This window comes from Vigna angularis, chromosome 9, assembly GCF_016808095.1.
Source record: "Vigna angularis cultivar LongXiaoDou No.4 chromosome 9, ASM1680809v1, whole genome shotgun sequence".
NCBI lineage: Eukaryota > Viridiplantae > Streptophyta > Magnoliopsida > Fabales > Fabaceae > Vigna > Vigna angularis.
The window spans coordinates 31,433,156-31,504,291 of NC_068978.1; the positions used below are offsets into that span (position 1 = coordinate 31,433,156).

General features: G+C 31.8%; 7 protein-coding genes and 1 long non-coding RNA gene across 13 annotated transcripts; 5 read left to right on the forward strand and 3 right to left on the reverse strand.

Moving 5' to 3' along the window:
• The first annotated feature begins 1,934 nt into the window (after window positions 1–1,934).
• Window positions 1,935–4,889, forward strand: LOC108346947 (uncharacterized). Its single transcript, XM_017586022.2, has 5 exons — window positions 1,935–2,141; window positions 2,243–2,395; window positions 2,963–3,047; window positions 3,214–3,294; window positions 4,302–4,889. Exons 2-5 carry the CDS (start codon window positions 2,270–2,272, stop codon window positions 4,664–4,666), a joined length of 657 nt encoding a protein of 218 aa, XP_017441511.1. The 5' UTR covers window positions 1,935–2,141; window positions 2,243–2,269; the 3' UTR covers window positions 4,667–4,889.
• Window positions 4,890–5,956: 1,067 nt separating this feature from the next.
• On the reverse strand, window positions 5,957–8,081 carry LOC108346925 (pentatricopeptide repeat-containing protein At4g20090). The gene has a single exon (XM_017585995.2). It carries the CDS (start codon window positions 7,754–7,756, stop codon window positions 6,083–6,085), a length of 1,674 nt encoding a protein of 557 aa, XP_017441484.1. The 5' UTR covers window positions 7,757–8,081; the 3' UTR covers window positions 5,957–6,082.
• Window positions 8,082–14,227: 6,146 nt separating this feature from the next.
• On the forward strand, window positions 14,228–18,537 carry LOC108347072 (uncharacterized). Of its 2 annotated transcripts, none has more exons than XM_017586187.2 (8): window positions 14,228–14,384; window positions 15,447–15,575; window positions 15,647–15,781; window positions 16,075–16,167; window positions 16,268–16,402; window positions 16,810–16,907; window positions 17,254–17,464; window positions 18,179–18,537. In XM_017586187.2, exons 2-8 carry the CDS (start codon window positions 15,464–15,466, stop codon window positions 18,262–18,264), a joined length of 870 nt encoding a protein of 289 aa, XP_017441676.1. In that variant the 5' UTR covers window positions 14,228–14,384; window positions 15,447–15,463; the 3' UTR covers window positions 18,265–18,537. The 2 variants fall into 2 exon arrangements, with proteins under 2 accessions (XP_017441676.1, XP_017441677.1); XM_017586188.2 differs by lacking the exon at window positions 14,228–14,384 and adding an exon at window positions 15,216–15,359.
• A 2,056-nt stretch (window positions 18,538–20,593) lies between these two features.
• Window positions 20,594–32,278, forward strand: LOC108347621 (syntaxin-132-like). 3 transcript variants are annotated; one of them, XM_017586996.2, is made up of 15 exons: window positions 20,594–20,737; window positions 25,175–25,642; window positions 26,277–26,456; window positions 26,935–27,048; window positions 27,233–27,289; window positions 27,364–27,412; window positions 27,972–28,060; window positions 28,164–28,237; window positions 28,324–28,366; window positions 28,449–28,509; window positions 28,641–28,666; window positions 28,760–28,837; window positions 29,209–29,289; window positions 29,374–29,439; window positions 31,982–32,278. In XM_017586996.2, the coding sequence occupies exons 3-15, from the start codon at window positions 26,439–26,441 to the stop codon at window positions 32,141–32,143; spliced, it is 918 nt and encodes a 305-aa protein (XP_017442485.1). In that variant the 5' UTR covers window positions 20,594–20,737; window positions 25,175–25,642; window positions 26,277–26,438; the 3' UTR covers window positions 32,144–32,278. The 3 variants fall into 3 exon arrangements, with proteins under 3 accessions (XP_017442485.1, XP_017442484.1, XP_052724473.1); XM_017586995.2 differs by having other exon boundaries at window positions 20,595–20,737; window positions 29,546–32,278; XM_052868513.1 differs by lacking the exon at window positions 26,277–26,456 and having other exon boundaries at window positions 20,595–20,737; window positions 29,546–32,278.
• LOC108346819 (uncharacterized mitochondrial protein AtMg00810-like) lies at window positions 20,963–22,123 on the reverse strand. Its single transcript, XM_017585865.1, has one exon. The coding sequence runs from the start codon at window positions 22,121–22,123 to the stop codon at window positions 20,963–20,965; it is 1,161 nt and encodes a 386-aa protein (XP_017441354.1).
• A 1,296-nt stretch (window positions 32,279–33,574) lies between the features above and the next one.
• On the reverse strand, window positions 33,575–34,472 carry LOC108347622 (uncharacterized). Its single transcript, XR_001833910.2, has 2 exons — window positions 34,337–34,472; window positions 33,575–34,229 (listed from the first exon to the last, which is right to left on the reverse strand). It is a non-coding gene; the product is annotated as an uncharacterized LOC108347622 (long non-coding RNA).
• A 352-nt stretch (window positions 34,473–34,824) lies between these two features.
• Window positions 34,825–39,746, forward strand: LOC108346260 (uncharacterized). 3 transcript variants are annotated; one of them, XR_008245328.1, is made up of 6 exons: window positions 34,825–35,003; window positions 35,103–35,192; window positions 35,465–35,576; window positions 37,235–37,502; window positions 38,349–38,600; window positions 39,584–39,746. XR_008245328.1 is itself a non-coding variant. In XM_017585291.2 (5 exons), the coding sequence occupies exons 3-5, from the start codon at window positions 35,493–35,495 to the stop codon at window positions 38,495–38,497; spliced, it is 501 nt and encodes a 166-aa protein (XP_017440780.1). In that variant the 5' UTR covers window positions 34,825–35,003; window positions 35,103–35,192; window positions 35,465–35,492; the 3' UTR covers window positions 38,498–38,753. The 3 variants fall into 3 exon arrangements, 2 of the variants coding, with proteins under 2 accessions (XP_017440780.1, XP_017440779.1); XM_017585291.2 differs by lacking the exon at window positions 39,584–39,746 and having other exon boundaries at window positions 38,349–38,753; XM_017585290.2 differs by lacking the exon at window positions 39,584–39,746 and having other exon boundaries at window positions 35,474–35,576; window positions 38,349–38,753.
• Window positions 39,747–57,243: 17,497 nt separating this feature from the next.
• On the forward strand, window positions 57,244–59,988 carry LOC108347079 (squamosa promoter-binding-like protein 8). Its single transcript, XM_017586199.2, has 4 exons — window positions 57,244–57,636; window positions 57,779–58,510; window positions 59,182–59,321; window positions 59,580–59,988. Exons 2-4 carry the CDS (start codon window positions 57,789–57,791, stop codon window positions 59,714–59,716), a joined length of 999 nt encoding a protein of 332 aa, XP_017441688.1. The 5' UTR covers window positions 57,244–57,636; window positions 57,779–57,788; the 3' UTR covers window positions 59,717–59,988.
• The last annotated feature ends 11,148 nt before the right edge of the window (window positions 59,989–71,136 follow it).

The following is a 71,136-nucleotide window of genomic DNA, read 5'->3' on the forward strand; positions in this document are numbered from 1 at the left end:
GTTCCCCAAACGATGTCCGACCTTATGAGCCCATGTAGCCTTGCTCCTTGGGAACCTTTCCCTCCCAGGTCACCAAGGTTGGCTAAAACATGATCCAACAAGTCAACAAGCAAATTATAAAAGTTCTCCAACAAAACAAAGACTTATTCGCCTAGCACCCGGGCGACATGCCAAGCATTGATCTAGCCTTTCTAAGCCATCATTTCTCCATACTCCCCCAAGCAAATCCTATGGCCCAAAGAAAGGGAAAGCTGGAAGAAGAGCGCTGAGTTGTCGTCCATAAGAAAGTAATAGCACTTTATGAAGTCGAATTCATTAGGGAGGTAACCTACACGATGCGGTTTACCAATGTTGTCTTAATGAAAAAGGCCAATGACAAATGGCGTATGTGTGTCGATTACATAGGCCTCAATAAGGCATGTCCAAAGGACACATATCCCCTTCCTAATATTGACAGGTTTGTGGACAACACAACATGGTACGAATACTAAGCTTCTTAAATGCTTATCCGGGCTATAATCATATTCGAATGTACTCGGTAAAAGCAACCTTCATGACTAAGGGGCCAACTTTTGCTACAAGGTTATATGCCCTTCGAATTGAGAAATTGAGAGACAACTTATCAACGACTAACGAATAAGGTGTTATATAAGCTCATAAGAAATATAATGGAAGTTACGTAGATGACATGCTCATCAAATCTGCCACTACATATGACCACCCCACACACTTACAAATAGTTTTCGACAAAATGTGATGCCACAACACAAGGTTGAACCCAAAAAATGTTTCTTTGGTGTTGACGACATAAAGTTCCCGGGCTTCATGATATCCCCATAAGGGATAGAAGTCAACCAAGACAAGTGCGAAGCCATACTCGACATTAGAAGTCCGACCAACTTGAAAGAAGTCCAAAGCTTAAACGACAAGCTAGTCACCCTGACTCGTTTCTTGCCATGTCAGACACAAAAGACTAAGCCCAAGCACAAAATCCTAAAAGGAGCTCAAACTTACTGCTAGAACGAAGAGTATGAGACCACATTCCAACAATCAAAGAGGGAGATCTCAATACTTCCTTTCCTTAACAGTCCTCGGCAAGTCAACCCTTGGTCCTATATTTAGTCGTATCCTTCTCAACAGTGAGCTCGGTTCTAGTGATGGAAGAAAGTCAAAAGTAATACCCAGTATATTTTATTATTGTACTCTTCAACCTGCCAAAGAACGCTACTAAACAATAGAGAAGTTTCTCCTAGCTTTAGTCTTTTCCATGCGACGACTGCGCTATTACTTTTGTAGTTTCAATATATGCATATGCAGTGACTACCCTTTTAAGAAAATTCTGCAAAGGCCCGAGTTGGCCGGATGCATGACGATGGAGTTTTCCGAATTCAAACTGACTTATCAAACCAAACAACTAATGAAATCACAATTCTTGATAGACTTCCTCATTGAACTCCCAACTAAAGAAGAAGAGCTCGCCCGATAACTCCTTAGTGTTGACTATTCTTCTAACAAAAAGACAATAAAGTAGGAGTCATTTCAGAAAGACATGAGACATCGCTCTAAAATAAGTCATTACATTAAGTTTCAACGCTCGAGTACGAATCTTAGTTATCTACTAGACTAAATAAAAATTATTTACAAAATAAATAAAAACTATTTATAAAAATCATCTACCAAGTAAAGAAAAACCATTTATAAAATAAATAAAAACTATATATAATTAAATCGTAAAAATTATTGATATTTATTTTTACAATTTTATAAAAAAAGTAATACGCGCTTTTTCTAGTATAAATAAAACGATTCATAACTTTCTTTTAGATCATATTACATTAAAAAAAAATTATCATTTAATAATTTTGGTGAAGGAAAAATAACTTTCAATTTACAAATTCTAACACTGAAATACTTGCTTAAAGGATTTGAACCTTCTATTCCCACTAACCTTCGTTTCACAGTGACTTGGGAAAGAGAATAATAATACGATTGGTAATTTTATTTATAAATTCAAGCAAGGAATCTAGGGTTTCTCGTAAGAGGCACCGAAGAACACCAACACAGAAGGAACCTAAAGAGATTCTGATTCAGCGGCTGAGAGAAAGAAACAAGCGAAAGAAGAGAAAGCAAGGAAGAGTAACGTATGTATTTCATATATTAATTGTTTTGTTCAATGTTTTTTTTTTTTTGTATTAATTCCGGTATTTGATTTTCTAACTTCTTTCCTTCTGTGTTTTCTTAGGGTTTCTTTTAGGCTCTGCAAAGGTCAATGGCGGATTTGGAGGGCGCAGAAGGTTACATGCCATCTGCAGAATACGTGGAAGACAGCAATGAAGCTCTCATTGACTTGACTGACTCAACAGAACTTTTGTTTCTTAAGTTGCCTTCTTCCAATGTTAGTTTTCCCTTTATGCCTTTGGTTTGTTTATTTGTTTTGAACTGAATCTGAACTACTTATGCCAACTAAGCGAAAAAGAAAAAGCACCAAGGATTGATATTGTTGTCATCACAATCATCACAAAAGTGAAAAATCAAGTGTAGTATCAAACAAATTTAAAAATAATAACGGGTACATTGACTTTAGTTTTCAAACAATTAGGTTTCATTTTTTTATCAAGTCTCTCTACTGAGTGTAGTTTTTAATTGTGTTAGATTCTGCTTGGTGATTACAAATTCCTTTCATGTTAATTTTTGTTGTGCTAGATCTCATTAAGGAGTGTCGAAAAATACATTTTTGTGTATTACTTCTATTCATTTGCTTATATTTATGTCCTTATTTTATTATAGGAGACTCCTCAATTTTTTTATAGCTTTTTAAGGTTGCTTTCTATTCAAATGAGCTGGTATCTGTATTGGCGGGTGTTTCCTTCCATCTAGGAGTTAGATGGTGGAAGAGACCTGTTTGGTGTTGTGTTAGTTATTACCATTATTGTCTGCTTGATGTGTTTTTGATGTTGTCCAGGATTTTTTATCTGACATACATGGAAAGAAATTGTCTCTCACACTTCATAATGATGGTAAACTAGCCCACTTTGAGGGTTCATCAGGTAAACAAAATTAATCATCTGTGTCACCATCAACATATGTTTTCAACTTCAATTTCTGCATAATTGATCTCTAACTTGGTGCTTTTCTTCTTTGTGTGTGTGTGTGTGTTGTAAATGAATATGATTGCTTTCTGCAAGCGCCTTAATTTTCATTTTTTGTTGGCAGGTAAGGTATATGATTTTGTAAGCTTTTTTGCTCAGGAGCCAGACGAAACAGTTTTTGTTTCCTCTACAGAACCAAAAATTGGTAAGTATCCATAGATTTTGTTTTTTGTTTAATGTCTTCTGTTACTGTTATATGAAGGATATCAACAAGAATTCTGAGAATTATTCTGGCTCACAAAAAGCAAGAGCTTTGTTGTTACTTTTATTTGATGTAGAATCTCAAGTTACAAGAACATGTAAGATGGGACCATGACTAATCTTTGTTCTTTGGTTATTTCAATGTAAGAATTATTTGAGAACTATCACAGCTCTCCAAGAGAGCTTTATTGTTAGTTACTATAACTTGAGGTAAAATCTCAAGTCATAAGAACATGTAAGATGGGGTAGTGCTTGGTTCTACGTCAAAAGTTGTCTGAGTAAATAGCCTTTACAATGGTGTTGGGTTGGATATACTTGCTGCAACATCCCTGAGTTGGTACCTCAAGTATATTTTTTTCCCCTAATATAGTCATAGTTAATGAGTTGTGATAGTAAGAGTTCCGGTGTGTTTGTTTAACCTTCTAAAGTAATAAAACTCTATGAAAATTCTCATTTTTTTTACAAGCAACTTTGAGTATCTTTTGAAAAACTTCTAGATTGGACCTTTATCTCTTCTATCAAATTGGCCAACCAGCCCATTCTCCAGCTCAACATACTCTAGTAATTTTCACGAATTTCAAGTCTGGTTTCTATCCTTGTGTGAACCATGAAACCTCAATTCATGTAACAGGAAGTTATATAGTAAGTACAGTACTAAATGATTTACATTGGACTTTGAACTATCAGTTTTCTCATTAGCTATGTTTCTTAGAAACTGTGAAATCAGGTGGATCTCACTCCCGTTTTTGTTCCCATCCCGCCTTCCCCCACCCTTTTTATATTGGATTGGATTTTTCCTTGCTGTATATGACTACTTTTCTTTGTCACTTTGTCTTACCAGACTCTGGTTCTTGTGAGTGTTTAATACCACTTTTTATTCTTATATATTTTTAATTTTGTAGCCTTTGAATTCAAGCATTGAGAGAAGTTATTTATTTTGCTTTACTGCAGCAAAGATTTCAATGCGGGTTTCAACCGTCCATTACCCTGATCCTAAAGAACTTGAGAACCTCAATTCAACCAAAGTAAGACATGCACATCGACATTCTTCTCGAATCACAGGGACAACTTCATCTCGATACTTTCCTATGCAAAGTGGTGGACGTGCAGCTTCATCAAAAGGTAGCAGACAGAAAAGCTCTTCGTCTGAATTTACTGAGCCATCAAGTATTTCAGAAAAAAGACACGAATCTAATTCTAAATCTAAATCTAAATACTTGTCTGAGGTCTCGCATGGTCACAGCAGTGGCATTTCCTCTATGTCCCCAGAAAATTCTCATGAAGGAAAACCAAAGAGAAGAAAACATACGGAATAATGTTTCCTATACTCGCCATTGGCCTTTTATAGTGTAATTTTTAAAATTAACATTCTTCCAGGCCAAACTATATAGGAAAGAATAGGGCAAGACTTTTATGTTGTAAAAGGACGATAAATTTACATTGTTTGTGTTTTCTGTGTTACCATTTTTCTCTATTTTTCAAATTGTCATTGGCTTCAGTTGCACAATGTTCACTAATTGAAGGACCTTTCTTTTCTCATTTTTTTTGTCCTATTTTTGTGTACTTGTTCAGTTGTGTTCTTCCTATGGTTGGATTGTTCTAGTCCTATTAATGTTTTGAAACCCTGCTGGCATCACATCGTTAGGGCCTTTGTTGTCAAAACTGGACTGAGAATGAAAGTTTGAAAAAAATTCTGTTGTTTTTTACAAAGGAAGAAATAGGAGAGAAAATACATGTGAAGGGGTTAAAGAATAATGAAGGTAATATTGTAAAATAGAATTCAAGAATAACTAAGATAGAGTATGTAAAATTAGTTTCAGGCACAATGAAGGTTGACATAGAATGTATTTTAGAAATTACGTTTCTGGAACTAATTTCCGAAATATAAAATAAAACAAAAAAGAGAAAGAATGTCAACAGGGAAAAAGACGAGGTAAGAACTGGGGTAGCCGAATTGATTGAATTCATGAACCTGAAATTTAACTTAGGCATGGTAGAATTCTGCATGGCTTTCTTTCAGACGTGGTAAGTGCATATTAGACTTGTAACAATGGATGATTATTTCAGCTTTTAATAAAATTTAATTAATTATTTTTAAATAAAGCGTACCAATATTTGTATTTATTGAAAATGTAACATCATTTGAATAAGTAATATATTCATTATTTGCAATATAAACCACACATGCTAAAATAATTTATTAAAAAATGAAGGAAAAAGAAAAACAGACAGTGGAACAGAGTTGAGCAAAATAAAATGCATTGTCGTGAAGAACCACATAAGTGCCGTCGATGTTGCCAGCTTGAATGGTATGGTACGAATGTGTTTAGAATACTGAGCTTAAGTTTTTGGACCGAACACCCATTGCTCTTCGCTCTTCTTCACCACTAAAGGATTTTAGGCCAATATGCTCCAATTCACCTGTTTTTGTTTATGATCATGGATAAATTAAAGTTAATGGACCAAAATAACTCATTTATTTAGTTTTAATCTATAATAGTTTTAAAAGTATTGTGTTGCTTTACTTATTTGTTGAATGATGATGAATCTCTTCTGAGTGATACAATGTGCCTTGATCTTCAGGATTGGTCTATAAGTGAACAAAATTGAAGATCAAAAACCCTTTCTTTTCTTTTATTCAATTTACAGTGATAAACTTGGAAGATTTTACCAGACAATGCAAGACTTTTAGAAGATACAATACAAACTGAAACTAAGATTGAGGGAAAAAGCTATGTTTTGTCAATATCATCAGCCTCCTGAACTCTTTCAGTATTCTGCAGTAACTGACGTGCTGTTTTTAGCTTGCCACACTTCTGAAACACCTGTTCAAAAATGTCTCTAGCATAAGCTGATAAAGGAATACCCTTTTCCAGCATTGATTTCACTTTCTCATAAGCAGCCTCTAGTTCACCTCCTCTACACAACTTCTGCAACTTCTGGTTCTCCAATTTTCTATCCAATTTAACACAAAGATCCAACCGATCATGTTCTCTCAAAAGACTCTCCACTAAATTGTAAGTGTGAAAATTTGGAAGCAATCCCAAACCCAACATTTCAATCATCAAGTCATAAGCAACTTTCCAGTTCTTACCCTCACCATGACCATGGATCAGAGCAGTGTATGTTAAATCATCAGGAAGGCATCTGTTCTTGTTCATGATTTCAAAGACCCTGGTAGCATCCTTTAACTTTCCCAATTTACACAGCATAGGTATAACAGAATTATAAACAACCAACTTTGGCTTTAAGCCACGACTCAACATCCTCCCAAACAAATCACTAGCTTCCTCCACTCTGTGACATTCGCACAATGCCTTTACAACAACAGAGTAACCCTCATGAGCACACCTCAGTTTCCTTTCCTCAACAATCCTCAAAACTCTAACAGCTTCTTCTGTATTACTCAAGCGACAAAGCTCACAGATAAGCTTAACCACAACAAAAGAACTAGGTAACAATCCAGCCTTACAAACTGCCCAAAACACTTGAACTGCAGGCTGCATTGCATCACTATTTCCTCCCATGTTAGGGACTAATATAGTATATGGTCTCCGAGTGTTCCTCACTCTCACTTTCTCAACAGATCCTTCTTTTGCACTAGTCAAACACAGTTCCCCAATAAGAATATTAACAGCAGATCGAGTAGGGAGCACTCCAATCTTTTCCATTTGATTAAAAATCTCAAGGGCTGACTCTACTCTACCAAACTTACAAAAACCAACAATCATGTTACTGCAGGAATAAGTATCAGGAGTTTCAATCTTGTGAAAGATTGACAGTGCAAGCTGAATCATCTCCAAAGATGATTCCCTCTTGCAAAGAACATAAAGCATGTTATTACACACAAGGTTATCAGGCTTACACTTGAACACAGTCTCCATATCCTCAAACAGTGACAGTGCTTCCTTAATTCTTCCTTGTCTCCCCAAAAATCTGATGCAAATGGCCAATGCCTTAGGCGACACTCCACCCTTGTGAAACGCCACTGTGGTCAGCAAACATTTGACGTCGTCAAAGAGCTTTCTTCTACCCAAGAAATCGGCCATGTACTCAACCACGGAATCATCAAAGTGAAACTCCATGTGGGTCCCCGCCAAGGAGAAAAATTTCAAGGTTTTGGCCCTACCCAGTTGCTTGTAGCCCCTCAAAACGCCCAGAACCAGGTTGGAGGTTAATACTAGCTTGTGACGAGCCAAAACACCAGCCATGGCGCTGTCGTTGGCGCAAGAGACAAGGTCAGAGAGAAGAGAAGAAGGGTGAACGACATGAGAAGGGGGCGAATTGCTGCGTGGGATTGGGAAATTGGGGTGAGTTTGGGGAGAAGAAGAGGAATGGAGAAATCGTGAAGAAGCGTTGAAAACATGAACAGAGAAAACAGCGGCATTTCGAGGCCTGCAAAGCATTACACTTTGAAAGACAAATGTTAAGGGTTTCTGCTTTTCTTCTTTCTTTCTTGATTGGATTAAATTTCAGGTCGGAAAAACTGCAAATCAATCATTTCCATTTTCAAATCCTCCAGCATAGTTAACTCGCCGTAGAATCGTTTTTGAGTTGGTAAACTCGATCAAACTCTTGTAGTATAGACTCGGTTCAGCGAGCTCGGTTGAACACTAGAAGGAAAAAACAACAGCGGATTTGTTTTGTTTGTAGCGTCGTAGGAACAGAGCCTTATTCGTGTCTTTCTCAGATTTTGCCTTCCCACATTCTCCTTTGAGTTTCTGGGTCAGGGCTTAGGGTTTCTCTTTTCTTATATTTAATGTATGTAATATTAGAAGTATAAAAGAATTATTTGAAATAATATATATTAAGTAATGATAATGTATCTTCTATAACTAATCTTTAACATTTTATTTGTATACTTCCTTATTAACTTTATCTTTTTTTTTGTAATTATTTTTAAAATTTAATTAATTGTTTATGATAAAAATTTACTCATAATAAAATTATAAAAATTATTTATTTTATAATTATCTTATATAAACAATTATAAATTTAATAATATAGTTTTATTTTAATAATCTATTATATCTACTACTAGGTTTTTTATGGGTTATTTAAATTTGAATTTATTGATTAATATAATAAATTAATTGAACTCTGTTTAGATAAATGTTGAATTGTAGAAAATGATAAATAAATATAAAATGATAAAGTACTTTAATATCTAATTATGAATTGTGTGTGAAGTATATATCTTTCAAGAATATTGTTTGTATAATAATTATATTTAGGTATAAATAAATAAATAATTTTAATAATTGAATGATTTTAATTATTATTTTTCTAATTCTTTCTCAATTAAAAAAATAATTTAAATTATAATGGATTATACACCTAACAAAATAGATATCAATTTTAAAACAAACCACATAGCCAAATAAAAAATATATAGTTAAAAGTTTTTTTCGTATTGTTTAATTAGTTATGTTCATAATAAAGTTTTTTTAAATGATGTTAAGACAAGATTGTCTAAAAATATTAAGTTGTCTAGTAATTTGAAGTTTTGAAATTTAACAAATATAGTTAATGATATATTCCTTAGAAAGAACATTATCTGATAAAACATTAACCAGGACTAATTGAGTCTAGACAAGGAAAGACAAGATGAAAAACAAATATAGACAAACTAATTCAAAATGAGAATAGATCATGAGATGATTTAAACACTATTTAGAACCCCACAAATAAGCATTTGATGAAAAGTGACACGAGAATAAGTATCTTGAAACATCGTCTAAGCTCATACGAAACCTATTTAAAAAGGCAAAAGTGTCTGATCACTAGGAGAATCCTATAAAAACTTAGTAAGACACTACGCTTAAGATACCCACACACAAGAATCTAAATTACTCTTGTAAAAGAGTAAGTGTAAAAATTTCTTCTAAAGAAGAAACAAGTTTTACAAAGATGATTTATGATAAGTATCGTCTGAACCAATGCAAAACACTTAAGGATAAGTTCTTAAAGCTTGAAACTAACATGTCTATCCTTGATGAAAACAAAACATTGAATCTTAACTTTTTGTATCTGTTGATAGGGGAAGCCTAGTTTCTATACATATTGGTTTTTGATGATGAATAGGTTTAAATGATTAGAAAGGGTTTTAATCATTCTTGCATAACAAAATGGCATAACAAATGTTTAAATCATTAACGTGTTAGTGCTAGATGTTTTAATCTATTCATGGTTAGTGAAATAAGCCTAAAACATATTGAAAAGCTAGTTTTTGGTAATAATAATCGATTACATAAGTGATATCATCATTAGATTAAGCCAGAACACTTAGAAAGCTAAACAAGAGCAAATCACTCTATTATAATTGATTATATAAGTTACATAATCGATTAAAACAGAGAGAAAGACATAATTTGTTATATAAGTAACATATTCTGTTAAGAAAGACAAATGGATGACTAATTAGGCTAAGTGGCAATATAATCGATTATATAAGTTCTATAATCGATTAAAACAGAAAGTAAGGTCTAATCCATTATACAGATAACATAATCTGTTAGGTTAGTTGAAAGAGGCAGCTATAGGCAAATATGTTGAAATAATCGATTATACATGTGTAATAATCTGTTAAGACAAAGACAACAACATAATAGATTATGCTAATAACGTAATCGATTAATCTGTGTTAGGATTTGGTTTTTCTATATAAACCATATGTGAGACCTGTTTCATTAACGTTTTAATTTTCAAATACTAACATACTTTCTAAGTTTTGAGTACAGGGTCTCTCAAATATAGTTCTTGGAGGATTTCATGCTTCATTGGTGATCAAACATTCAAAGACTCATTCAAGATCAAGTGAACTTCACTGTTGTTGATATATTTGCACTAGAAGAATGTGTTATGATCAATGTATCATTCTTTCTACATTGTGTAGCACTTGTGCGAGTAGGTTAGGTTAGAGATTGAGGGTTTTCATCTCTTGTATTGATTGAGAGTGAGTGTTTTCCTCTCTTATTTGTGTTGTAATATGATTTGAGGGTGATGAGGATAACAATTGAGAGTTTCATTGTATTCTCAACTCAAATTTGATTTAGTGGAAAGTCTTTCAACTCAGGTTGTTGGGAGAAAATTGGATGTAGGCTTGTGATAAGTTGAACCAATATATATCTTGGTGTTCTTTGATCTTTCTTTTATATTTCTTTACTTAGTTGATTCATTTAATCTTTGGGTATTGATTTCAAGTTTTAAGAACTCTTTAAAGATTTGAAAAAGATTTTCGAAAAAGTTTTAAATCCAATTCACCCCCTCTTGGATTGAGATATAAGACCTTCTATTTCTAGCAATATCCAATCAGTGTTAAGAGAAAAAGAGCTAAAGTGAGTATATTGTCTAATGAACATAAGCTCTAAACAATAAGACATAGTTTTAATCATGTCATTAATGAGAACATCTTTAAGAAGAAACAATCTAATGAAAAACATACCCAATATTATACTTCAAGAATGCTTTCATTAACAAGTATCTAACACTCAACATCATCTGTCAATATTTGAACGTTGTACTAAGCAAGATGCATTTATTAGAAGAGAATACAAGAATGGGTCTCCATCAACAATACCATGTGCAAGAGATCAGAGGTTACTCCAACTTTCATTCCCACGTAACTATTTCACCATTTAGATATTCTAGAAACAACAAATCATTCAATAAGTTCTTTAATGCCCATACTAAATTCACCTAATATAGACAACATGGATAATCTTCATCCTCTTGTGTTTCGTGTAATATGTCATTCTTTTTACTTTTGGTAATTCCGAGTGCTTAAAAGCCTACTTTCTTTGTCACGTATTATTCTCTTTTCTTGTGTAGGAATTTCCTTTGTATCTGCTCATGGACACTGATGACATGTCATACAAGACATTTTATAATGTGCAAGAATCTCCTTCATTAGGTGACCCTCATAGTGCTTGGACATTGATTGAAGAGTCTTGGAATTTTATGTTATTTTCATTAAATTCTTGATTTGATCTTTTAACAGTTGATCGTTTTCTATAGCTCCATTTCCTAGTGCTAATGTAAGCTTATTATAAGAGAATACAAAAGTGGGTCTCCATCGGCAATACCATGTGCAAGAGATCAGAGGGCACTCCAACTTTCATTCCCACGTAACTGTTTCACCGTATAGAGTTCCAGAAACAACAAATTATTCAAGAAGTTCTTTAATGCCCATACAAAATGCACCTAATAGAGACAACATGGATAATCTTCATCCTCCTGCGTTTCATGTAATATGTCATTCTTTTTACTTTTGGTAATTCTGAGTGCTTAAAAGCCTACTTTCTTTGTCACGTATTATTCTCTTTTCTTGTGTAGGAATTTCCTTTGTATATGCTCATGGACAATAATGACATGTCATACGAGACAATTTATAATGTGCAGGAATCTTCTTCATTAGATGACCCTCATAGTGATATGAGCTTGGACATTGATGACATGTCATATGAGGCAAGTATATTATATATGTATAGTCTGATGTGTTTTTTCTATGAATACTAAAACCTTAATAACTAGAAAAACTTTAAATTGATAACTGTTTAAAATTGGACAACAGGAGCTTCTTGAGGTAAGTGAATGGATCGATGACAACTCAGAAAGGGGTTTGTTAGAAGACGTTATTGCAAGACAAATGCAGACAAAAAGTTGTCTACTACTTGAGAACTTGGAGGATCAGGAAACTGATATTTGCATGATATGTCAGCTATGAAATATAGCAACATGTATATTTTATGTTTTATAGGCTACAAGTTTATTTGTCCTTGTGGTTATTCATTAAAATTTGATATATAAAATATATGTTTTACACTTTCTCACATTAATTGGAATGCCTGCGCATGATTTCACAGGATGAATATAAGAATAAAGAGGATATTGGAATTCTTCAATGTGAAAATGAATACCATACAAAGTGTATAAAGAGATGGTTACATGAGAAAAATGTTTGTCCCTTGTGCAAATAAAAAACATTGACTATTGGATAGAAACGAAAATTAAAACTACATAATTCATTATTGGAGTGAATTTATATTTTGTATTGGATCAAATAATATATATTCCTAACATCCTTGTAAGAGTGAAAAACTCAGTGTTTACAATTTTCATGAATTAGTAAACGTAGTTACATTCTCGAATTAGATAATAGAATAATACATTTATCATGTTATATTGTTGTTTAAATATTAACTTTCAAAATTACATTCTTAATAGTTTATTTATTTTTTTAGTAATGTCTTATTTTCAAGTAATCATTTTCATTAAGAAACTACTTCATTAAGAGAATTATTATATATATAGGTTTAATAGCATTAATGGTCCCTATTTTCGTCAGGTTTGTTCGAAATGGTTCTAGTTTTTTTTTCTGTTCAATGTTGTCGTAAAGAATGTAATTTATGTTCAATTTAGTCTTTTTTACAGACGACGTTTAAATCATTAACGATCCACTGTCCAGCTGTGCAAAACCCAAATGAGATGACATTTAGAAGCTGCCACGTCACCATCTTCTTCAACCTTCAGCCCAAACAAAAACTAAAACCCTAATTTCTCTCTAGCCACATAACCCTAGCGCCGCCACACCTAAACCCCCAGGTCGCCACTGCAATCACCAAAGACCTTCAAACGCAACCCAAAAGACCATCACCAGGACGCCGCTACGACCACCTCCACGCGCCACCATCTTCATCGAGCGCCTTCACCATCATCTTCTTCCCAGTTCGCGCTGCCACCATAGCCCCGCCACCAGCACCATGCCATTGTGCCATCATCCTCTCCTTCCACCATCAACCTCACGTCAGCCGCCGTGAAACGCACTTCCACCATCATCAACTGCACCGAAAACCTGCATCAAATCCAATCTAGAAAACCCATAAAAACCCAGAAAAAGCAGCGCTGCGATTCGCGATGTCTTCGCGAGTTCATCCTTCTCCATTGATTCAACCTAGCAGTTTGAAACCCTCAACCCTATCGCGCCTAAGAACCACCATATTTGTGAACCTGCTTCTCTCTCGTGCTTTCATCAACCTGCAACGAAACACAATCAACCCAAAGATTCCCAAATTAGAAACCCACAAAACCCTAATATTGCACATCCACCTAGTGCAAGACCACCAGCATCCATCACAAGGGCAAGGCTGCAACGTCTTCATCTTCTTCTTCATTGAGCCAGCATCGCCGCGAGAGAGAACAAGAATCGTGACCACCACTGGCGCGCTTCCATCATCACAACAACGAATGACCCTCCTCGATTAGGACACGTGGCAGCTCCACGTGGGCAGTTAAATGTCATCTCATTTGGATATTGTACAATTGAAAAGTTGGTGGTTAACGATTTAAACGCCGTCTGCAAAAAAAAAACTAAATTGAACATAAATTACATTCTTTAGGACAACATTAACAAAAAAAACTAGAACTATTTCAAACAAACCTGGAACCACGAGTGCTATTAAGCATATATATATATATATATATATATATATATATATATATATATATGTATATATATATATTCAATTTTATCATTTAAGTAATAATTATTTAAAACTAAAATAATTTTATTTTCATTTTTACACCATTATCTAAATTTAAGTTATTTTATAAATTAAAATAATTATGTTATCATTTTATTTTTTTAATAATAATTTTTTAAATTCAAATAATTGTTTATAATAAAAAATATGTAATAATAAAAATATATACAATTTATTTATTTTTATAATTATTTTTATTAAAATATATTTTATAACATAATAAAATTTTGTTTAGAATAAAAAATATGAAACAAGTACTGGTAGATGTTTCGATTAATTTTAATAAAGAATGTGCTATGTATTTATTTAAGAATGTAAAAATATTATTTTTCAAAAGGTTTTGAAGTGCAGATTGGGAAGCTGTTTAAAAGTTGTATAGTTTGAACCCTTTCATCGCCTCCTTCATTCTTTCCGCCGCGCCGATTCATTCTCTCTGCCGTTTCACTCTTCTGCCACCGTGGCAGTGGCACGTGCAAGTCCCCTATTTCTCAAGGTTCTTTCTCTCTCCCTCTGTCTTCACTATTGGAATTGAATGTAATGTTACTCTGTAACCGATTAGAGTCTCCCTCTGTTTTGGTTTTACTCACTGTTGTGTATTGTTGTTTATCTTTGATCCCTAAAGAAAGAACGCAAAACACCATGAAACAGCTGTATGTGTTATTTGAAAATATCATTATTTTAATCAAGACCTATTCCTTTGTCCTTAGGATTCTCTTCGCCATGTATTCTCATTGTTTAAACTTTGTGTTTTTAGATTGTTTACTTTGTGTTTTTAGATTGTTTATTCTTTACATTTGTTTGGATGCCCCTCATGTTTATCATCCTCTAACCTTTCTGTTCTAAAAAATATCTATTATTTATTTCCTTAACCTCTAATTTTTTTTAATATCAAATATATTTATTAAACTAAGAAAACACACAAACAAACACCATCCTTTGCACGGGTTTATATACTAATTATGGTAAAAGTTAACTTTTTATTTTCTTAACCATTTTTATAATAAAAAAAGTGAATAAATATGTGCATGACATGTGTTTCCAATATTAATAATAATAATTCTAGGGTTCATGACAATCTAATCTTTTTATTTTCTCCTTATCTCTATTTCCAACAATCTAATCTTTTAAAAAATAAATAAATAATATACTAAAAAATAATCTAGAAGATCTTAAAAATATTTTTAATTAAATAATCTAGAAGATCTTAAAAATATTTTCTCTAATTAAAAATATTATATAGATATTTTCTCTAATTAAAAGGATTATATAGATATTTCTTTTAATTACAACACTTTCTATCCTCTTTATTCCCTTAGTGTAATGCTCAATCAATTTCACTTTTTGCATGTGCCAATCTAGCAATTTGTTCTGCTTTCGAGTTAACTTGTTAAATCAGTTTTCGTTTTCTTCTTGCTTCCTCCTCCACTTGCATCTGCAAGCTCTGTCATTGTTTAGGTGGTCCTTACAGGTTCGTTCTTATGAATGCTTCTTATGTATCGTGTATACTTGATCCATAGTTTGCGGATTAACCATAATATTTTTGGTTCATTCACAGGGTGAGTATTTGGTACAATGAAGGTAAAGAAGGCTAAAAGAGATCTGCATACTGGGGAAAAGAAGAAGAAAAGGAACAGGGAACAAAAAGATGAAGTTGAGATTCAAGCTACTGTGGAGGATGTTGAAGGTAACTGTGCTTTGTTTTCATAATCATCACCCTTTTGTTTGGCTGTCTCTGATGTAAAGTGTTTGTTTCAGTGGATAATGAAATACATGTTAGTGACACAAAGAAGGAGAAGGCTTCTATCAACAGAAAAAGGAAGAACAACGACAAAAGTCTAGTTAGGAAACGAAAACCAAAGGGTGAAGAGGTTGATTTGGAAGAGCAAAGCGGTGAGTTGAAGTTATGTGGAGTGTAGGCTAGTGTCAGTTTAAACTAGAATATATATATATATATATATATATATATATATATATATATATATATATATATATATATATATATATATATTTTCAATTGTTGTAGAACAATTGCTCATACTTGTCTAATACTATACTGTGTTAACTTTTATTTGCTGGCATTGTCTCTCCCTGTTCTGGCATTTAGTATAGACATCTTTTTATAAAAAAATACTTTAACTATGTCATCCTGGTCGTGTTCAACATATTTGGTTAAATGGTTACAGATGAAGCAGTAGACAATTGTCATTCTAGTGCTGAGGAGATCCAAGACTTTGGTGGTGATAGATATTTGAATACTGGAGCACTTATCACACCCTGTAAGAAAATACATTTTCTAGTTTAATTCGTTTTGTCATTTTGGAATGTAATATTTGAATTTATGATTCGGTTTCCCTCATGACAATTTTTATCATGTAGGTAGTTCGAAGAAAGAGAAGAAAAAAACAAAAAAGGATGATAGAAATTCACAGGATAAGGGAGAAGGGTACAACAAGCACAAGGAAGTTTATACTATTTCCTCCGTAGATGATGACTGCTCAAAAGGAATGAAAAGTATGAATTGTTAATATTAAGCGCATTTCTTTTTGTTTGATTTAAAACTCCAAACATTAGACATCCATAACTTTTACTTGTGTTATACATGAGATGATGGACATATAATTTTGTAATGCAAAAAATTGTATCATAGTTACTGCACGGTGTTGCAAGTCTATTTGAATGTATTTTGCTCAATTTGGAATAGTAATTGCCATATTTCAGGATTTTTATGTTAGTTTTCATCTGTATATCTCTCATCTTTTGCCATCATCCACCACTACTATCGTATATGTTTGAACATTTATAGATATCTTTCTTTCAATCTGTTGACAGAATGGATTGTGATGCACCTTTGTATTCTGTCCATATTTGTCACCAATTTACTAATAATAGTTTCTGAATGGGAACTTCTGAAACTACAGAATGGATCATGGAATACCATCAAAGCAGACCAGGATTGGAAGTATTGCAGCATCAAATTGATGACTTTATAATTGCTCATGAAGAAAAACTGGAAGAGGTAATTATTTTGAGAAACATGCATGCAATGGATAACAGAACAATTAGACGCACTTGTCATATTAAGCACTGGTTCATAAGATGGACTTTTTTCTTCAGGCAAATTATTATTGGCACGTATCAATTTTGATGCTCATGTTACATAACACCATTACTTAAAAATTAGGTTAATTTTTACTGTTTTGTGGCTAAATGTAACTGCCAGTGACTAATTCTCCATTTTATCATATAAGCTTCTTTTTGAATTTCATAAATGTTTAGCTTTTATTTTTCATATTGTACGAATGATCCCACATTTTTTTGTCTTTATTTTTGTTATACATGTAATGATTTATTTATCATTGCAGGAAAGAAAAGAAAAAGAAGCCCTTGCTGCAGAAGGGGGGTGGACAGTTGTTGTCCACCATAAAGGTAGAAAGAAAACTACTGATTCTGAAACTGGAATTGCAGTGGGTTCGGTTGCTCAAGCAGCCGTGGAGAACAAAATGACCAAAAAGAAACGTAAAGAAGTTGGTCTAGATTTCTACCGATTTCAAAAAAGAGAAGCACAGAGAAATGGTATTATATTTTTTTTTTTGAAATTGATCTAAAAGTTGTTCTGTTTATGTCAAACAAATGTCATTAATTAGGGAGTTTTCTATCAAAGTTTGGATGAAAAAAGATTTAGAAGCTGAGTCATTTGCTCTTTTGTTTCTAATGAATTTCTTAATGTGTAAGTAAAAAAAACCGTAATGTTTTTCCATTTCTATTCCCATACTTGATTATTTATTTAACTTTCCATAACTTCTATTGTGCTGAAGATCCACAGCCCATCTTATCAGTAAATTAAAGTTTATACATGAAAACACTAGCAAATTTTGGATGGTACTTGAAATGAATGTCTATTGTTGTGGGTTGTACTCCCTCAAAGAATGATTTGATTTTATGTTGAAGTCTCATGCTTTATATCATCCATGTATTGTATCATTCATAACTGCTTGTGTTCAAGATTTTAAACCCGTTTTGCTGCCAAGTAAAGGTTTTATTCACAAATGAATGTAAGGAAAAGAATATTTCTGGACATTCATGAAATAGATCTCATGTTGCTATTGGTTGGAACTGCTCAAGGAATTATATGATTTTATGTATATATATCATGCTTTATATCTCATTTTTTTTCTTAGCTCAAGTTGTTGGAAATCAAAACCTAGTAACTCTTTGAATCGATTTTGATTAGATTTTTGTTATTGTTGGTTATCAAAGTGAGATAAACCCTTTTTATTTTGTTTGCAGAAATCATGACACTGCAGAGCAAATTTGAGGAGGATAAAAAACGTCTGCAGCAGATGAGAGCTGCCAGAAAATTTAGGCCTTATTAATCAATGTTTTTAGCACAGTACAAGTCAAATTAAGAAAAAGAAAGAGTTCATTTATCTTTCCAATTTTGCCGAAGGTATTTGTACATTAATGTAGGTAGTCGTTATTTTATTTCTTGTAACATGACTTTGCAGGGGTTAATGTAGGTAATAGTGCATTAAGACAATGTTTTGATGTTATACTTCATATTATCTTGTTCAATTATGTATTCTGCTATTTTTTGGGCTCTCCTAAAATTATATTATGTGCTTGTCCGAGGAGTTGTATATTGTCAACATCTCTTTGGAGTTTTTGTATTGATTGACATTGTAAGAGGAAGCACCCTTGAGGAAGTTGGTTCATGAATCTTATTTTGCGTTTTTTTTTCTCCTATATTTTTGTATAAGAGTTGAGACAATCCAATTATCTTTCTATAATTATTTTTGTTATTTTTTTCCATAAAAAGAAAAAAAGAACGAGAATAAGGACACCTCACTTAACAATTATAAATTAAATAAAATAGATAAGATGATAAGTGTCTCATTCTCTTACCAGGAGTACGTAGAGAATTCAAATTTCTACTTTTATAGTATTTTTTTATTCTCAGATTATACCTCCTTTTCTCTTCATTGCTGTATTTTCTTTGTGAGGAAATGTAAATTAATACTTCTATTTATACCAAATTTTACAATTATTACTTCTATAATATTTTCATTTTTAATATTTTCTTTATCTCTTACTCTCATCTTTGACTTAGAGAGAGAATAATATTTTCGATTTCAATATCAATGTAAGCTTTTGAATTAAATTTTTAAGTTGTGTCTATAAAGAAAAAATGTCATATTAATAGTAAAGAAAGTGTATATCAAACTCAATATATATTTACATATTCAATGCGGTAAAGGATGCAACTCTTTGAGTGGATGTGAAAATAGAGAAAATATATATATAATGGTTAAGAAGTGGACTTTAAATTTAACTCAACCCCACAAAATCAGCTTGTAAAGTGAGGTTTGTATTCTGTCACTACACCTTTCGTTATTGGTGACGACGCTATCTCTTGTTAAATTTATTGCTACCACTACTAGAGTTTTAGTTTTGAAGATTTTGATCGTCTTAACCAGGCGACCACCATACCATCAATGACGTCTTCATCGGAGCTCCTATGCATTCTCGGTGTCTTTTGAAGTTGTGAATTTGTTCCTTTTTTTGTCGTGTATGGTGGCATGTTTAGTAACAATTCAGAACGTTGAGGTCGCTCGTTTTTCTCTTTCAAGTTCATCATGCGTTGTTGGACATCCCGTTTCCTTTTAGGCAGCTATTCAGAGCATCAAGGTTGCTATTTTTTCTTTTTTCTTCTCAAACTGTTGTTCAACTCTTTTTTTAGCTTATGCTTTCATGCTCCTCTCAAACTGGGCCCGAGCTTTCGTTGGGCTTGATAAGAGCATCTTCCAGGACTCCAAGTCTTGATTCTCTCTACCTACATCGTCGAGAATATAAAAAGTACAAGCACATTTTACCTACGAGGGACATTGGGATGATGACATTTACATTTCCAGTGTTGTGGCCATCGTAAAGAAGGAGGACAATGCTTTTAGGACCTTTAGGAATCTTCCCGTTCTGGTGGTTGAGGAGATGGTTCTTCATTCTTTAGGCCAATCAAGACTCCTGAAGGTTAGTTTGGGTGTGCAAGGCCTTAATCAGTATCATATTTCCTGTATCTATTTGTTGCATTGTTGTATTAGCATATACATTTGATATTATATGGTCGTCATTGGGTGATTGTGCATGATGACCATGGGAGTATGAGACTGGGAATTGTTTTACCAAAGTCCCACGGTAAGTGTCAACATTCTTATCCAAATCTTGAGCATGGACTTGTAGACATGTGACGAGATCCTACCGATGAAGATCCACCTATAAAAGACTCTCCAATGCTTAATTAATAAGGGAATTAAAATATTTTAGAATAAAATAAGAATGATTCTTTATCAAATGAATATTTCTAATTGTATTTATATGATCAACATATACAATAAATCTATATTTCTACTAGAATAATATTTACTTTATAAATATGATATTAGAATAATATTTACTTTATAAATATGATATCAACGTGATAATAAATAGTAATAGAATTATAAATAATAAACATAGTTAATTATAGTATATAAATATAATCAAGTGTGAAAAATATAAAGAAAAATATTTGTAAATGAATTAAATTTTCTTCATATATATATTTAATTAAATAAAAATAATTAAAGAGAATGGGCCAGACTGATAAAAGACAGGCCCAAAGGCCTTTAACCCAAAACGCAAAAATACTCATGCATAGATGCCTCGCAATATGGTGAGTGGCTGGACGCGTCTCGTGAACGAAAAGAAGATTCTAGGGCTTCAGGGAAACCAGTCGTCGGAGCAAGCAATTCCCTTCACCGGAGACGACGGAAGAGAAGACCAAAAACGAGAAGGAGAAAGGCACAATCACAGGTTAGTGAAACAGAACCCTGTTGGCTCTTTTGAAGGAAGAATCTCTGATGTTATTGCTTGAAAGAATATGTATGTTCTTACAGAGTAAACGTTGAGGGGGAAAACTCTATTTATAGAGTTCAGAAGGGAAGGGGAAAATAACAGAAAAGAACAACTAACCTAACAGTTCGGTTACTGTATTTAAAACATTAATCTATTTAACCAACAATACTTAATAGCCTCCCCTCAAGCTGGATGGTGTATAGTTGCCAGTCCAAGCTTGGGAACAATAGACTTGAACCGAACACGGTGAGGAAACTTGGTAAATATGTCCGCTAGTTGTTCATCTGAGCGAATGGGGAGAAGATGTAGAAGATTAGCTTCTACCTTTTCACGAACAACATGGCAGTCAAGCTCTATATGCTTGGTTCTTTCGTGAAAGCTCTGATTATGAGCTATATGTCGGGCAGATTTGTTGTCACAATATAGGGCTGGGATCCCAGCTTCCTTAATCTGTAAGTCTTCTAAGAGATAGTGTATCCATTGTAGCTCACAAGTAGTGGCTGCCAAAGCACGATATTCAGCCTCAGTGGAGGATCTGGAAACAGTGCTCTGTTTTTTTGATTTCCAAGAGATGAGAGATGACCCAAGGAAGACGCAAAAACCTGTAGTGGACCTCCTACTGTTGGGGCAGGTGGCCCAGTCTGAATCACTGAAAGCCTTTAGCTGTATGGGAGAGTCAGCTGGGAATAATAGTCCTTCTGAGGGTTTAGATTTAATGTACCTAAGGACATGTTGAATAGCCCGATAATGGTAGTCAGTTGGAGATTGCATAAATTGACTCAATAAATTAATAGAGAAACACAAATCAGGTCTAGTGTTAGTGAGATAGAGCAACTTCCCTATTAATCTTCGGTATGGGGTTGGATCTTTCAAATAGTTGTCAGTCTTGTATAGGATGCTCGTGTCACTCATAAAGGGGGTTGAACAGGGCTTGCAATTCTGCATTCCCGTCTCCTCAAGTATGTCTAAGGTATATTTTCTTTGGGACAAATGAATTCCTTTTTGGGACCTTGCCACCTCCAATCCTAGGAAATATTTGAGTTCTCCTAGATCCTTTACTTGGAACCTGTTATGCAAAAGGCTTTTTATGTGATTGATCTCTGTCATAGAATTCCCTGCTAATATGATGTCATCAACATAAACAAGTAGGGCTGTGAAACCAATAGGTGTTCCTTTGATAAAAAGAGAATGATCACTTTTGGACTGTATATAGCTAACAGAGGTAAGAAAAGTGGACAACTTTTCAAACCATTGTCTACTGGCTTGCTTTAGGCCATATAAGGACTTAGTGAGTTTGCAGACTTGGCCTTTATGTTGAATATTAAGACCGGGAGGTGGCTCCATGTAGACTTCCTCATTTAAGTCTCCATGCAGGAAGGCATTGTTCACATCCAGTTGATGTAAAAACCAGTTTTTAGAAGCTGCCAGCGCAATTAGTAATCTAACGGTAGTTAACTTGGCAACGGGAGAGAAGGTGTCTAAGTAATCTATTCCTTCTTACTGGGTGTAACCCTTAGCAACTAGGCGAGCCTTGTACCTTTCTATGGTGCCATCAGCCCTGTATTTAATCTTGTATACCCATCTGCACCCAATGGCAGTTTTCCCTTGAGGAAGTTGTGTTAGAAACCACGTATTGTTATCCTGCAAGGCTTTTATTTCCTGATGCATGGCCTCTGCCCATTCACTCACATTTTTGGCCTCATTGTAAGAGTGGGGCTCACTGTTAGCAGTGATAGCCATGATATATCTTGAATGCTTTTCTGTCAGAGAATCACAACATAACAGATCAGAAATGGGATAAGGGGTTGTAAATTTATTTTTCACAGTCAAGGATTGATTAACCTGGTGGATGTAGTCATCTAGATATCTTGGAGGCTTTCTCATCCTGTCAGATCTCCTGTATCCGTGATCCCCTTCATTGTTGTCAATCTCATTATGAATGCTATTCTCTTCGACAGTGTCATGATGGATTTCTGCTTCTGCAAACTGTTCATCATTATTAGAGGCAGAATTGCCTAAGGAATCATTCCTGTCATCATTATTTGAGGCAGAATTGCCTAAGGAATCATTGAGGAAGGTAATTCTGTCAGCTTTTTCAACATCCACTCCTGTGTTGTTCTGCTGATTCTTCCAAGGAAAAGTATCTTCATAAAAAATAACATTCCTACTTATAAACAACTCTCTAGTGTTGATGTCAAGGACAATATAACCCTTGACTCCACTTTTGTATCCAAGGAAAATTCCTTTCCTTGCTCTTGGGTCAAGTTTGCTCCTGCCAGCTGCAAGGGTGGAAGCAAAACAGAGGCATCCAAAAGTTTCTAAATCTAAATAAGTGGGGGGAACATCGTAGATACGATCATGGGGGGTTCTGTTGTTAAGAATGGGAGTATGCAATCTGTTTATTAGGTAGACAGCATGGCTAACAGCATAGGACCAATAAGCATGAGGTATATTTGATTGGAACATAAGGCTACGGGTGACATTTAAAATGTGTTGGTGCTTACGTTCAACAACCGAATTCTGCTCAGGGGTCTCAACACAACTAGTTTGATGACTAATACCATGCAAGTCATAGAAGTTGGCACAGTTGAACTCAGGTCCATTATCAGTTCTAACAGTTTTAATAGTTTTACCAAACTGATTCTTAATCTTAACAATAAAATTCTGTAATAAGTTTCTAGTTTGGCCCTTATTGTTCATCAAAAAAATCCATGTATGTCGGCTATAATCATCAACAATAGTAAGAAAGTATTTATGTCCATGAACAGAGGAAATAGAATAAGGGCCCCATATATCACAGTGAATCATCTCAAAACATTCAGTAGATAGAGAATTGCTCATAGGGAAAGGCAATTTATGTTGTTTAGCATAGTGACAAACATCACAGACAGTATCAGTATTCATTTTGACATAGGGAAAATGTTCACAAATCTGTTTGACAGCCTGGTGTCCAGGATGGCCTAGTCTATAGTGCCATAGATTTACATCAACATGTTTGAAAGAAAGGACAGATTTTGGGACAAGGTCCTGATCAGAATTTGGAAAGGTTTGTAAGTAGTAGAGACCCTTGTAAGAGTTAGCACACCCAATCATCTTCAATGTAGAATTCTCCCTTATCTGGCAAACCTCAGAAGAAAAAATTAGACTACAATTCAAGTCTTTTATAAGACCTTGAACAGAGATTAAGTTGAAAGAAAAATCAGGGATATAAAGCACATTAAAAATGACAAAATTTTTAGAAAATTGAACAGTTCCTGCATATTTGGCAGTAATGACAGAATTATTAGGCAATTTAACAGTAATGAGTTTAATCTTGTAGAAGGTAACAAAATTCCTTTTCTCATGGGTCACATGATCAGTGGCCCCAATGTCAATAATCCAAGAGAGAGTACCTGATTTGTCCTCCTTGTCATTCCTCTGCATCTGATTGATCTTATGTGTAGGTTCGTCAGCTTTCTCAATCATTTTTAGGAGTTTTTCAATCTGGTCTGGGGTGAGTTTGTTGAAAGTAGTGCTGGTGTCTCCCTGGTGAGTACTGTCTGGTCCAGAATTGCTTTGGCAGACATTAGTAGAATTCCAGCCACTTCTCTTCTCTGGATTGTTGTCATTCTTTTTGTACCAAGGTGGAAAACCATGCTTGGAGTAGCACTCATCTACAATGTGATTCATCTTGTTGCAGTAAGAGCACTGTTTTCCATAATTAGGATTCTTTCCTCTGCCTCTTCCTAGACTATGTGACCCAACACCACGACCTTGATTTTTCCAGGTCTGGTCTGGTTTCCAACCGCTGTTCTTGTTAGCAACATTGGCTATGACTCTTTCAGTAGAGTGATTATGGCTTGCAGTGCCAGATTCAGAACTTTCTTGTCTCTCTTGTTGCATAATGAGGGAGAAAACACGATTGATGTTTGGTAGAGGTTCCATCAACAAAATCTGGGTCCTGACAGTATTGTAAGTGTCATTTAACCCCTTCAAAAAACATATAACGTGTTCTACTTCTCTGTATTTTAGAGAAGTTTATGAGAGTTCACAGCTGCAAGGTATTTTACAGGTACAGTTTGGTATGGGTCTAAGATATTCCAATTCTTCCCAGAGGATTTTTAAGTCAGTAAAGAATTGACTAACAGTTCTTTCCCCTTGTTTGATTGAGTGAATGTCTTGGAGAAGATAAGAGATTTTAAAATAATCACCTTTAGAAAATCTCTCCTTTAGTTCTTCCCACAATTCTTTAGCTTCTTCAACGTATATTACGCTTTCTGCAATTTCTGGAGAAAGCGTTTTTATAATCCATGAGAGTACCATCATGTTGCATCTTTCCCATGCATCAAACAAAGCTTCATTTTTCTTGGGTTTCTTGATAGACCCATCAATAAATTTGATCTTGTTTTTGGATAGGAGTGCTCTTCTCATGCTTCTGCTCCAAGAGGAGTAATTATTCTCACCCAGAACTTGAGAGATGAGGGTTAATCCTGGATTCTCTCCTGGGTGTAAGTAGAAAGGGCTGGCAGGTTGGTCTGTGGTATCCATGGTGGAAGGGAACAAGAAATAATGCAAGAAACTATGCAAGAATCATCAGAAAATGAAAACTGGACAGCGGAAGTGAGATGGGTATGATTTGTGCTCTTGATACCATAAAGAGAATGGGCCAGACTGATAAAAGACAGGCCCAAAGGCCTTTAACCCAAAACGCAAAAATACTCCTGCATAGATGCCTCGCAATATGGTGAGTGGCTGGACGCGTCTCGTGAACGAAAAGAAGATTCTAGGGCTTCAGGGAAACCAATCGTCGGAGCAAGCAATTCCCTTCACCGGAGACGACGGAAGAGAAGACCAAAAACGAGAAGGAGAAAGGCACAATCACAGGTTAGTGAAACAGAACCCTGTTGGCTCTTTTGAAGGAAGAATCTCTGATGTTATTGCTTGAAAGAATATGTATGTTCTTACAGAGTAAACGTTGAGGGGGGAAACTCTATTTATAGAGTTCAGAAGGGAAGGGGAAAATAACAGAAAAGAACAACTAACCTAACAGTTCGGTTACTGTATTTAAAACAATAATCTATTTAACCAACAATACTTAATAATAATATTTTTTCTTCATATAAGTTAGTGTCCAAAATAAAATAATATTTGTGAACGAATTATGTAATTCTTTTATAAAAGTAAATAGAAAAACATATTCGTAACTCACGGGATAAATTTTTTTTAGAATTTGTTTTGAAACAAAAAAATTAAGTTTCTTTCACCTAATGAATGTATATCCATTACATAACGAAAATAAAACCCTTTCCATATAAAATTATTGTCTAAAATCAATAAGGATGAATATTTTTCACCGATTACGAAGAGATATTTAAAATCTATAAATAAGATAAATAGTTTGTCTGAAAACTCCTTTAAGTTAAATTATTTAAGAAGAATTATAATTGAAATTTTTAATCATTGCCATAACAATCTTGATTCAAATTTTTTTGTCCTCTTCGATTTAACAAATTTTCAGAATCCCTATTGAAGTCTTGCAAAAAGCATTGTGAGAGAGTTCGTTGGTTGCCCTACATTGCTTCGCTGTCGTTTTGCCGGCCAAAACACGACAATTGTTGCCGTTTCACTATCTGCTTTGGACATTCTTTTCTTCTCTCTCAGTTTGATTTGATAATTCACGATGAACGATCTTCTCACTGTAAGCTGATATCCACAATTCCCACTTTCGATTCCAAAATTCGATTTTGATCACTGGGTCTTGCAGTTCTGTTGCTAAACTTATTGCTTTTCTGTTTTAATTTTCTGCCATCTCAGTGTCAGATTCGTACTCTGTTTTATTTTATTTTAAGAAAAAATGACATTAAGAGGTGCCCAAATTTTTGACTTGGATTCTAGTGGGAATGCGAATAGGAATCAACGTGTTCTGATATTCTAAGCAGTAAAATTCAGTTCATAGCTGAATCACTATATGGGTAGTGGAAAATTTCCTAAAGGCGGTGTATTGCTTTAACACAGATCATGGTTAATCCCCAATTAGATTTCTGGTGTTTTTGTTTTGTTTTGTTACTACATGGGTTATGTTTAGTACAATGTTGTTGTGTTGTAAGATCAAAGTCTATGAATAGTTTGTTTTTCCTTTTACTATTATCATTGTTATTTGACATTCTTTCTTGCAGGATTCATTTGTTGGTGAGGCTGGTAATGGCCAGCCTTCTAGAGAAAGTGACATTGAAATGGGACATGCTCCGAGAAGCAACTCTGATATGGGAATGGAAGCTTTTAATAAGCAGGTACACAATGTGCAAACTTTTCAAAATTTTAAAGCATTTGACTATTTAAGATGCAAATTTATGAACTGAGATGTTGTAGGGTTTTTTATTATGCTGTTTCCATAGTCAACTTTTTCTTCATGTGGTTTGTTCAATAATACAGTTAATATCCGACATGTACTGATATTCTTTGTTTTGATATTAGATCCATGAGGTTGATAAACAGATCGATAAGCTGGCGGTGCTGCTTCAAAAGCTAAAGGTATCCATTGTCTTCATAGTTTGTTACTTTCCAGCAGCAAGATCTCATTTATAAACTAAGAGTACTTTTTCCAGGAAGCTAATGAGGAATCGAAAGCTGTTACAAAAGCATCTGCCATGAAAGGTTTTTGTTACAATGCAATTTTATTTTTTTGGTTACACCAAGTGCAATGTTTTGTTTTTTAATTGACATCATCCATTTTTTTAGTTCAGTTATAATATTTATGGTATAGGTGCTGACAATGTATTAGGTTGAGTGTGTCATGGCTTGAGAAATGACATTTTTTTTATTATACTGCATTTTACTAACATTAAATGTGAGTAAAATTTGATACTCTTTACAACAATGAATCAAATCTATTACTAAAGCATGTGCCATTAAACGTGTGTTAGGATGCAATGTTATGCTTTAATTGAACCATCCAATTTTGAATTTCCTAGTAAGATTTTCTGGTATTGGAGCTGAAATTGTATTAACTTGGGTTTGTCAGGCTGCTATAGCCAGAGAGACACATGGTAAATTGCCTTTCTAGCAACGATGGCAAGTTACATCAATATTTATGCTTCAAATTTTTTTTTTTGATAGACTGCTTTTGTTCCTTACAATGCACGCGAACAATAAACCTATAGCATTACTTTAGGTAGTGTTTATAAGACTAATAAACCTATAACATTAATTTTAGGTATCAAGAAGAGGATGGAGAAAGATATTGATGAAGTTGGAAAGATTGCTCATGGTGTCAAAACAAAGATAGAGGCTATAAACAAAGATGTATTGAGCTATTTGGCTTAAAATTGTTATTATTAGGTGTCAATTTATTGTAAAATTTTCAGACAAGTATGAAAATTATTTGTTCAGGACTTGTTTTTTTCAGAATCTATCCAATAGACAAAAGCCCGGCTGTGAGAAGGGAACAGGTATAGACAGAGCAAGGATGAATATGACAAAGTAAGTTGGTTGTACACATCTTTATTATTGTACTTGATAAAAGGGACCCGGAAAACTAAATTATTTACTTCTCCTTGAAACCACAGTTCCTTGACTAAAAAGTTCAAGGATCTCATGACAGAGTTCCAGGTATATTTAGTTTTTAACACCTAACACCAGAAGCTGTTTTCCAACTTCATGTCTGTCTTCTCATCAATGTGTTGTGCTTCAGACTCTTAGACAGAGAATACAAGATGAATATCGTGAGGTTGTGGAGAGAAGAGTTATAACAGGTTTGAACATTTCATCCCTGTGGTACACTATGGCAGTACAATTTCTTTATTTATTATTTTAAACTTATATGTTAGAAAGTGTTTAATCATCTTAACTTTGTGACACTCTGATTACTTGATTTGATTTACAGTTACTGGAACTAGGCCAGATGATGAGGTGAGCTTAACTCATGAACTTGTGATTTGAGATGAGATGAGATATTCACTGCATATAAATTTTGTTGTAATTGGCCATCATTGACTATGATAGACAATTGATCACCTGATAGAAACTGGAAACAGTGAGCAAATCTTCCAGAGAGCAATTCTAGAAGCAGGCAGAGGACAGGTACCTGGTTTGTGAATTTTTACTGGAATTTGTCTTTTCCTTTTGAAAAGTTCAACACATTATGTTATCTTTTCTGTCTTTCTCTTTTCTTGGAAAAAGTGGGTTTAGTTAATACCTTAAGAAAACGGCTTAGTCAAAAATTAATTCATGATCGATACATTTTCTTCATTATCTTTCTGTTTACATCAACTTTATGCAGTAAAGCGAGTTTTCACATTCTATCTCATGGCCAAAGTGTATAATTTTTTTTTCAGGGGCGTAGTCAATCATTTCAATTGTTTTATTTTGGTAACACATCTGAAATTATAGTAGTTATGATTTTTCTTCACTTGTGTGGAGAACTAAAACATATGAAAACCTGGATTTTTCAGGTAGTAAACACAGTAGAGGAAATTCAGGAGAGGCATGATGCTGTGAAAGAGATTGAGAAAAAACTTCTTGATTTACACCAGGTTTGCCTACACGAAGATCTCAGTCTTAAATATTTATTCTAGTTGTAACAATAGCATGTCTAATTCTATTTTACCATTTCTCAGATTTACCTTGACATGGCAGTGTTAGTTGACGCTCAAGGAGAAATTCTGGATAACATTGAAAGTCAGGTTTGTTCACTCTGCGCTCTCACCCTTAATCTGGTGTTTGCATGCATGTGTATGTGGAATACAGGGCATATTTAGCTTGATTTTCGTTAATGAGAGGCTTGTTCAGGTCAACAACGCAGTCGATCATGTCCAGAGAGGGACAACTGCACTTCAAAATGCTAAGAAACTGCAGAAGAACTCACGAAAATGGATGTGCATTGCCATCATTATACTGTTGATAATAGTAGCTATCATAGTTGTGGGTGTTCTCAAACCTTGGAAGAGTAGCTAGTGCACTTGAGTGTGTGGCCTTGTACCCTTTTGTCCATAACATATGCATTTGTGTCAAAAGAACATCTTAGAGCAGAATTTTTAGCCCTCTTTTATATTGTATGATCCAGATGTTATGTTTGTTTTGTGTGGTGTGACTGATTTCTGGATACATTCATTGTGGTGTCTCATGATATAAATTCATATTCTTTGTAGCCCCAAAGGTTTATCATGATCATGGTCTTTTGTTTCCTTTTATTATTATTCTATAAAGCTGTTTCTCTGTCACTGTCTAGTTGTAATCTTGCATTGATATTCTTCTTGGAAAGAAAACACATCCATAGAGAACACTCATCAGTGCTTCCTAGTTCTCATTTTTGTCAGCTGGTTTAACAATTTTATTAGCGTACGTAATAACCTTTGTATAAACGTGAGACAAGGTGCACATAAATTGGTGAAATCCTGTGGAAATATTTCTGCTGATTTTATGCTCTACACATAATGTCAGTGTAGCTTCAATAGGTATTTCAAAAATAAAGGCTCACTTTCTGATATATTTGCTTCTTCAATTCACACTACCATCTTATTTCTTACTCCATTTCTTTGTTGGTTGTTATGTATCTTCATTATCTTCTTTTTCTTCATATAATAATAATAATAATAATAATGATTTTTGTTAGAAATATTATTATTATTATAGGCACTTACGTGCATATCGATATACATTATCCTCTATATCTATAAATTTGAAAAGCTAGCTGGCTACTTTATGAGCTCTTTTCGTATTCAATTTCAATGATATTTTATTCTATCATGCACTTATGAATTACATTATTCCTCTGAACAACTATTTTTATTGTTCTTAGGAAAAATCTGCCAGGATTTTTCTTCGTCTTTATTTAAATTTCTTTACCTCTTCATGATTTCTTTATCTTTCCTTGATTCCTTCATTTTTTTTATTTAATCTAATTTGTCTCTTATAAAGTCATCTTTGTTCCTTTTCATTTGGGTACTGATTTAAATTGATGTATCACTGTTTTAATTATTTATTTAATTTTTATTTTTATTTAATTTCTTACCTAACCTAGTTTTAATTTATTTCATGATCTTGACCACATTGATTATGCCTTGAAACTAATTAAAACGTAGACATTATTGAAATTTTATTATTTTTATTTACTAACAATTATTATAGTTAGACATATTTCTTTATCTTTCCTTTATTCCTTCTTTTTTTATTATTTAATCTAATTTGTCTCTCTTATATCACTTTTTTTTTTTAATTTCCTAAAGATAAATCATCTTTGTTCCTTTTCATTTGGGTACTGATTTAAATTGATGTATCACTATTTTAATTGTAATGCATTTCAATATGAATTTTATTTGAATTTCAAAAGAAAATGCATCTGTAAGAATTCTTAGTTAGCTCTTGAACTCTTGCTTGATCATCTGCAGAATTACTTTTAATTACTAAGTTAATAATTTGAGTAAGTGATTACATGATTATTTTACTAATTTTTTTCCTCCTCATGCCTTTGAATACCAAAAATTGAGAGGGTGAGAATGAAATACGGTATTTTCCTACATAACATGTTTATGCCTTTTAGAGTAGAAGAACAAAAAGGTGAGTTAAAATATATAAAAAATGGTTAAATATATTTTTCTTTTCTAAATTATTATAAAAAATTTCAACTAACATTAAAGATTATATTATAATCCACTGTGAAATTTCATGACATGAGACTTCAGATATAATTTGTTAGAGAAGATATTTTAGATAACTTTTATAAAGAATAAAACAATTTTTTGTAATAATTTGAAACAAAAATAAAAAAACCTATTTAGTTGAAGATATTTAGGTAAAGAGAAATGGTAAAAGTAGTAGAATGAAAATAAAAGAGACACTTCAGTAATGTATTTGGGTGCGTTAGGCTGAGGAGTGGATCGAGGAATAGAAAATTTTCACCCACTAGGTGGGATTGAATGGTCTCAGGGATTTTAAATTGCTTTCAACTGTGAAAAATATTTTATGAAAAAATTTTAATTTTTCATAAAATAATAATTATTATAATGACTTACACTTTCCATTTGTTTCTTTTTATTCCTTTTAGGACAAAACTTACAGGATATTGTAGGTATTGTTGTTCAATAATATTTATAGTTTTAGTTTTAGATATATAGATTGTGCCATGTAAGCACGAGAAGTTTAAAAATCATACTATACAAAGAAACAAAATAACTTGAATTATAGATCTAATCATGTCTTTTAAAAATGCCATTTTGTAATGAACAGGTGACAAACGCAACTGATCATGTGAGACTGGGTAACGATGCTCTCCAAACTGCAAAAAGTTTGCAAAAGAAGTCAAGAAAATGCATGATGATTTCCATTATATTGCTCTTGGTCATTGCCCTCATCATCGTACTCGCTGTTTTGGAACCATGGAAGAAGTAACTAGAAGAAGAGAGGAAAGTAATTTTATTGCTTAGATATAAAGAACTTAAATGTAGATATTCACATTTAATTTTCTTCGAATGAAAATGAAAACCCTCAACTGTTATAGTAGTTACTTCGATTGTAGTACTTCTACATTGTCAACTATTTTTCTTTAACTCTGAATCATGAGCAAGAGCTTTTATCCATTACTCTTTCGTAAATAGAGCTCAACTCAAACATTTCCCAATACATAACTCTGATTAGCCAGCTATTAAACTTAGTTAAATCTACCCATATTTAACTACCAATGCTGAAGTTAGCTGATTGTTGGTTAAATAGGTACTTTAGTCGCTATATTATATGTATGTAAGGTGATGTGTGAGAGGTGTAAATGACTAGTACTACTCTTCTTCCTGTGTAAACAAATGATTGATTTGATTTCAGGAGAATTAGCATGGGTAATGCATTCAAAAGTTGAGTATGCAAACACATATGGGGTAAGCTTGAATAGTTATAATTGTTAAATTAGTCATTTGATTGTGTAAATAGCAGTGGTTGATGATGCACTTCAAAAGTAGTTGAAGAGTAACCAAAACAAGGCAAGTATATGTTCTTATTATGACTTCTAAAGCCAGAATTGTTCAATGTCTTGAAATTGAACCTGCCTTCTTCTGACTGTTAGTTACTTTTCTTTTATATACATAACCATGTAGCTATTGCATTTTATAGCATAGAGGGTTAGAGAATAAAACTTCAGTATCCATTCGGCTCGACACTAGATAGGCAATGGAGCTATGGACTACACTTGAGTTTGATATTTTCATATAGCTAAAGACTACACAAAAAAGGTATACGGGAAAACTGGAAAACTCCAAGCTAGTATTACACATCACTCACCAAATGGTACCAAATGCAACTGTCTATTTTTATCCTTTGAATGCTGCCTCCAGCTATATGGCAAGATATTTCACTTGATTTTTTTTATCAAGTTTCATCATTCAATTAAAATTTCTTAACAGAAAGAACTACATTTGTTTTCAATTAGCCAAGTTGCCTAGGAGCATATATATTCAAATTTTTGGAACTTCATTTATTTCCTTGATAATATGGTGAGACATGTAAGCAGAAAATTATATTCTGTATAGCCATTTGAAAACCTTTTATCACTCAAATCAATCTGGATTTCTAGGTAAAGGAAATCCTAATTCTTTTAAGTTCATATTATCTTGGGGTCATTATGACTTCCAAGGTTAGATTTTTCACAGTAAACAGCTTATTTGCTAACGTGATATTTAGTAGGCATCCAACACATGAAGTGACATGAACAACGATATTTAATGACAGCAGTGTGAGTACCATCTAACAACCAATACCATAAAACCATGTTAAGCAGATACTCCTTTTGATTGTTAAGGGAATGAAAGATAGCACGCAACAAACAACCATGTGTCAAACATCAACCAGCCAATATCCAATATTTGAATTCACTCATTGAAATCATAAAGATCCACAATTTCTATAAATAACAGACAAGGGGCAATATAAACTCAATGTTCGTCATCTGAAGAAGCAGAAAATACCTGCAATCCAGCACAGCGAGAGCAATCTAATATAGCCTGAACAAACTCAGACATCTGACATGTTAAGATTTATGAAAGCACAGCCTTGAAATTCCCGTTTGCAAAAGAGAAATGTGATTTTGACAAAAAAAACGTTGAACATTAAGTTTAAAAAAGTAATGTATGTGTAGAGGAATTCGAAACGTCATGTATAATAAGTCTATCTATTTTCATAATAATAATAACTTAAAAATTATAACCAACAATGATTTCCAATTAGTTGATAATATAAAACTCATCTATTAAACTAAGAAAAAATCCTTGTACAGGGCTGAAAATTTCATACTAAGTTTCCTAACAAAAACAAGTGTTCAAACAAACCTTCGGTACTTACCAATCGATATTTAACAAATTTGCAAAAGCTAAACCCATATTCCACGATTTAGGGTTCTCAACCGACCTTTCCTGTTCCAACATCTCTCTGATGGATAAAAGGAGCTCTCTTGAACAGCATATGAATTAGATCTAGTTCGATTTCAGGGTTACTAAAACAGAGGTAAAGTTAAGATTGCAGAATCCATTGGAAGACAGACATTGAATACGAAACATTAAATCTAGAAAAAAATAACAAATAAAATAAAGCTGCGTATACCTTGAAAATTGAAAAACATGGGTTTCATGTTTGGTTGAAAATTAGGTTGCGAGATGCTCGATGGCGAATCGCCCTTCCTTCTCTTTGTGACTGAAATTGAGAGAAAGCGATAGTTCATATCAAATTTCGTTCTATATTCACTTTATTTTATAATTTTTATTTTAATAATTTAATGATATATATAATAGAAAAAAAGATTATTAGGGATAAATTAAGAAATAAATTATTTTAAGTTTTTACACAAAATTAAAATTTGTTTTTATATCAAATTTTGATATAATTTCGTTCTTATATTTTAAAAAATAAAATTAACATAACTATATTCAAAATGTATTTAAAGTTTTTTTAACTCAATAATTAATAAAAAAAATTTCATAACATTTAAGTTGGAGCATTTAAAAAGAATTGTATCTTTTTTTTAAGAATAAAGAATTTTAATTTCGTTTCTAAATTTATTTATATAGTAAAATGATATTTAAGAAATAAATTATTAATCTTGAAATTAGCACCGAAATCTTGTTTTTTCTCGCCCTTTGCATCATCTCACTGAACCTTCCTCGGACTGTAACCTCGTCACCTAATCTGAAATCGGAGTTCAGTCGAAGAAGACGAAGTTCGGTTGACGTCGGCGAGTGAACTCCGGTGAGAGAATTGTCGCTCTGTAGAAGTACGTGCATCGAACCCTATTTCAGTTCCGAAGAATGTGTTTATATTAAAGAAGGTTGTTGTTCCCCAATTGCATTCAATTTGAAATTGTCCTTTGTAGGTTGCATCCTTATGTTCGAAAATCCCTAATTTTAAAAATCCAAGGTTGCTTTGTCCCAAATTGGTCGAGCTCCAATCGCCTCTGTACCCGGTAAGAATTTCTAATGCGTTTATGCGAATGTCGTAAAACGTTTAGTTCAGCCTTGTCATTGATTTATGTGTTTTGCTTCTGAGTTGAATATGTTGAAGAAACTTGATTATACTATTTGTGTCTAAAGGGTGCAATTTTTTTTTCTTTCTGTGAGGTGTGGTGTTGCCTTTCTTTGCTTTAACAAATAGCTTTATTTATTCATTTGATTCAACTGAATGATTGTTGTTTTGATGATATTTTACACAAATTTCTCTAGATAATGTTTTCTTTAGATCTTGCAGGAGTTTCTTTTCTTCAAATATGGATGAGAACATGAAACAGTTCCAAAATAAATTAACGGAACTGGAAGTGGAAGCTGAGCATCATCTTTTAGCCCGACAACAGGTAGTTCAAATTTATGAATTGAAGTTAATTAATGTTTTTACAAAGACTTAAAAACAAAGAAAGTAATAAAATTCATTAAAAAGGAGCAAAATCTAGCTTCTATTGCTACATTGAGGACCAAAATTTGGTCTTAGTGAGAAAGTAGATGGTATAGTTCATATTTTTTTTTTCTGGTGTGACTTTTTCCTTGGTTTGTATGAAATATGTATGTCAGAATCTATTGCTTTATTCAAATTTTCTCTTGGGAACATGATAAGGACTTATTTGAGACACTTTACTCTCATCTAATGTATTCTTCTTTTACTTTCCTTGTCTTCTTCCAAGGTTTTTACACAAATTTTATGGTGAAAACATCCTGCTCGTTTCATAAATGAATAGATATAAAAAGAGTCTGGTACACTGTTCCTCAGATTTCAATGATATATCCTCAAGATGAAATAGTTCTGTAGCATATTAATCGTGGAAAACTACAAACTAGCAGCTTGAGGTCTGTGTCTTGTACAACTTTGTCTCTAGACTTCAAAAGGCATGTTTAGATTCTCAAGGTTCTCAAAATGCAGAAACTTCTTATGATAATTTTTCTGTTAAAATTTGACAAACTCTGTCAAGTGATTAACACGTGAATAACATACCACCTTGATGTTTTTAATCATGTGCAACTTAACCATATATAACTTTAAAATGGTGTATTTCTTCCAAGTTGCACATGATTAAAACATTTGTTAATCACGATCTACTTTTAAAAAGGTGTATAACTTTCATCAATAAGTGTGATGTATAAAACTATTGATCATGATTAAAATGGTTATAACTTTTAACCATGATGAAGACATAAAAACTAATCGCTAGAAGTACGGAAAAAAGAAAAAACTATAGGCAAAACTATAAGAAGATGTAAAGGTCAATCATTTGTCTATATCAACATGATTTACTGTAAAACATAGCAAAGTTTGATCCATCTATCTACCTATCTCTCAAAACCCACCAAGTGGGAAAAGGCTGAATTGCTTAGAGTTTTGAAGATATTTAGAAAAGTTTTTTAAGGAAAACATTGTGTAAAAAAAATTCCAGTGCCTCTCTATAAGTTAGAAGCGTAGCTTTTGAAAAACTATGGTATGGTAGTTTTGTTTTTCGAAAAAAGCTTTTAGCTAAGCACAACCCTAAATGACAAAAACTATATATAGCCTTGACCCATCTACCAAAGTAGTTGGGCAACTAAGTCTCCTAAATTATGAGACCTTGGCGTTATCTGCTGTAAATTGTTCTTAGATTAGATGTCTTTGGTGTTACATTTCTTTTTTCCCTAGTATCATTGGTATACTGTCCAATCTACAATCCACTATCTTACCCTCTGCTGCTATCTAGGACTAGGACTAATAACTATAAGTTAAAACAGAACTCAATGCGCACACCAAAAGCTACAAACAACCCACTAAAGTGCCAAATGAGTTATGTCGGTTAGTTTGGATTCACAAAGTAACTAATTACTTGATCCCAATGTTATTTCCTTATGACTATGTTACGTCCTTAACAGAAATCACTTTAATACCATAGTGCCAATAGGGATTTTTTTTTTGTTTACTATGGCTATAAAAGCTTCTTTTTAATAGCTTTTCTATCAAATGTGCTATGCAATTGTCCCTTTTGGAAAAATACAGCTGGTTGAGAATGATAGATTGAGAAATGGGAATAGAGAAGCACTTACTGCATTAAGGAAACGGGCTCGGACAACAATGAGCAGTGTTCCATCTCCTTTTGAATCAATGATGAGGGGAGTTGCTGGGACCAGCTCAAGACCTTTGGTTCAGGAGGTTTGCAACACCTGCGGCAACCATAACTCTTCTGAGCCGACATGGATGATGTTTCCAGGAACAGATCTGTTTGCCAGAATTCCGTTTCATGCAGCTCATACTATATTGGAAACAGGTGTTTGGCCACCCTATTCTCTAACCATTGGAAAAATACTAAGAAAAAAAGAAAATTTCCCTAAATGTTCACCCACGTTGGTTATCTTTTATCTTGTGCTTGAGCGTAATGCTTGCTTGCCTATTGCTCATTACTTCTGTATTCTGAGAGGAGGGGCCAGGGCATTCTACAGTAGTAATGTTTGGCCATAGCCCCTAAGTTCTCATCTATCCAATACGTGTGAGATTAATCTTTCCCCCAAATCATATGTATTTTGTATTACAGTGGATGAAATGAGAAGATGGGTTTGATGTGTTAGTTTGAAAAACGGGGTACAGAGGCATTGCAATCATGTCTCACTGGCGTTTTTTACTGTTTCCCTTTTCTTGTTCGTAAATATTTTTAAGATATTTAAAGGGCCTGTCATACTAGTTACTGGTTCAAGTTGATTGTGGTAGGCAACTTGTAATTGCAATCACTACAACAATGAAAAGAATGTAATTTTACCTAAATGAGGCTTTTGTCTACTGCGCTGTTTCGGTTTTCAAATGCCAATGCCACTTAAAAGAATTATTTTTTGTCTAGAACTATATCTGAACTGATGACATAGGACTTTCTGATTATTTTTTTTATTAATTTACTTTTTATTGTGTAATACGTAATCTTTACTTATATAAGCAAATGACATGACATGTACACCAACATTATAGTTTAGAGGTTGTGTTGAGACTGACTACCTCCATTCATGTTCTTTTATTGATCTTTACTATTGTGATTGTCTAAACTTTGAACTACAGCTATGAGTGAAGTCCTTTTATCGAAAAACTAATTGGTATATTTTTCTACTGACCATGTAATTATTTACAGATCAAGCGAAGCTTGACTTTGAGTCAAAGAAACTACAGAGCATTATGAAGGAAAAAGCTTACTTTCTATCAGAGTCAGGTGTTCTTGCAGACAAGATAAGCCCTGGAGTGCTCAAGTCGCTTGTAACCTTAAATGACAAGGGAAAGTAAGATGCTTTGAGCTGCTATATAGTGAGAAAAAGCTTGTCGTGGCATTGTCAAATGGGTCGAAAATGTCAGTGTTTTGTGGGAGAATCTTTCTTGAGGCATTTAGGTTAGGTTACTTATCTAGTCTGTTACTGCAATTGTGTACATTTTTTCCCCAAGTTTATATACTATGAGTACTACACTCAATCCTAGAAATGGAACTATTGTTGCGTGTCTGCCTTGACTTATTTGACGAAACAATAGTGTTTATTTTAACAAACTCTCTTTAGACACAATTTTTTTTTTACGCTTTAAAATATAACCTATACCAAACATGGACCTGATTATTAAACTGTTATGTGGACCTTGCATTGTCCCTAGCCACATGTGGGGTCGGTATCATCTAATGGCATTAAACTCAACCACTTCTCCAACCTTCTAACCAAGTCATGAATTTAGAACCAATGAAGAAGAATGATGTCTGTGCTCAGGTTAATATCATGTAATTTTATTGCCTGTTTTGTGCAAAACTGAGTTGTGGTAGCCTGGGGTGGGGATTAACAGGAATTGGATCGGTCAGATTGGGGTTACTTTATCATAATATGTCAAATTAAAAGTTAATTTATTTTATTTTTATTTTTTGTTAGAAGAGGTGTTTATATTTAGTTTCTAATCTTGCTTCAAATAAGATTGTCGCTGAAGTTGGATATTTGTGGGAAAAGTGGGGAGGGGCTTGTTAAATTGAGGTTGAACGGTTGACTTTGGTCAACTCAGACAATCTAGCAATAGGCAACCATGTGGTTTCCACGTTCCCATTTTTGTGTGGTCCCCTTTGGAGGAAGATCTTTATATTGGGTGGAATCATTGCATTAGAAAATGAACACATGTTTCACCAAGAAAGATTTTGTTGGACAGTCTGGAAAGGATTGCAATATATGAACAAAGGGATTGTGATCTTACAAAGTGTTTCCAGAAAAGTAAGTTGTGGTAGAAAAGATAGGAGAAATTAAAGTGTTGGGATAATTCCAACACTTGATGGAAGGAGTTGTCACCAATCAAGCAATTGAAGTTTTAGCATTCTACTGACTTTTCCTATTTACTTATTTTCAGGTGAGGTGGTCCAAACCTCTATTTTAGGGTTAAAGATATGTGGGAACTAAAGTAGTTTGGTCGGAAGAACATGGCAATTGTGTTGCTCAAAATAAACAGTTTTAGGGAATGAGTAATGCTATGTATAATTTTCCTCCTTCTCTCACCAATCTTCTTATTACTTTGCATAGAAACAATTAAATGAACAAGAAATGTATTTAATGTCTTAAAACTTTAGATTGTTTAAATGGATAATATAAGATTTATAATTATTGTAAGACGTAACGTAATGTTTATGGAATTCAAATATATTCATGTATTCAATAATTAAATATTGTGGTCTTTTTACATCACCAAAACTTTCCTAATCCGATTATCAAATATGATAACGTGACATTTGTAATTTCAAATTTCTAGAATACTTAAAAAATATCATTTAAGAGAAATTAGAAAAAGAAAAAAAAAGCTTTCTAAATTAAATTGGTCATTTTAAAAGGAAACACAATTGTACATACGGGTAGATAAAATACATAAGTTTAACTACTGCAAAATTAAAATAAATTTTATAACTAATTTCAAAGAACTGAACTAATTTATAAAATAGTTTAAATAAATTTAATTGGATTATATTGTTATTTGAATTGAACTACTTTGTATTACTTAAAATGTCTGAATGATTTCAATTATCAGTAAAACATCTCATTTTAAAATATACTTCAAACATTTCACTTAAATCAAGTTGAGTTTAATATGAATGACCAAAAACTCAATTTAAGATTCACTTTTATACTTTTATTATGGGCAAATTATATTAGGTTTTCTATTTTATGTTTTGAATTAGTGTAGAAAAACATTTTACTCAAAAATTGAGAGTGCATGAAATTATTTCAACTTTTGTTTTCTATTTTTACACTAGCTTCTTAATTTAAAAAATATTATAATGGTATGGTTTATACATTACACTAATATATTTTAGTTCTGTTAACAAAAATATTATGTTGTATTTCCAGTAAGAGATATTGTTGTAAATGTTGTAGAACTATAAAAAATTTGTGTTACCTCACAATTTGCTGTTACTATTACAATTATTATTATTATTATTTGAACTTCTAGACTATTAATATTATTATTTGAAGTTTCCATCCATTGTTTATTTATTTATTTTTCTATCTCAACATCTTCACATTAATAAAAACATGCAAAATGAAATGAATAGACAAACCTTCCATTGCCATTGTCATTGTGTTCCAAAAATGGGCTATGCAACTTATAAGGATTTTTCTTTCTGCACTTCCATTATTATTAAATGCACCCTATATTAATAGAAAAGGATTAAAATATATTTTTTATTCCACGATGTCATCACTGTTCTCCATTTCAAGGAAAAAAAAAACTAATTCTGAAAAAAGAACTTGTTTCATAACACATTTAATGTGTTTGAAAATGTTTGTTCCAAAAAAATTATTTAAAAAAAATTATTCCGAAATACTTTTAGAACAGATAATCCAAAAAGTCACTTTTATGAAATATTATTTTAAAATTATAGGAGTGTAATTAGAAATTATTTTAAAATTTCTCATCTTTAGAATTTTTGTACTTATGTTTTTGAGTCTTGATTCCTCAACTTTAAGTTAATGTAGTTAGATATTGCATTATTATGTTGTCAAAATCATCTGACTTATCACGTGAATTATAAATATGACATAACAGCCACATTAATATTTTAGGTAACCTTTTGTTTTTAATTCTTATTTTTTTTAATAAAATTAATTTTAGTTTCTTAACATTTGTTCATTGGTTTTAGTTTTCCAATAATCTTTTTATGAAGTCTATTTCTTCAATTTTTGTATTTAAAATCGTCTTTAATCTCTCAATTGAAGTTTAATGTGACAATGTCTTGTGATTTTAAGGTACTAGAAAGTTTTTGAAATTGTGAAACACTAAGATTTTTTTTTTCATGAAAATTAGCTTAAAAATGAAGAAAAACATGTAATTTACTTTGCTCTCCAACTTTCAATCCTTGAATTCTCCAAAATTCATTTCATGTTAATTAAGGAAATTTGGCCAAAATCTATTTCAGGTTAAACAGGTTGATTAAAAATTGGAAGACAAAATCAATATTAAAAGACTAAAATTAGTAAAAAATATATTAAGGAATTAAAATGGGTCAGCAAAATATCAAGAAACTAAAAGTTGATTTTATTGAAAAATAAGAGAAAAAAAAAACAAAATTTAACCAAAAAGAATACTTTTATCACATTAAACTCATGATCAAAAGTTAGCATAATTATGCCTTCCTTGGAAACCCTAATGATAAAAACTAAAATATTAATGAGTTTAAAACCATAACTTTTTCATAAATTAAAAATATCTGTTTTTTAAGAAGCCAAATAATATATTTATAAGTAGGTTAATAATATTCAAAATAATAATAATAATAAAATATATTTTAAGTTTATCTATGTTCATTATATATTTAATATTTATTACATCATATAATTTATGAATTTATAACTTTTGTTCATATATATATATATTTAATGTAAATAAATACTTTTATAATATTTAAGCATTGGAATATGTTTTATGATGAATGATGATGCAAAATTGTTGTATGAAACATTTCGTACATGAGTCATGCTCTGTGTCAGCCTTTTTCTCTTTTTTTTTTCTCATCAAATTTGGACTTTCGTGCATTCTCTCTCTTATCTGTAGCACAAGCATTTCACTTGCCACAATGCAGAAATTAGATGTACTTGCTGCGATTAAGCGCCAAGTGGCTACCCTCTGCCACGTGTCGATAGCCTGAGGAAAGTGAATGGTATGTGCGTGTGGGATTGGTGTCATCTCTGCACAAACTATCTATAATTGATGCTACATTCTCATCCCTTCATCCTTTTCACACATTTATCTTTTGTTTCAATTCTAGATTTAAAAAAAGGAAAAAAAGTTATAATTATAACTTTTATTCCATATTGTAATGTGATTCATGTATATTAACTCTTTATATATAGGTATTTAATTCAATATAATTTATATGATCACCTTGGATCTTTTATATATATATATAATATGGTTCAATTATATTTGAGATTTACTGTTGTGATGAGAAGTGATAATTAGATGAAGTCGGAAAACTACGGATGATTCATCAAATAGTTTAATAAACATGATATTGTCATCGAGCTTTCAATCATTACGAGAATTACAGTTCATTATGAAAATATATTAATTATAAATATTTCATTATATATTGGGATATTGTATATAAGTTCCTATAGTTTGAGATCTCAAAATATGAACAAGTTTTGTTATTTTTCATTAATTGTAGTTTGTGAATGTTGTAGTTTGTGAATGTTGGATGTATATAAGTTAAGAAGAAAATGTTTTGTTGAAATCTTACTCGGTAAAAAATTTACTTTTTGGAAAAAGAAATTCCAAACTAAAGAGAAAAGTATACATCTCTTTGTTAAATGTAAAGTTTATGATCGAACATTTGTAAGATATTTGGTGTATTTTTGTAAGTTAGTTCGTGGTCAGATACTTGTAAGATGTTTAAAATATTTTTCAATTTAGTCTATGGTCGAATACTCATGCTTGAATTTATCTAATAGTCATATATTCAAACGTTTATGCTCAAATTTATCGAATAATCATATATTTAGACGTTCATGCTTGAATTTACAGAGTAATAACATATTCTGACACTCATGGACAAATTTACAAAGTAGTCACATATTTGAACACTCATAATCAAATTACAAAGTAGTCACATATTTGAAAGCTTACGCTCAAATTTATCAAGTAGTCACATATTTGAACATTCATTCTTGAATTTATCGAGTGATCACATATTCAAATGTTCATGATTCAATAATTTCTACATATTAAAATATGCACATAAAATCTAGATATCCAAAACACTATGAAAATAACTTGAATATAGACGTGAGACGAAACTCCGTGTGAGAGAAGAGAATTTTGCTAAGTAAGGGTATCAAATGATATACTCACTCAAGTGACTCAGACTATAGCCTTAAAGTACATACTTTTCTACTCGAATGAAGGTATCAAATGATACTCTCACTTCAATAACTCAAACGAAACATTCGCTTAAAATGTATATGTTGTTCACCTAGTTTTAGCCAAGACTACCTATAGTTTGATGTCTGGGTTTAGACATTGGTATCAACCTAGTCATATCCTTCCCAAGCTTCCAAAATGTCTTGCTCAAGAGGATCTGCCCAAGTTTCTACAAAATGCTCGACACTCACCCTTAAACCTAGTGAGGATGAAGCACCAGAAGACATGGATACCCTACTATCAACACTATTATCGCTAAAAGACTCTAACATACCTGATAATGAAGACCGGGTACTTCGTTTAGAGAAAGGGGAATCTCTTTAGCATACCCGAGACAACAAGCAAGCTAGGAAAATTTGAGTACTGAATTATGGTTCACCTCTCCTTATTTATAGCGAAATGGTAACAATTCAACTTCTTGGGATGCATCCGTTCCAAGCAAGCCCATGGACTTAGCACTCTTCACGAACCCTTATAACTCCACGAGAAGTTGACGCTTCGATTTCTTTGTCACTATTTTTCGCCAAAAGTCACATTATTGTCACTCAAGAACCCTTTACCATTTAAACATCTTTGTCGTTATGATTCTTGAGGTTGGAGGGTCCCAAAGATAACAATTTTTCTTTACAAAAGCTCCTATCACAAAATGTCATAACTGGATATCGGGGCCGACACATTGCTTTGGACACACCGAATACCAAATATTTTTTACCCACCTTGTTGTCATGTAAAGATTGGGAGGCTGATGTAGTAGGTTAAACTAAGGACACTTAGACCCTTCTAGATAAGGGCTATAACCCTAAGGCATAATAAGGTATCGAATACTGGAGACCAAATATCTTAATTCGAATACTTGGTACCAACGTCCCTTAACCTAGAATGGATGGAATGAAAATTGCCGTTAGACTTGTTCCAAGTAATTGAACTAGTGGGTTTCTTGGATAATGGACCCACAAAAGTGTGGTCATCCTTATATACCCCTGGTCAGCTAGGTCAAAACACTATAAGTATAACATTAATGATAATTTACTCTCACTTTTTGCATTAATTGATATTTTACTTCAAAGTTCCAATAAGATTACTGATTTGAGTATGAAGAACATTTTTGCAGGATCTCGCCCTTTTGGTAATGTTCGGAGTATTGAAAGACATATACTAAATACTAAAAACTTGATATCATAAAGTGTTAAAGACCGTATGTAAAAAAACAATTTTTCAAAGATATATTCCATGTTTAAGGTAACTATGGCTCACATAAACTTTTACTTATTCCACACATTAAAATTATTAATATTTTTTTATAATTTCTCATTAATTTGTACAAATTAAAAAAATATTTTTATTATATAATTGAGTATTTTAGTTGTTGAGTGATTGTTTCCATTTTTAACTAGTTTAATTTTGAGAAAGCATTAGATTAATTTGAAATGATCCAATGTAGCTTTTGTTTTATAGTCTATACTAAAAACTCTTACCGAGCATAGTGTTTGTGTGTATTTAGTTGAAGCACGGCAGATTTTAGAATGATTGATGTTACGTGATGAAAAGTGAAAGATAAAATAAAAGTTAGGTTTAATGTCTCGGTAGGTCCCTATTTTCGGCGTGAATTTCAAATAGGTCCCTTTTTCTTTTAGGCGTCTCAATTGGGTTCTTTTTTGTGTAAAATTGGAGCAATTAGGGGTCTGCCGTCAAATTACACAAACGGCCGTTTAAGTTTGCTTACGTGTTATTAAAAATGATTTTGAATTAAGTTTTGTATTAAAAAATGGAGGGCAAAAACGGCAACCGTCCTTTCACAAGTTCCTTTCTCTCTCTTTCTATCTCTCTGTGTTTTTCGTGACGAGGTTCTTGATATTTCTTTCACTTGGAGCGAAACGTGCGAACACCTTTCGTTCAAGGTTTCGAGATTATTGCTTTGCTCGCTCGCGCATTGCTGGAAAATGAGAAACAACAGAACGAATTAATCCACGTGTTAGAGATGCTATCAGATATGGGTGCGATTTTTCTAATCTTAGGTTTGTTAATTGTGTAGATCCTTTTCATGAGGTGAAGAGCAAGCGGGAAAAGAAAAAAGAGGTGGACGATTTTTTTTGTTGGTTTCAGCTGTTCAGGATTGATTCCATGATATCTTAAAAACAAGAAGAAAGAATCTGTCTTTGATATTCAGATAATCAAATTATCAATTCGGTTATTCCTCCAGCACGTGCATCACAGAACCTCATTCTCCCACCCAACTTCAACTTCATCTTCCAACTATCAAAAACCCCAAAGCCATCTTCGTTTTTTTCCACACAGAGACAGAAAAATATTGGATAATCATCTTTCACACTGTTTCCTCTCTATTCTCACAACAGCCATTTCTCACCCGCACAGAAAAACACCTCCCTCAGTATCAATTCATCTTTCATTCTCTCCTTCATCATGTTCAACACCTGAAAAACAGAGAGGAACACCCAAAACAGAAAATAGATATGGGAACAATTGTCGACAGCAAATTCTAGCGAAGGAGGGCAATTGTCGGAGCTAGATTAATGGCAGTGTCGTGTGAAAAATGAAGGGGAAAGGGAGTTCCTCCTTGCCAGCAAAGAAGAGAACGTCGGAGAGAGAGGAGTGCACCGTCGGCGACGGTGGCTGGGAATTGCATCACTGGCACGACCTTGGCTCACGGCTCGCGGTGGATGGCCTCATCGAGGGCGGCATCGGCGTGGCACAGAGAGGGATCGGAGAAAGCGCTGGCGGACTCTGCTCGGGCTGACGAGGGCTCCGGCGGCACAAGCAGTGGTCGGTCTGGCAGAAGCGGCAGTGTGCGCGCAGTGGTGGCTGGAAGTAGTGGTGATGGCCTCCAGGACGCGGCGGCCTGTGTGCGTGAGCCGGCGGACGGGACGAACCCCTCCCTGGGGTTGCCGATTTCAAAGGGAGACGGGAGATAGGGAAGGTGGTGGCGCGGTGGCCGGTTTCGCGGCACGCAGGGAAGACGCCCCTTCATCGGAGTTCTGGGCTGGGAGAGGAGTCAAGAGATGGCGTGGTGGCTGGATTCGAAGAAAAGAAGAACCGCGCTTCCAATCGAAGAAGAAAAGAAGAAAAGGGTTTTCCCAGTTTGCCTTTTTTGCCCTTGAAGAACAAATCCATTTTTTAATACAAAAATTAATTCAAAATCATTTTTAATAACACGTAGGCAAACTTAAACGGTCGTTTGTGTAATTTGACGGCAGACCCCTAATTGCTCCAATTTTACACAAAAAAGAACCCAATTGAGACGCCGAAAAGAAAAGGGACCTATTTGAAATTCACGCCGAAAATAGGGACCTACCGAGACATTAAACCTAAAAGTTAATATGGTATTAGGTTTAAGGAGTGAATTGAAATGATGGATTTTGGTGGTTGTTGTTGGAGTACATTGTCACATCTCTCAACACCTTTGGCATTTTCCCACACTTTCTCCACATTCTTCAGCCACAAACTCTTCATCTTCTTCCATCCAACACTTTTTACACTTTTTTTTCACCTTTTTTTTCGTATATTTTACCTACTTCTCACACATTCGTAAAAAAAAATACTTTTATACAAATTTTTTATAAGATTTTAAGACAAGATACATACTATTTTTTAATAATTCTTTATTTATTTATTATTATATTTACATACTTTAAATTTAATAAAAACATACACATGTACTGTATTAAAATATCGTTAAATTTTTTATCTTAACATATAATTTTTTTATTTAAATAAAGAAAAAAGAATAAAAAATAAAAGGTGTAATATCTATTTTGGTTCCTAGGTTTTGTCAAAGTGTTCATATGATCTTACCTTTTTTAAGATGTTCACAGTTGTCTTATATGTTGTAAATACGGTTCAAGTTGATCATTTTTACTTACAGGTTTTTTAACGGTGTAATTGTCTCAGTTACCCATGTTGAGTGACCTGTGCAATTTTACAATACATGGAAACAATAAGTCCAATTGATGTGGCAAAGTTAAAAGTTAAAGTTAAATTTAAGCTGAGGAGAGTTAGGGTTTTGAGTTTTCTATTTTTCTCACGATGAAGAACCATGGTGTAGAAGACGAACATGGTGGAGTGATGGTGCAATTTGGATTTTTGCATATTAGGAGTTTTTTGATTTGAGATTTTAGAGTTTTTTGATTTGAGATTTTAGGGTTTTCTAATTTAGGATTTTAGGGTTTTTTGATTTTAGATTTTAGGATTTTCTGATTTGGGATTTTAGGGTGACGCTGTTGTGACTTGGTTGTTGTTCGTGAGAAGAGGATGGTCGCGATTAGAGATAACGTTAGCGACAAGGGATTTACCGACAATATTCTAGCCATCGATAAGCCGTCGGTAAAAGGTAAATACCGACGACTTCTGGCTGTTTCCGAGGGATTGTGGCCTTCGGTAATGCGCTTCTTTTTAGTACACGTTCTCAATTTGGGGTTTTCTTGCAAGTTGAATTGTGACCATGGAGGTTTGAACGAAGGTTTCTCTTGTTCTTACAGATTCCGGGGAGAAGGGGATTCACAATGGTGGTTCTGGAACGAGGTTACTAGTGGTTGTGATTTGGGTATGATTTGTTGTTTCAGATTCGTGGTTGCACGAGAGAGAGGAACAAGAAAGCTTTCGCGGTGGTCGGAGTGGTGGTCACCTAAGGGAGATGGTGGTTGTTGCATTGGTGGTGGTGACCCGAAGAAGATGATGAGAATCTATTAAGAATAAAATAAAATAAAAGAAAAAGAGAAATAAAAATTTTTATTATTGCCACATCAGGTAATCACGCAATCAATAACTAGACAACTCATTCACTTTTGGCTAATGAAAAAATTACATCGTTAGCATTTCTAATACCGAATACACAAAAATATCAATTTGAACCGTTTTTACAAAATATGAAACAACTGTAAACATCTGAAGAAAAGGATAAGACCACTTTGACCAAACTTAAGGATCAAAATAGATATTAAACAAATATATTATTATTATTATTATTGTACAAATTCATTTTTATTACTTTATTATTATTATTATTATATAAATATATTATTATATATTATTATTATTTACCATTTTTATTACTATTTTCTATTATTTTTTTATATTATATCATAACCTAATCAATCGTATAGATAAAGTAGTTGTGAAGTAAACAAGTGTAGTGTGTTCAATTTTCTATATTAGGTATAAGTAACAATCCTGAAAGTATTTCTTAATAGTGTATGTTATTTTTTGATTGTGGTGTTTAAATAAGATTTTTTGGTAAGTGTCTAAAGGAAATATAAACTAACTTCTAAATATTTTTTCAAATAACTTTTCTAAATCTTTATTTTTTAATCTGTGCTTGAATTAATTTTAATTTATGAAAAATATTATTTCTTTTATTTTCTTAGAAATACTCATATTGTATTAACTTTCTATATATCAGTTATGGGGTGAACCAATATGGTAGGTTCACTTACATTAATAAAATAACTTTATAGGTTTAAGTAGTTATATCTCTATTCAAAATGGAGATATTAAGATTTTTTTTCATGTTGAATTTTTTGAATGAGTATGAAAAGACTAGAGATGTACAAATGAACTGTACTGAAATGTATTATTAAAAATGTATTTTCAAAAATCGTTTTATTGAATAAAGAAAAGTTTTGTTTACTTTTTAAAATTTTTATTAAAATTTTCTATTAGCTAAAATTTACTTAAACATTTTTTTAAAATTAAATAGAAAATATTATATATATATATATATATATATATATATATATATATATATATATATATATATATATATATATATATATATATATATAATGACATAAATTGGTTTTTCTTATACGATTTGATCGTAGGCTTTTAATTTGGCTTCTTCGTGTAATACACAAGAGTCACCTTATGATGGAAGCCAAACATTGTAGAAAGTAAGGTTATATATTATGGAAGAAAGTACATATATTAATATTAATACTCAAACAAATAGCCATTATTTAATTATTATTTTGTCCTACAAGTTTCATAAAAAAGCAATCTTTAATTACTTGTAAATCTATTTAAACAAACTTCTCTGAAGATACTTTCAATGAAACAAAATAAATAATTCTTTTCATAAATCAAAATGAACTCACAAAAAGGTTAAACCATAGAAATTCAAAAATATTATAAAAAAACTTATCCCAGTTTTTTAGATTCTTACTGATATTTTGAACACATGAAATTATAGGAGAAGATGGTTGTTTTTTTTTTTAATTATTTACAAGGGTGTAGGTTAAATATTTGTATTTTGAATATTTAGATTTTGAAGGTTTGTTTGTATTAAAATATAGATTTTGAAATGTTAATAGCTAAAGTAAAGAGAAATAATAATAATAATAATATAATGATAATTTTTACGTTCATTTGAGATATAATATATGAATAAAATTATTATAAAAAAGTAAATTTTTATATATTTTAAAAAAATAGAATAAAAAAAGATAATATAAAAAGAATGTAAAAAATTTATGTAAATTAAAATATGATTTTTCAAAATTTATAACTAACTTGACTGAATGAAAAAAGAGTTTTTGCATATATACTTTATTTCCCTAATTTGAATATGATGATTGATTAGCAGCCTTTTGTGAAGGTGTTACTTTCTTACTATAATGCTGTCAATTAGCATGTCCACTGCCAGAACTGCAACAGTACTACTTCTTACCCATCATTTTCCTTCTTCTCAAATTTATCAAACATTTTTCTACCATTATTTTTCACATCTTAATTATACTTACTTCAAAACTATTTTTTCTCTATGTGGACTACATAATTATAAGAGAAAAACATGAAAAAAAAGTTCATTTTTCCATAAACTAAAATTACATAAGTTAAGAATTAAAAGTTGACAAATGTTTAAGTTAATTTAAACTTCTAAAAAATCTATTTTTTAACTAATATTGGTCAAAACAAATCATTAATTTAAACTTAATGATTAAAGTTAAGTGATGAATCCATAAACAAATAATTGGGTGTGCTTGTTTTGGAGTTTAAGCAAGTTTTAACCTATTTTTATATACTTTTTGCATAATATGTACGTTATAATTTCACTAGTTTTTTTGAGTTTCATCAGATATATTCAATACCAATAAAATCTGAATCAAATCTATGTATAAAACTTGACGTTATATTCACTTAAAAACCTTTAAATTATAAATTTGTAAGTTTTCTTCTTCTTTTTTTCTCAACTCTTTTATACATAAACTAACACTTAAATTCTCAATGTAACTTTAAGGAAATTTTGTGAATATATATTCAATATAAAATTTAAACTCATATTAAATTTTTAAACATAATTTTAACGTAATTTTATGAATTATATATACGTTTCCAAACAGCCAAATAATTGATAGTGAAAGGGAAGTAATTTGGAAGTTAACGACGGAAAGTTAATTAATTAACATTGACGTGAGATATATTGCAAGGGAAAGTATGAAACAAGGGCTAGGGAACCCTACTTACTTAACCTTTTCTATTTTTTATTTTTATTTTTTATCTCTTGTTCTTTGTTTTCGTCTCATTTGATTTTGGCATTTTGGTTTCTGCAATTAGGTTACTTATAAATGCTTTTGAATGTACTTATTTTGGTGAGGCTTGCCCTATGTCATGTTATTTAGGACAAGAGAATATATATATATATATATATATATATATATATATATATATATATATATATATATATATATATATATATATATATATATATATATATATATATATATATAGTTGCATACAATAATTTAAAAATTACGGAATTTAGACGAAGAAGAGATAGCATCCAAGACATTGATATTGATCATATCTACGGATTAATTAACCAAATGGGTAAGTTAGGGATATATGTCTTAGTTTAATAATCATAATTATTATTTTAATCAGAAAAAAATTGCAACCTTCATTGGGTTATGTGTAATTTTATTTTTCCATATATGTGATTAAATAACTGAGTTAAATACAAATGTTATGATGTATATATCTCCATATCAACAAAATTTATTAATGAGAAAATATCATTTTAATATTGTCATGTACAATATAGGGGGAATGCTTTGATAAAATTAACATATTTTAAAGTAATTAAATAAAAGCTTGGACATAAAAGGTTAAAACGGAGATAAAAGGTTGATGCTGAAAAGGACAACAAAAATTAATAAAAGAAAAATATAATAAATTATGAAAGGATTTAGCTCAAAACTCATGAAAAACAAGGAGAAACATACAAAATTAAGCAAAACTGAATGTAGATAGATCACGCTTATTCTTAAAGAAGTGAAACATGTAAAACTATAAGTCTTACTCCCCACCAAACAAGAACTTATATATTATTAATGATACATTTGATTAATCTATTATAGTACAAGTGTCACTCTTAAATATATGTAAATAGTGAAAGATTATAGATTAACACAAATTTAAACATTTCATTTCAGATAAGACATCAAGGCACATAATTTTCATCATGAAGACCATAAGAGTTAGTTGTGAATCACACTCAAGCCAAATAATCCGCCAAACAATATTATATCCACATATTTCAAAACAAGATAATGACCAAAATCCTTGTGGCAAGAGTTGGATCAACACTAATTAAGTAAAAAAGCATCCAAAAAAATTATACTTATAAGATAATATGATTATAAAATGATATGATATAATTATTTTCTCACAAACATATATGTCATGACAATTTCATCTTTATAGATGATGACAAATTTAATGATATTTACCTTTCATAATAAAACATAATGTCTAATTTTTTTAATGAATGTATTTATTTTAAATTTTTTATTTGGAAAAAAAAATACAAGATTTCTTTTTATCACTAGTGCAATTTTTTTTTATATCGGTTAAAAAAGACTTTTTATACTAATTCTAGAATTGGTATAGAAGTAGGAGCTATAGAAAATATTGACTTTTTATATCAGTTTCAAATCTAGTATAAAAAGTGTCACTTTTTATATCGGTTAAAGGTATAACCGACATAAGAAAATAGTGTTTTGGAATTTTGTTGTGCAAGAATTTTGTTGGGTGTGTACGAAGACTGAAATTGATGAAGAACAGTAGATTAATGAGGACTGAAATTTATTGTGCACACCAATTTATTTCCTCAAATCCCTACTTTCACAATTACCACTACATTTTTTAAGGCTTTTCCAAGTATACCTTTGTAATGTCCCGTATCTTTAAGACACCATTACCACTGCATTTTTTCTTTCTGAAAAGTGGGTCACTGTATTTCAACACCCACATTCACTCAAAAAATTTAGCTGGAAAATAAAATAGAGAAGAAAGGGAGAAACAATAACTAATGTACAATGGTGAATGACATTGCGGAGAACTATGTCTTCGATTATGGCTCGTTTGAGACAAAGATGCGATGTCAAAGAAGTTAAATTGTGAATCAGAGAACGAGAAGGAGTAAGCCTCTTACGAGAGGAGAGGGAAAGGGTCACCGACAATGCAAATCCATGGTTGCAGCCATTGTAGCAGCAACAGTGCTCACACATATTGGGAGTGTGAATGGAGGAAGAAGCTGCTCGCACATCTTGCTACTAAGATATGGAAAATTTAGAGATTTAGTGTATCTTAATTTAGAAAAAGAAAATAAGAATCTACTTTCTATGCCAGTTATAATTAAAATCGGTATAGAAAATTTTCTTATTTATTAAAAAAATGTCACTGTTCAACTTTCTATACCGATTATAATTTGAACTAATATAAATTTTTTTATTAAATTTCATCAAATTCACTTTCAATACCAATTCTAGATTCAACCTGTATATAAAACTTTTTATATTTACGAAAGTGTTGTTGCACTAGTAGATTATAACTTGTATAAATAATCATTATAAAAAATATATTTTATCCTAGTATATGAAGGTTATATTAGATTACATTGTAAAACTATATTATTATAATAAGTTGTAGACGACACTGAGCTAAACTAATCACAAGAAAAGATGCAAACTATAACACAAAAATCACATAAAACGATTGAATCTGAATTCAGATCTATGAAATTATGTTACGAAGCCATTAAAATGTTGACTCACACATTTCCTTAAAATATCTAATACAACAAACCAACCTTTTACTATTTAATGCTCAAAATAGTGTTGTTATAATACAAAGAAAACATATTCATAATTGAAAGCATTACAAGTTGAGTGTAACAAATATTTCTCTTAGGTAAAATGTTACTAACTCCTATGCAGTGTTGGTATAAAAAAGAACATGCTACTTAAAATAGGTAAAAAAGACTTGTCATGGAAAATAACTTGAAATATCAACGTATTGTGCATGAACCTTTGCCCACTCTATTTAAGTTACACCTAAAATTGCTTTGTTTTTCCTTTAGTTTTAATATTTAATATTAAAATTAAATAAATAAAAGTTAGTTAAATCAAAACTAATTTCATCATATTTAATTCTATTATTTTTTTATTATTTTAGTTTCAATTTATAGCCGGCTCGATTAACACTATTTGTGATATTCTTATTGACTAATCTGATTCTTAACTTTTTTCTTTTTTATATGTAAGAAATTGAAATCAGTTAAAATAATGCAAAGTTTTTACGTAATAAAAATAATAACTAAATTTTATAACGACTTTACGTTTTTTTAACTTGCTGAAAATAAATTTAAATTAAAGTCTCTTTCTAAATTAATATAAAGAGGTTTCAAATAAATATTAAAGATACGAAAATGAAACCAAAATTAACACTCGCAATAAGCTAATTAAAGTCATTCATGATAAGAATAATTTAGAAACTACTAAAAACAAGCTTATCAAAGTTTAATTTTTCCTACATAAAAGTAATACGAGTGTTAGATCTGAGATATATATTTTTCAGTTATCTTTGTAATTAATAACTTTTCCCTACCTTAACTTTTTCTTAACATATATATAATCAAGTGTCTTGTTTAATTTATAAATTTGTTTCATACCTTTTAATTTTCCAAATATATATTAAACATCTCACATCTATTAACGATAAATTTACATTATATACACCTTATTTCTAAAAATATAATTTTATAAAATTAAATTAAACTTAAAATTTACTTCAAATCATCCAAAATATATCTAACAATACGTATTATTGGTCATTCAAAATATATTCTATCAATACATATTACCTATTATTATAAAATCATTTATTAATATAAAGAAATTTCATGTAAATTAAAAATAAAATAGAAATAGTTATTAGTTTGAAAAGTATAAATTCTATAAGAATGTTGAAAAAAAAGAGTAAATGCATTGAATGGTAAAAAGAAATTGCAGCAAGTCTCCCGGTGGGATGTAGAGAGGTAGACCACGTGATAATTTCAGAAATTGGAGCAGAATTTGGTTCGCATGGCTGCTTTTTGGGCCATAGAAAGGTCCCAACATTTGACTCTTTTCTACTACACTCTTCAATTCTCTCTTTCTTTCTTTTCCTTCTTAATGTGGAACCATCCTCACCACAAAAAATCCATTTTTTCTCTCTCACAACATTCATATTTTCTCAATTATTCAACTTATATATATCTACACCAACTTCCTATATATGTTGCTCACATTGTTTTCTTCTGTTCTATGCCCAGCCTCACAAAATGGTATAAAAAAACCAGTAATGAGTAGAATAGTACAGATATCAAATGAAGAATTTGGTGTAGCTAGGTTTGCATGCTCAGTCACTGCACTCAGTAGTGAGAGAGAATAATATATATTTTCGTGCATGCATGTTTTCTCTATATAAGTACAATTAATTCCAATATTCACATCATATCATTTTGTTTCTTGCTCTGTGGAGTTATATATAAATATAAATATATAATATATAGATATAGGTTGATGGATCTGCTGCTGCAATGCTGCATGAGCTTGTGTTATGTCAAACTGACTATATAGTACTGGATATGTGTGCCTTTGTTTTTGTACAAAATCAAGTGCACACAGAATTCCTGCATGATGCTGCATAGATCAGTGTAATGGAAACTTAACCCTCCAAGGAAATTCCCAAGTCAACCAAAACCAAACACATTTTCTCATTGGAATCTGTGCATATGCACATCAATAATTAACTACACCTTTTGGTAGAGAATGTTTCAATTCAACTTTCATTCATACAATATAATCATATGCTTCAACTTTGGCTTTTGAATAATCAACTTACTGATTTTGCAAACTAGGAAGATGATTTAATGGTGATTTTGAAAATACATGAGTTGCAGTAAGATTGTAAGATAAAGAAGAAAAAGGCTTTCTGTTTCACAGTATAGTCTATAAATAAAGCTGTTGATATTTAAGAAGTGAAGTAAGATCTGATTTTTGCACTGACAGCTTTTCCTTTTTTGTTTTTTTCTCATCTTTGGTGGAATTAAATGGTGCCAAAATTAAGAACTAAAGAAGGACCAAAACTAAGCAGAATCATGGATGTTAATTAATCTTTGCTTAATAAGAAGTTAAGAACACGACCAGATGACTAATGAAAAACCTAAGTGGGTCGAAGGATTTGAAAATTGTTTGAAGAAAAAGTGATTGTGTATATTAGGAGGAGAATCACATGGGTTGAAACTTTTAATGTAAAAAAATGGAGCCATTTACACTGAAATAATGAAACAGATGCAGTTGCACTTGTTCTAAAGAGTCCCTTTCAAATGTTCAAAAACGAAATAAAGGGGTGCGTTTGGAAAAGCAAGAAAGCGAAAATTCAATTAAGCATATCACAAAATCCACCTAGCCATATATCAGGATTAATCATCATCTGGGAGCCACTCATCAAACGGACCAAACTCAAAAATCAGATTGTGGGTCCGAAAATTTATTCTCACCCTCTTCAGTTTACTAACCCCATCTCACCAACAACATTATTAGATATCACGAAAAACATTAATTTAGATGGCATATGTTATAAATATACAGCTTCTGATTTTTCTAGGTTCTGCTCTTGTTCAGTTCAAAATCGGGTTAATGAGTTTTTGTTTTATTGCTTTGTCTACTTCTCACATTGCTAATTAATTACTGCTCCCACCATCACCACCATGCTCCTTCTTCCTCTAACTTATCTGGTACAAAAGCAGGGTAATATTGTACCAGTGAAGAAAAAATAAATCAAAATATCTTCACTTTCAATGTCTCTCCGTACGCTTGCATGTTCATTCCATTCAACTCAAAATTATAAGCTTCTTAAATTTAAAAAAAAAAAAAAAATTCTTGCTTTTCCATTTCATAATTAGATTTGGCCTGCCCACAAACTTGAACTTGAATGTAAAACCATTTTATGTTGTGTGGGTGTGAGTTTCTCAATTTGTTGTATGTGGGGTAAAATTGAATGGAAGGAGAAAAAAAAATTTTGACCTTTATGATATTTGGTACCCAAGGATAACATTGAAGTTCATTGGGTGAATGATATTGTAGTAAAGTTTTGTTTATACCTTTTGAAAAAAGTGAAAAAGATGGAATTTGATTGGATTGTGATGGTAATTTTTCCATTGAAGTTGTAAGATGTATCACAGTACAGATCACCCACCAATTACCCACTCTCTGCAGAAGCCGCCTCAAACTGAGTTTTTCTCAAATTCTCACACACTCTCACACCAATAGAGAGAAACAGAGAGAGAGAGAGAATTAAGGAGCAAGAGTAGTAACTTTTCTTGGCATAGAGAGAAAGAGAAAGAGAGAGATGGAGAAAGGGGACAAAAGGGTTCAGCTTTTTGAGGGTGAAAGTGAGATCTTTTAAACGCACATCCATTTAGCAAAGAGGCATAGTCTTAAACCACAAAGTGTGAAAAGAGAGAGAGAGAGAGAGAAACACAAGAAAAAAAAAAGACTTAATGTGCACGCCATTGTGGTGAGAAAGAAAGATAGAGAGAAGAAAATGAAGTTGCAAAGCTAACAACAACACAACCTCTCCAAATTAGGGCTTTTATTCTTTGCAATCATATCTCTCTCACTCTTTCACTTCACTCACTCTCCAAACTCACACAGGTAAGTCTCCAAACACTTGTTCATAAACCCTTCCTTAAAAAAACAAGACCCATGTTTTTATTTTCCTTATTTTTCTCGAATCTCTTTTTCTTCTTGCTTGTTCTTACGACCTTATTTTGTAATCGCTTTTTCGTGTTTGCAGTGTTTGAGACATGTTGGACTACGAATGGGGAAACCCGTCTTCAATAATGCTAACAGGAAACGAGGAGACCGCAGCCGGAGCTTCCGACCAGACCCACCGTCAAATCTTCGACCACTACGCCTCGCACTCGCTCATCCCCGACCACTTTCTGCACGCGCCAACTCACTCCGCCGTCACCACTGCCGCGGCACCCACCGTCGACTTCACCAACCACCACCACCACTTCAACCCGCAGCCGCACCACCACCACATCAACAACCACCACCACCACCCGTTCTTCGACCCACGCGCCTTCCACGGCGCGTCCTCCGCCTCCTACCCCCCACCCCCTTCCATGCTCTCCCTTGACCCGCTTCCCCACGTCAACGCCACCAACTGCGGCCCCGGGCCCGGACCCGGCCCGGGCGGACTCCTCCTCGTTCCCAAGTCCGAGGACGTCGGTCGGCCCATGGACTTTGTCGGCTCACGAATTGGCCTAAATCTCGGTGGGCGGACGTATTTCTCCTCCTCCGAGGACGATTTCGTGAGCCGTCTGTACCGTCGGTCTCGGCCGGCGGAATCCGGTTCGGCGGCTTCCTCCAACTCCCCGCGCTGCCAGGCCGAGGGATGCAATGCTGATCTGTCTCAGGCGAAGCACTACCACCGACGCCACAAGGTGTGCGAGTTCCACTCGAAAGCCGCCACCGTCATCGCAGCCGGGTTGACTCAGCGATTCTGCCAGCAATGCAGCAGGTTGTGGTGGCGCCTGTCTCTTCCCCACCGTCGGAAAATAAACATCAATCATTGATTGAGTTTGCCTCTCCCAAGGGCACTTGCGTCTTTTCGCTACCCCTTGCGTAGCAATTTTATTTCACTTTGCAACACAACACACTGAACCAACCACGGGTTAAACTTAGTTCAAATTAAATGTTCATTTAATTGGGAGCCTGGTGAAATGACGAAAACATCCCTCGTTTTCGTTCTTATTTTTCCACTCAACGTAGAAAATTCACGATTGAAATCTGGGTGGGTCTTAGAAAAATTACGTTGGTTTCTTAGAAATTAATGAAAATGTGTGAAACATGGAATGGTGATGTTTGTGTTTCTCCATGGATGTAGGGGTGGGGGTGGAAAAGACGAAAGTGCCCTTGGGAGAGTGTTGATAATGATTGAGTTTGCCGTACGTGGGGAAATCCCGAGGGCATTTGCGTCCCTAACATGTTTCTTGTTTGCTCTTACTCTACTTTCAGTTTTGCAACCTACGTACTGCATCGTTTTGCTCCTTTTAGTTAGTACCATTAAAAACAGCTGCATAGTGCATTGCATCAACAAAATAATAACTATATATTATTATTATTATTATTTTTTTTGGGTACGTGTTTTTTTCTCTAATTAATTAACTATTGTTTGATTTTGACGTGCAGGTTCCATCTTCTCTCTGAGTTTGATAACGGAAAACGTAGCTGCAGGAAGAGATTGGCAGATCACAATCGCCGCAGAAGAAAAACTCAGCAACCATCTCAAGAAATTCAGAAATCTCAACCCTCTTTGGATAATGTTGCAAGTACAATCTCTCTCTCTCTCCTTCTTCTTCTTTCTCTCGTCACTCTAATTGCCATAAATAACTCATCGAACAATCAAGATCTGTCGTCAGAGACCAAAAAAATCAATCTTTTTTTAAATTTACGCAGACCATGTTTCCAAAATCTCACCTTCGAACTGTTTTGTTGGAGTTACATGCATGATTCCTTGAAAATTATTCATGGGGAGAATGAGAATGAGAATGAGGGTTTTCTGTTGCTGTTGTATTTTTGTTTTGAAGGATCTCCACCTGACTCCGGAGCCCAGTCGTCGTCGGTGACGGTGGCGGTGTCCCCGCCGGACTATTTCCGGCAGAGGCCGTATCAGAGCACAAACCCTTCTACAAATTCAAGCTCACTGTTTTTCTCCAGCGGGTAGTGCATGTTGGAGCAGTTTAATTTGCATGGCTAATCAACATTTGCAAGGAATTAACGAAGCAGCGTCAACAACAATAATGATGATAATCATAAAAATAATAATATATAATATATAGTGAACTAGTACTTCTACTTCTACTTCTTCTTCTTCTTCTTCCATCATCACCTGTAACTCCAATCTTAGTTTCAAAGTTTGTATTAATCTGGCGTTATTGATCTGTACGAATTGTGATTTAAAGCATCTATGTTAATGAGGCTTAATTAATGTGTTAATCAATTGTTGTTGTTTTGAAATGGTGGTAATTAGGTATATGGTAGTAATAAGTAGTAGGAAATGGAATTGTGAGGAATGGCCCCTACCTTTTGTATGATGTTTTATTTTCACTGCTGTAAAATGTAGTTATGGTAAACCGTAGAAGGGAAAATTGGACCCCTATATTTGGATTTTCCCGGAAATAGGACCTGTTTGGTTTCTGAGGAAATTGTGGCAGCTGAGCACGGGTGTTCAGGTCTATACACATATTCATTTTTCCAGCATTGAATTATTTTCCTTTTGTCTGAAGGGATGATTATTGAAAAATAGAGAATTTAAAGTGTAAATAATAGGGTTGGATATGTGAATTTCTAGCTAGGAACATTTATTGGAATCCCTAGCCGTCAAGCTGTCTCCTCTATGGAAGCTACATAGCTGTACTAAACCCAGTTAAATGTTTCCAATATCAACCTGCAGATGCCCTTTTCTCTCTCCCTTCTTCCCTCTCTCTCTCTCTTTCTCTCACTCTCACTCAAACAATCTCATCATACATACAATGTGTGGCTATTCCTTCTTAAGTACCTAACGGTTGGGTCTACCTAAAAACCAAACCAATGTAGAGGGAGAGGCTACCCTAATCTTTCTCCTCATCTTACCATTTCATTAAACCCTAAAACCATAATGCTAATTAAGATCAAATGCTTAAGTAATTTCCTCTCTCTTCAATTCAAAATCAGCAATAGTTCTAGCAACTAGCACGTCATCTTATAAATCAATGATATATATATATATATATATATATATATATTAAACAAGAGATATATTAACAACTTTTCATAATAATTTTTTAACAATATATCATATATGTTATTGTTTTATTGATCCGTTTGAATTTATTTTCTTAAAAAAATATATCAAACAGACTAATCATAAATTATCAAATAAACGTTGTAAAAAAATTGTTAAAAAAAAGTTATTAAAAGAATATTTTTCTGTATATTAACACATAGATTAAGTTGGTAGTTTTTTTTTTTTTGTATAATCTCAATACGACTTTAGAAAGTGAAATAGTTGAGGAACTAATTAACTCTCTAAGGTGAGGTTAAGGGAAGATTTGAGTACGTAGTATTAAATAAGAAGTTTAGGTATCATTGTGCATGTGAATTTACGGATGTGGAGTTATTCTAGTTTAGCAAATTTTAACCTCGAAATGTTACACGAATTGTCGTAAAAAAATAAAGCACGTGTTGAAGAAAAGATAAAGAGAGAGAATAATGTGTTCTTTTTGCAAAAGAATGATTATGTTCTATATAATGATTTGGACACATCTTGAACGTAACCTAAAATTGAGAAACATAGATATATTAAATGATATTTAGATATTTCACCAACCACTTGAGAATCCAGTTTTAGGAATAATATCATCACTAAAAAGATAAATTTTTACATTTATAAAGAAAAAAAATGATAAAAGGTAAAATAATGGAGGGTGAGTATAAAAGTTTGTTGGGTGTCAATATATCTTAATTATGTTATAATAGTTATAGAAAAGGAAACTAATGAAATATGGTAACAATAACAATTAACATACGTTAAACGTATTTCATATATGCTTTGATGTTAATTTAAAGGCTTTATAGAGTTGAATTTAAAGTTTGAAATGAAGGTTAAACCTTTTTTAGCAAAATTAGATATCCTATTATTATCAACATTGAATAAAAATAAGAAAATCGAACAATATATAACACAATAATATCATAAATATTAATTCATAAGATTTTAGGTTAAGAATGATATTAAGTGTTTTATACGAGTATCTCATATATCAGATATATTTAAATTTTCTGGTATATCTGAGGACAAAAATTTAACAATAATAGTAAGTTATGATGGTGTGTTTGGTGGAAACATGGTGACTGGTTAGGGTGAGGGGAAGATGAAGGTGTGGTGTGTGTAAAGATGTCTAACACGTTTAGGGTATCCCACACCCACCCATGTGGTGGATGTTTTTATGGATAGAGGAAGCAAAAACAATAAGAATGGGAAGGTACACGTAGCCATAGCCATAACAAGTTCTTACATAAAATTATCATTAATAGTGTTCCCTTCAACCATTTCCAAGTTCCATTCTTTTGATTTTTAGTACTCTCATCAAATTAGGCAATGTGTGTGAGCACCTCGACAACTTTTGTCTCAATTATTGCCAACAAATTATCCTCTCTTCTTCACTCTTCACTTAGGGTAAAACAATAATAAATAATAATAATAATAATAATAACAATATCTACCCACCAAATTAATCGATGCCTTATTTATGCTTCTTAGCTTAATTAGCCTAATCATTCATATAATTTCACTTACATCTTGCATGGCCAAAACTTTTCTAGAGCCTACACTTTTGTTTTCTTCTTCACACACATGTGTACTTTCTCAATATTTTCCATTCATTCTTTCTTTTTTAAAAGAAAAAAACATATTCTTTTGTGTTTGAGATATTGCTACCCCATTTCTTCTATTTTTAAATGTATATGGAAAAATGTTTTTTTAATCCAAGATGATTTAGATAATATTTTAAATTTTAAGTATGTTGTCATTATTAGGGTTATCATCCCATTAAAAGTATTTTATTTATGACATGCTTAATATATATATATATATATATTTGCCAACAATTTTCTTATAAAATATTTCAACAGGTTAAAAGTTAATATATATATTATTTTATTTATAATATGACTCTTAATGAAGGTGATATATATTTTTTTATTTTAAAAAAAATGTGATGTGTGTCCATTTAAAAGTAATCAGTACTAGTGAGAAAATAATTGAACTGCTAAGAGTAGTTTCCTATCCAAAAATCCATAATTGAGTGTCTGTGGCCATGGATTCGTGCCTAAAATAGAAAACCAAATAGACATGGTTCATCTTCTGCTTTTAATTTGGTAGAGTAAAAAATAAAGTTTATTAATTATTATTATATATATAGATATTTTACAGATTTTAGAAAAATGAAACGAGGGATGATCGAAATATTTCAACAAATTTGGAATATATCGGATCAAATATAAAAATCATCATTTAATTGCTGGTACATAACCTTCTTTCTTTACTTAGTTTCAAAGGGTTTTGGTATTTTTATTTTAATTTTTTACTTAGGCAATGAAATTATGAGCAGTGAATTTTGTTGACACATCAAATCTAATTAATTAGGTGGTTTTAATATTTTGAAGTTTGTACTTCAATCCCAAAGTCTTATTCACTTTTTTCTTTACATGATATTGATCTATATTGTCTTTAACTGAAAATAGAGTTTGTGATGTGATATATTTAGAAATGCCATCATAACTTGAATTATGAATAGTATTTTTAAGTAATGAGAACAGACACAAGTCCTAATGTGTTAACTAAGTAAAAAAGGAATTAAAAACTCTTAAACTAGGAGACCCTAAAATCATCACACATTTTTTAGATGAAAAATATTATTATTTATTATTATATCACATAAACAAAAAGAGAGAAAAAATAATTGCTAAGATGTAATAAATTGAGAGAAATAAACATTATATGTTTTGCATGTAATACAAAATATTGTATGAATAATCCAACTCTTAAATTTCCTTTATACACATTCTTGGAGAGACTTGAACCATAAATATTTATAATTAATTTGCCAACTAATCTGCTATGCTTAATAGTATAATGAAATCTAACATTAATTACGATCCTCCCAAAAAGTTAAACAGTATAAAAATAACTAGCACACTTCAAAACCATTAAACCAATAATATGTACCTAACCCCAACACGTTCCACCACGTGGTTTTTTTCCTTTAGGTTATAATACTTTATTGTGAGCTAAAACAATCTTTTAGGTAAAATAATTCTGTTCAAGTCAGACTTTCTTTCAAAGATTTTAACATAATCATATTTTCAAGATTTATATTTTTATCAAACTGAAATAATCCTATATCAAGTAAAATCACTAATACCATTTATAGTATTAATGTGATTATTCTTGAGCAAATGAGTTTTCACATACAACTACAATCACAATCAACGATTTATAATCTAGAAAGGTATAATAAGTTTCCAAACAACAATTTATAATCGAGAAAGGCGTAATGAATTTTAAATTTTACTTAATCCTATAAAATCAATTTATATTACTCTACCATCTACGTTATTTATATATTATAATTTTATCTTATTTCAATTCCATACGAAATCTTCAACACATATTTTTAAATAAATATATATATATATATATATATATATATATATATATATATCAAATTAGAACTTAATTTATAATAGTTTAATAATACACGATAGACATCTAATAATAAGTTTCATTATAATAGATTTTTTAAATAATTTTAATATTATATTTAAGTAAATTTTAAATCTAATTTAATTATATTAAAGAAACTTATAAATAAGGTTTACATTCTTTTATTTATAATAAATTTGTTTTATATTTAATTGGGGTGAATCTTCATGAAAGTTTTGAAAATTATTGTTTAAAATAGAAGCTTAGGAAATTTAAAAGAAAAATGAAAAAAAAAAAGAAGGAAGAGAATGGAATTTCCCCATGCAGACGTTGCAGAAAAGCAGAAGATATACGTTTAGGTTGCATGCATGATAAGATATATGAATTTTATTATAACTATTGAGAAGCATTATTAGTAGAAGAAGACATGAATTGTTTGATATTTGCTTCGTAGGAAACGATGTAATGTTTGAAGGTTTTGATGATATGGCATGTTGTTGTTTCCCTTTAAGAAGTGGGTGTTGCCATGAACCTTCCAAGAAAACCATGGTGGACCACACATGCACTTTCGTTTTCCTCTCTTAAATTAATTTTTGCTTTATTTTCTCCATCAAATAACTCTTTGCTACTTCACTTTACAAGAATGAAAGCACCATATTTTGTAGCCACTGTAACTAAGAAATGGAACTTGATGATACCAACAACAAAAAATATAAAAAAAAATGTGAGATATCACCATCAACGCTTCGTGTCGTGACAAAAGTCTAAAGCACAAATCAAACTCGACAACAACGTTTTCATTGGTCATTGGAGATGCGTTTTGTCTACGAAGCTTCGTACGAAGTTTGCCTAATCTTGTATTAATCTAAACCGCCAAAACTTTCAAGCTTCATAGCAACAAAAAATGGTTAAACATCTCAAATTCTTAATTTCACGTAAAAAAAATTATTAAATCAACTTCTCTCTCTATATAAGTAAAATGTTGCCAACTTATCTCACCCTAAATTATTCTTTTGCACAATTCATTTGGTTGTTATGTGGTGGATTAGTATTTTTACTTTGGTACTTATATTTAGGAACAATTCTTAATTCATCTATTAGGAAATGACTTTCAAATTCATACAAAGTATCTATAATACAACATGTGACTCCCAACACACCTCCCTTACACAGAGATACACACATATCGAATGTGAGACTAGACATTAATGATTGGTTTGATAGCAGTATGATAGCAGGGAAATAATAGAACCAACAAATTCCAAACTTTACTGGGATATGCTTTAAATCAAGGTTGTGATATCATGTTAAGAAGTGGACTTCAAATCTAACTCACAAAACTAGTTTCTAAGATGAAGTTTACACCAATTTATATACTCTAAATTGATTCTATTTCTAGTGAAAGTGAGACTCCGAACAACAAACCATATTAGTTTGGATTAAATATATTTTTGATCCGTTAAATTTAAATGAAAATTCAAATTAGAACTTTAGACTAATTTAGTCGCTCATGTTTAGAATAACATGAATTTAATTTTTTTAACCAATTTTTGTTAAGTTTATTTGGGGTTTTAAACGCGTTTCTCAACTAACGTATAAGAAAATCCGTGTCAAATAATGTAAACAACTTAAATACTATCATGAAATGTGTTTAAAACGTCAAATAAACTTAACAAAATTTAATTAAAAGGTTAAATTTACATATTTCTAAACTTAAGAAACTAAATTGGGTCAAATTTAACCATGAACTATAATTCTAATTTTCATTAAAAGTTAAGAGACAAAAACATATTTAAACCTATTAATTTTGTCACATATACCTCATATATCTAACTTTGTGTTATTTTGTTTTCACTTTTTCCTTTTAAGGATATTTCCTACTATAAATTAAGTAAGATGCACGTTATATTAATTACTGACCTCGCCAGTTTGAGTCATGTTAGATAGTAAATACCTTTCGCTATTTTTTTTTTACAAAACTAGCAACATGTTATAGGTAGACACGACATGCAGTAAACTGTGCAAACGATGATATTGATTAAGGTTTTGCTTACGTAAAGAAAATTAACAAATTCACTGTTCACAAAAATGTTCTAAGATATGTCAACCTGTTAACAGAAACAAACAAAATTTAGTCAATTTATCCACCAAACGAGTGAATTTTAGATTACGGATGTATACTATGATACTATCTACAATATATTCCTTCTTTTCTCTTCTTAAAATAGTTTTAGAATCGATAACTTTGTTTTTGGTAAGTGGTTTCATTTATTTTTCACTAATAGTTATCATAAAAATCATTTCTTAAAGAATAATTAAAAGTATGCATGTACCCACCACATTTTTTTCACTACCAGCACCCAATCACAAACCATGTAAAATTATTGTCTTATATAATAATTATTTTAAAAGATATAATAATAATAATAAAAATAATAATAAAATTATTGATTGAGATTGTAACAATACATAAAAGATAAGCTCGAATTTACTATTGTTCAAGTTTGTGAGAAAAAAGGTTTAACTAAATTCCATGAAGAGAGAGTTTAATATTAATTATACAGAAATTTGTCACATTTAAATTAATAAAAACTATTGGACTTGCCATGATTCTTTTTCAGCGATTTATGATATTTGATTATTATTTTCATTTTATTTGTATAACTTTCTTTCGCTACTTAACTTTTTTACTCTCTTTATCAATAGTTTAACTCATTCTATATTTATCACGTTTACTTAAATCCTCTAGATATTTTCCTTCCTTTTTAGCATTTACAAATATAATAAATATTATAGTACCATATAATTTCAATTATGTGTAGCTTATTTTTTTTAATTGTTTAATATTTATGTAATTGTTATTTAATAATCTATTTTTAACATTTATACATTATAATTTTTTTCTTGAAATTTCACATTGAAGAAAATAAAATGCATGTACTTTGGACATTGAATGATTGATGAGACCATATTTTCTTTGTATAGACTTTTTTTTGCAAGAAATTTATTTGATTAATATTTAATACAACTAATGTTGAAATGAGTACGAATTTATTCGCTACTTGACATAAGGTTGACACATAAATTTTTTTAAAAAATAAACTTTAAACCTAATAACTTAATATTAAAAAATCAACTTGTATAATAATCAAACTCACTCACGTTATTTTGTTATCTACAATCTTTTTTATACTTTATGATGTTGCTGGAAATTTTTAGAGAAAGATATTTTGGTATGCGGACTTTTAATTTATAAATGAAGCTCAATTAATATAAAAGATTAATATCGCTTTTAATAAAAAATCTTAATACATTTTGTTTGAATTATTTTTCTTATTATCGAATATAAAATTTGAATTAGACTAATTATTTTCAATACTTTTATACCTATCTTATAAATATTAATACTACTTCACTAAGAAGATCTCATAAATGCTTCATGAAATTCTCTCATAACAAAGACACATAAATGGTATCTCAAACTTCATGATAGACTCGATATAGGTTGGTTAGATAATTTCTCGATCGATACATATGTTTTTCAATGGAGTTGGATAAATTAACGACCTACTTAGAATCAATCTAATCTAAAGAATTTGAACTGAGTTTTTTCTAATGATTTTGGTCAAATTCAGACAGATTCAATATTCCGATTAGATAATAAATTCTTTATATTATAATCTAAAACCTAACTCATCCTAATCAAAATAATTAAATAATAATAAAATAATTACTATTTAGCTTACTTTATCATTTAATTAATAAAAACTATATTTTTGAATTTTAATCTATTTTTTAAAATCACTCAAAAGTTCTAGAAAAATATTTTGAAATTAAAAACTGTACATACTTGATCCAAAATATATTATTGTCAAGCCCAAAATAATCCACTAAGCAAGTGATCAAAAAAGATATTTATATGAAATATTAATACTCCTAAAATCAGAAGAAAAAAAATTATAACAATATAAACAAAATTGAGATTATAATAATATGAATTTAGTTATTATATATATTAATTTATTGTTATATCGTCATCTTATCTTATTTCGTTATTATTCTATATATAATAACATGTTCATAATAGCCTATAAATACCCTTAATCACATGGAATAATGTGACTTAATTTTCATTTTTTATTTCTATATTGAGTGCATCATATTAACTCAAACTTCAGAGTCATTACAGGTGAACTTTTCTCATTTTTGGCGATCAAAAGTTTGGATACAAGACGACCACAAGTCCAACCACCTTAGATCAATTCGACAAATTTCCAGTAAGAACAATTGTTATCCACCGTGAGGCTCAAGTAAAACTTTATCCTCCCTCTACATTTTATACTTCCATGATCCTTAGGATCATCTCACTCATTTTACCTTGAGCATTTATGATCATAAATTTTTAATACATTTTAGGAGTGCTACATTGATAGTCCATCTCTTTTCTACATTAATACTTTACTAGAATATAACTTCTTATTAAAAAATTTGTTGTTAATTGTGTCAAAACAATTCTTTTAATAAGTTCTACACTCACATTCCACATGCCCCTTTTACACAAAGTCACTTCATTCATACACAAATCCCAAACACAAACATAATATGAGAGTTATACCATTAATGCACCAAGCTTTTATTATAACAATTCAAAGATATAGATCATCATATCTTGAGAGATATACAATAAAGTCAAAACGAGCTAATACAATTAAAATAATTTAATGGTCATTTACATTCTTGAATGCATTATTTTGGACCTGAATGACTATATACTTATATATTGGATCTCATTGATGTTGTATCTCCTCAACGAACATCCTCTTCAATACACCCAATAAAAACTAATTTACTTACGAATCCAAGTCTGTATATAATTATATGTAGGTAAATCATATTTTTCTTGTATTGTTTGTTGCAAATATAATTATTTAAAATCTTATGCCTGTTTCTATATACACATGATTAATGTTGGTTTTTTATTAAATAAAATCAATTTAATTTTTACTTACTAAATATATAAAAAATGTTCAAGAACAAAAGAATTCATATAACCATTTAGTATAAATAATAAAATAAATTTCTTAATATATATTTTTCTTATATTATTAGAGTAGATGTGAATTAGTGAGACACACATTGAATCAACTTTTGTTGTGCCAAAGCACATGTATTAAAATAATACTCTTAATGATTAAATTTGAGTAGGTATTATAAAGTAGAAAGAGTGATTGGAAAAAAATGGAAGCATGAGTTTGGTGAGAATGAGCATGAATTGTTTTTGGCATGTTGCCTGTGCTTACTAAGACAAGGCAACAATTAAATGGCAAAACAAATCTTAAGTGACCCGAAAGAGAATCTAAGGTCAGAATTCTTAGTACAAGGTTTGGAGAAGAGTCCTTTTCCCACAGTTTCATCATCAATTTTTCACTGTTCTTTTGGGGCCAACCCTACACACACCAATTTCAGAGCCATTTCACTTCTCACGTTTTCGTGTTCGGTGTGGATCAAGATTAATGTCTTCTCATTACTATGGACAGATTTTGAAGTAATTTTAATGAATAATGCTCTTACCACGAAATCAGTCTTAATAAAGTTAGTAAGAAAAAGGAATAATTAACGTAACTAAATGTTGATTGTTTTTGTAACGCCCCGACAACTTACAGGGAATATTGACTGTCCTCACTCGCACACTTTCCGGGAAAAGTTCCCAGAAGGTCACCTATTCTCAAATTATTCCAGGCTAAGCACGCTTAGGTATGAAGTTCTTATGGATTAGGCTACCGAAAAGCAAATGCATTTTGATAATATGAATAGCTGAATCAATCCCTTTAAGCTATCCTTCAACTGTATAGTTACATACCTATACAGTCTCTAGATCCCTCTCATTCCGGTGTATGTTCGATTCATCCATGTGTCCCTTCCACTAGAAGCCTGCTAGGAGCCGCTCCTTGTCAGTGTCCCTTGCATCTCGTGCCTCTTGCACCGACAATCATTCCCCGCCTTCGTCAGTGTTCGAGTGTCACAGTTTTTCAATGAAGAGGAAAAAGCAAAGAGAGAAAAACATGGCCATGGAAAAGTAAATGTTGAAAGAAGAGAGGGAAATAGAATGTCACAGAATGAAAAAGGAATAAAAGCAAGTGTTTCCTAATAATGAAACATACTATATTACATAGATCACTTGTTAAATGAAATAATGTAATAACAACATAATACGTTGAAATAAAATAAAATGTTGTCTTTGACTTGTATCAATTTCTTTAAAATTAACGTAATATGTCCATATGACATAAATTCATTTGACAGCTGTTTTAATACATGACGTACTACACCAATTTAAAAGGAATTGATGTAATGTATGACATCATAATGACAAAGTTATGACTACACTTCATTTTGCATCATTTTATTTAAAGCTAATATAATATGTATGACGTGAAATTATGTTTTCACACTAGTAATTATGTAAAAGTGCAATGGAGGTCTATGAGATCAATTGAGTTATACAATTTTAGAAATTCTTTATATGTAATTTTCAAAATCGTGAAATAAATTGTATTTATTTATCAAAATATTTAAAAAATAATTAAAAATTTACTATTATTTTTACTAGGATCTTGAGAGGTGACAAAATCTGAATACATTGAGAAATTTTGACGTAAATTCCTGATGGTTGGAACACAAATGGAGATCTATCTACAAAAAAAATAATCTGATACACAAATTAATTAGAGTTTGAATCTTTTAGATAGAAGAGAGCAAACATGAGAGAATGTGTTTTTCCTAAAAATTTATTGTATATATAACAATTAACAGAATAATCGCAATATATATTATGTATATTAATCAAACGAGTTCAATAACAAATGAGTATAAATAAAAAATAATATAAAATAAATTAT

Excerpts from the sequence above, each read along its gene's own strand:
- LOC108347072 (XM_017586187.2), top strand. The coding sequence starts at position 15,464 with ATGAAGGTAAAGAAGGCTAAAAGAGATCTGCATACTGGGGAAAAGAAG. Across the intron at positions 15,782-16,074 it reads TGATTTGGAAGAGCAAAGCG|ATGAAGCAGTAGACAATTGT; the intron begins GTGAGTTGAAGT and ends AAATGGTTACAG. Across the intron at positions 17,465-18,178 it reads AAGAGAAGCACAGAGAAATG|AAATCATGACACTGCAGAGC; the intron begins GTATTATATTTT and ends TTTTGTTTGCAG.
- LOC108346260 (XM_017585291.2), top strand. The coding sequence starts at position 35,493 with ATGGATGAGAACATGAAACAGTTCCAAAATAAATTAACGGAACTGGAA. Across the intron at positions 35,577-37,234 it reads ATCTTTTAGCCCGACAACAG|CTGGTTGAGAATGATAGATT; the intron begins GTAGTTCAAATT and ends GGAAAAATACAG. Across the intron at positions 37,503-38,348 it reads TCATACTATATTGGAAACAG|ATCAAGCGAAGCTTGACTTT; the intron begins GTGTTTGGCCAC and ends AATTATTTACAG.
- LOC108346925 (XM_017585995.2), bottom strand. The coding sequence starts at position 7,756 with ATGCTTTGCAGGCCTCGAAATGCCGCTGTTTTCTCTGTTCATGTTTTC.
- LOC108346819 (XM_017585865.1), bottom strand. The coding sequence starts at position 22,123 with ATGGAGCCACCTCCCGGTCTTAATATTCAACATAAAGGCCAAGTCTGC.
- LOC108347621 (XM_017586995.2), top strand. Across the intron at positions 27,290-27,363 it reads TGCTGCTTCAAAAGCTAAAG|GAAGCTAATGAGGAATCGAA; the intron begins GTATCCATTGTC and ends TACTTTTTCCAG. Across the intron at positions 28,367-28,448 it reads ATCTCATGACAGAGTTCCAG|ACTCTTAGACAGAGAATACA; the intron begins GTATATTTAGTT and ends GTTGTGCTTCAG.
- LOC108346947 (XM_017586022.2), top strand. The coding sequence starts at position 2,270 with ATGGCGGATTTGGAGGGCGCAGAAGGTTACATGCCATCTGCAGAATAC. Across the intron at positions 2,396-2,962 it reads TTAAGTTGCCTTCTTCCAAT|GATTTTTTATCTGACATACA; the intron begins GTTAGTTTTCCC and ends GATGTTGTCCAG. Across the intron at positions 3,295-4,301 it reads CTCTACAGAACCAAAAATTG|CAAAGATTTCAATGCGGGTT; the intron begins GTAAGTATCCAT and ends GCTTTACTGCAG.
- LOC108347079 (XM_017586199.2), top strand. The coding sequence starts at position 57,789 with ATGTTGGACTACGAATGGGGAAACCCGTCTTCAATAATGCTAACAGGA. Across the intron at positions 58,511-59,181 it reads TTCTGCCAGCAATGCAGCAG|GTTCCATCTTCTCTCTGAGT; the intron begins GTTGTGGTGGCG and ends TTTGACGTGCAG. Across the intron at positions 59,322-59,579 it reads CTCTTTGGATAATGTTGCAA|GATCTCCACCTGACTCCGGA; the intron begins GTACAATCTCTC and ends TTTGTTTTGAAG.